Below are 72,089 nucleotides of genomic sequence, written 5' to 3' on the forward strand. Positions count from 1 at the left end.
TCACACCTTCTAAATACGGAGATTCCATAAAGCTCTACCCTAGTTCCCCTTTTCTTCTCTTTCTGTATTATTTTACTTGGTGATCTGATCAGCTCCTTTGGATCATGGTATCATGGATCCCAGCTAATGATCTTTACATTGATGGTTCTCAAATCTACTTATCCAGCCCCAACCACTTTGCCAATCTGATCTTGAACTGGATGTCCTGACGTCTTGAATTCAGTATGTGCAAAGCAGAACTCAACTTACTATCAGTGTACCCCTGGGTAAATCACTTAATTTTCTTAGGAATCAGTTTCCTCATCTGTAAAGTGAGCGGGTTAGGTTAGCCAGCCTCTTATGTTCCAGCTCTAGGTCTATGATTCTATGAAAGGTCAAAGTGAATTAATTATTAAGAAAAAGCAAAGGGAACAGATCCTTGATCAGGAAGGGGCTGTGTTTTAGGGGACAATGGACTCAAGGAATTTATTAGGCTGGATTCTATAGCGATTTTTTGGCCTATAATTGGCATTCTGTCTATAGTTTATAGAAAATTCTCCCAACAAAGTTGATAGCCCTTCTATGATGAGGCAGCTAGATATATTGTTTATCCTCATAAATTCTCACACCTCTGATATAGTAGCTTTTGTGTACTCAGAAAGACTGAATTGTGAATGTTTTACTGATGAGGGAGAACTGATGGGGAAAGAAAAAAGTAGAACATTTCTCTTTTAAAAAAATTATTGATACCTTTGTCTTTATGTCACCTTCCCTTACATATACATATCTGTCTTCCTCTCTTTTCTCTGTATTATTATTTTTTACTGTTCGGTTTTTGATGAGTCCCTGCAAAGACTTCTTACTCAGATAGTCTTCCCTTGAAACAATCATAAAGAATGGGGGTAAAAATAAAACTAGTTCTGGTAAATTAATCAACACATAAACCAGTGCTGGCCGTATATGGAATGTGAGGGTCAGTGTTTCTTAAATTATGGTCCTTGAGAAAGAGATTTCTAAATCCTAGGATTTAGGCAATGGAAATGATGGCAAAAGTAAGGCTAAGCCCTAGATTTTCACAACATAAGATGGAGGAATGGCTGTAGAGTTCTCATAGAAGATGTAGGCAACTGGTTTGTTTCCTAGGATTAGGTATCTTGCATCCTCAGTAAGGCCTCAGTAAATGTTCTGGGGAGTTCTCACTTCCTTTTGAAACCCAAGATTTTGGCTTCCTTGACCAATACATGCTCTTATTCTCATTACCACGAAAAGGCAGTTAATTATTGCACATAAAGACAAAATCTCTGGCTAACAAAATTGTCCCTTGGTTAGAGGCAACATAATTCTCCCATGGCAAGTGTGGGGGAAAAACATGTTGTTCATGCGAGTTGTTATATTTAAGCTGATTAACCAGATGGGTCCCAGATGAAATCCACTGAATAAATGAACAGCAGCAGGAAAATGTGACAGCCCTGGAGATCAAAAGCCATTTACCTTGCCACTGGGTATTTGATTTAATAAGTGAGAGCTCAGAATGTGATTGGACAGCTGGTGAACTTTCATTCTAAAATGTTTATTCCCAATTTATTTTTCAATGCATAGATAGGTTTTTGAATTGTTGAGTCAACTTAAAAGAACACACAATGGGGAGAAAGAGTTTAACAGGCTGCTCGAAGTTGATAGCATTATTCTTCTGGGGTTTGCATGCTTCGCTGCTCATATATAATGGAAACTGCTTGTCAGAGTTTCTTCTCCTGGTAGTTATGTAGAAACCTTACTTTTCTCCCTCTTTCAGCCCCATCTTTGTTTAATCAAAATTATATGTTCATATACACACATGTATATAGATACACATATGCCCATCTATGCATGTGTATATATACATATATGCACATACACATATGAAGGATTCACAGGAAGTTTCCTAAATTGGTGAGTATTTCCTATGTGAATTTCTCTCTCAGACTACATCCTTCTCCAAATAAGAACATCTGAGGAAAACAAATCAATCAATTCAGGTCTCCTCCGGGTAACAAGAAGAAAGGACTGCCCCACGCCGGGACCCTAGTTTCCTAATCGACAGTCTTCTCAGTTGCCTACTACATGGAGGTCTTCAATCCCTGCTCTCAACTCTTCCCCCTCCTCCCACTTTTCTAGATCTGGAACAAGAATTAAATTACATTTTTCATTGCTCCTGGTTAAGGTGAGTTCATCTACTCCCCTAAGCATCTCAGACCCTACCAACTTTACAAACCAAAACATTCCTCCCTGGCCCACACTCCACAATCTTCATTGTCTTACCCTATTAGAATGTCCATGCCCTTTTAGGACAGGGAGTCTTTCCATTTTTATATTTGAATGGCCCATGCTTAACATAGAGTCAGTGCTTAATATTGTTGTTAAGTCATTTTTCAAGCCCTCTTCCTGACCCCATATGAGACTTTCTTGGCAGAGATACTGGACTGGTTTGCTATTTCCTTCTCCATCTTATTTTTCAGATGAAGAAACTGAGGCAAAAAGGGTGAAGTGACTTGTTCAGGGTCACACATCTAGTAAATGTCTAAGGCCATATTTGAACTCAGGAAGATGAATCTTCCTGACTTTAGGTTAGGTACTCTATCCACTGAATCACTTAGCTCCCCCAAATGCTGTTCAAATCCAGCCTTAAACATTTTTAGCCATATAACCTTTAACTGTTTTCCTCAGTTTCTTCAACTATAAAATGGGGATAATAATAGCACCTACCTCCCACAGTTTTTGTGTAGATCAAATGAAATCATAATTCTAATGCACTTACCACAGTGCCTGACACATAGTAAATGTTATATAAATGTTAGCTATTATTAATAAATAATTTTTATATTCATTCATTCATAATGGGAAACCTTTTACATATATTAAGTTTAAGGTAAACCCTAGTGGATTCTCCTGTGGTCCAAGTATTTTCCAATTAGGAAAGGAAATCCTTCTAATTCATAATAAAATGACTTTAAATAAGGTTAATATAGTCTCATTCAATTTTGATGACTGTTTGGCTCACACTGGTGCAAATGGAAGGGTTATTCCACTTTTTCATTTCCCAAGAGAGCCCTTTGCTGGACCTTTTAGATTGTTTAGAAACTCCAGTGTTTGGGGAAAATGCTTCCTCTGTGTTATAGAACAGAACTATTGGACAGCTAGATGTCACAGCGAATAGAGCACTGGCCCTAAAGTCAAGAGGATCTGAGTTCAAATCTCGATCTCAGACACTTTATGCTTGACTAGCTGTGTGACCTTGGGCAAGTCACTTAATCCCATTTGTCTTGCCTTTCCCCCTCCAAAAGAAAAAAAAATATTTTCTTCAATAAACTTTTGTTAAAAAAAAAAGAACAGAACTACAACATTTCATATTCACTGAGATACAGTCCTTTTAAATATTCATGGATTTTTCCCTCTCAATAGACACTGCTTCCAAGTCATCATTCTTCTTAATGCATATGTCTGATCATTAATTGCTTATTAAAAAAAAAACTCTTGACGCTTACAAAATAAATCATATGTTCTCTAGATTGTCAATTAAGACTCTATACCAGAGATTCTAAAAGTGTGGACTAGTCTCTGAAACCTCTTTTAGGTGGGGTTAGGATAGCTAGATAGTGCAGTGGATACAGCACTGGGCTTGGTAACAGGAAGACTCATCTTCATGAGTTCAAATCTGGTCTCAGACACTTTATAGCTGTTTAACTCTGGGTAAAGCACTCAACCTTATTCCTCGTCTATAAGATGAACTGGAGAAGAAAATGGCAAACCACTCCAGTGTCTCCGCCAAGAGAACCCCAAAAGAGAGTGACAATTGAAAACGACTAAACAAAACAGCAACAGGTCAAAACTATTTTCATAATGATAGTAAGACATTTTAATTTTTATATGGTAAAATCTGGTAGCTAAATCCCATATAAACAAAAGCTCTTTGTGAAGTCCTCTATAACTTTTAAGACTCTTGAGAGTATATTAATAATTTTTAAGAGTATAGAGGGTTCCCAAGGCCAAAAAGTTTGAGAACCACTAATCTACACAATCTGAATCCGACCTACTTTTACTGCCTTATTTCATTCTATTCCTCATTATGCAGTTGACATTTAAGCTATACAGGATTACTAGCGGTTACTCAATCTTATTTTGTTTTCTCCTATCCTGACATAATCCACAGGCTGTGCCTTATATCTCAGATATGTTCCCCTTTTACCCACATCAATTATTATACTCTCTCTCTCTGTCTCTGTCTGTCTGTCTGTCTCTCTCCTTCTCTCTGTCTCTCTCTCTCTCTGCCCCCCACCCCCACCCCCACCCCTTCCTTTCCCTTTCTCCATCATGTTGCCTTTCTTTGTACCTTCAAAACTTAGCCCAACACCTTGAACATAGTCTGCCCTTAATAAATGCTTGTTCACTTGACTTGACTTTCCTTGAGGTCTAATTTGGCCGTACATTATGTCATCCCTTCTTCCCAGGTGAAAATGAAGCATCCCTCTCCATATTTTTTATTGTACTTCAGGAACTTTCCTAATTTATCTGTATCATTCTATCTTGTCTCACATTTACTTGTATATATCCTTACTTCCCTCATTTAGATTGGAGACTCTCTGAGGACAAGGTCTGTGTTACCTTTCATCTTTGCTCCAGCACCTAGAAAATTAACTAAATAAATGTTTATTGAATTGCGGTAACAAAGGACATTTCCCAAGACATTCAAAAAGTAAGCTTATTAGATGGTTTAGAGACAACTTGGGGGGGGGAGTCTGTTTTCAATTGTGTTTTAGCATTTTGAAGGACCTGCCATGGACCAACCACTTGAGAGCATCCCTACTCTCAAGTAGGTTACATTCTACTAAGGGGATACAACACATATCAGGAAGTGGAGGTTGGGGAAGGGAGCCTGGATCCATAGGGCAGTAGCTCTAGAATGTCTATTCAAGATCCCAGGTTTTGGTAATTTGGTACTCAGGCCACCAAGGACCCAATCTGTTTGAGACAACATCATCAAGGAAGCAAGTGTTAGAGCTGGGTGGGACCTTTGCAATCACCCCTCCAATCCCTTTGTGAAAAGATGAGGAAAGGAGGACCAAAAGATAATTTCTCCATCAACAATGCATATGTGCTTAGGGAAATATTTATTGATGGAAATCTAACTTCTTGAGGAGGAAAAACCTGCATCAAGTTATGCAGTCCTCTATTGCTCTTCAGATATTTTCTAATCAATCAAATAAATGAACAAACATTTACTAAAGACCTATTATTTGTTAGGAATTGTGATAAATACTAGGGATACAAAGATAACCAATGGAACAATCCCTCAAGGAGCTGGCGGGTTCACCTCAAAAAGTGGGAAATAACTGATTAATAACAATCCCTATTTACATCAGTGGGAAGAAATAGGAAGTCAGAACAAAGATCAATGGTGTGATCCCTTTATGGGTATCCGTCAAAAGCTGTATAAATAATATAATATATATCATTATATGTTATTATAATTTATAATAAACAATATCATTATATATTATATGTTTACATAATAAAGAAATATATTTATATATAAATTTAATTATTTGTATTTATATAATTACTTTATTTATAATTAATATTATAATTAATATATTAAATAATAAAATATATAATAAATAAATAATAAAATGATGTTAACGATGATGATGACGGCAATGGTGTGGAGGAGGGAGATGAAGAGGAGGAAAGAAGGAGAAAAGGAAGAAGAAGAAGGAATGGGAGGACAGAGAGAATGGAGATAGATGAACAGAATTCAAAAAGGCACTGAAATAACAATGACCAAAGGAAAGGAAAACAATTGCAACAACCAAACCAAACCAAAACAACCCCCCCCAAAAAAAACAAAAAGAGCAAACCCCTAAGTTGATATAAGAGTTTTCTAGAAAAAAACAGCTGGAAGATGTTGAAGAAAATTCAACCTACCTTCATATTCTTCTTAGAGAGGTTTCTATCTGGTTAGAGTGAGTCCTTTATTTATTTATTTATTTATAATAAAAAGAGTTGTTATTTGCATCTAATATGTAAGTTTTATTTATTTAATGCTCTGCAGGTGGTTGAATCTGACTCAGGTCTGCTCAACCAAGTTTCAGCTGACTCTGTGCCAGAATCAAGATACTACTTTAACTGTTTCAGAAATATTCTGCACCCCAGGACACTGATTTAAAAGCTCTTCTGTGTTTTTAAAAGAATTTTCAAGGATTGGTTCTCTTCTGTCTTTAACTACACTGCTACCTATTTGTATAAATATGGGGCATGCTCTGAATTTAATCTCCCAATTCCTGTTCCCACAGGCAGAGTTGGGGCTCTAGATGAAACTGTCTCTTCTCCCCTCAGAATTCTAGTGGCCCTGAAAAGCTGGGGCTATCTTTCTAATAATATAGCTCACAACAATCCACCAGAACATTTCACTGCAATTTTTATATGTGTTTATATATTAATTTTTGTTTTCAGTTCCAAATTCTCTAAGTCCCTCCAACCCCTTCTCCATTCATTAAAAAGGCAAAATAGTCATAATAATAATTGGCTTTGTTGCTAGGATGGTAGTATGACTAGAATACCAGTGGGGAATCCCAAATCCTTCAGTCTTTCAAAGATCACAAGATCCTCCTCTGTGGGTCCAAGATCCCTAGATCAACACCAAAGTCTTGTCCCTTCTCTTCTTCCCAAGCAATTCCTTCTCAGAGTCTTAACTAGAATACCATTCTCAGATCTTCAAGTTGAAACTAAATCACATATGCCACAAGGCATGGCCAAATCAACCTATGTTAACAGTCTTCCTGTCAAACTGAAATGAAATGTCTTTATTGATTGATTGACTCAAAGGAGTGTGATTACCCAGGCTTTGTTCATATCTAGTTAATATATCATATTATATATATATATACATATATATAATATCATAGCTAATAATGACTGGCATTTATATAATACTATAAGGTTTGCAATATTATTTCATTCTCCCAACTCTATGAGGCAGATAAGGTTTTTATTATTCATTCATCATTATTAATAATAATAGCTAACATTTATAAAGCACTTACTATGTGCTAGGCCCTGGGCTTTATATTTTTATCTCATTTAATCTTCACAATAAACTTGGGAGATAGGTGATATTATAATCATCCCCATTTTACAAATGGAGAAACTGAGGCAATCAGCAGTTAAGTAACTTCCCCAGGTTAGTCTAAGGCAGTATTTGAACTCAGGTCTTTTTGACTCCAGGGTTGGCACTGTGCCACCTAGTGGCCTGCCTCTTTTTCATCCCAATTTTAAAATCAGGAAATTGAAGTTGAAAGAAAATAAGTGACCCAACAGTGGTCACATATCTTGTAAGAGTTTGAGGCAAGATATAAGCCCAAAATTCCAAGTTTAGCACTTCATTCACTGCCCCACCTTGCCAATTGATTGAGTCAAAAATGCACTCTCACCTAACAAAGGCCACAGGCCCTGCAGTTTCCTGACCCTGACACTGCTTCCTTCCCCCATGAAACCTGATTGGCCCCAGTTTCCCTGTCCCAGCTTCCTAGGTTGGGGGCATCATAGGTCACAGCCTTGTGGTCCCAGTTTCTCCGACTTGGTGGTTGCTCGAGACCGTGTGATTTGCTGTGGCCTGATGACTGAATGACCAGATGCATTTACAGAAAGAGATGAGGGAGAACTCATCCAGAAAAGCTAGATGCCATGGTATCCTTGTTAGGGCAAAGTAAACTTCTGTTGAATGCTCACTGACTTACGGGAATCTTATTTTATTCCAACACTGAAGTTGTACTAAAATTGTGTTGGCACTGGAGGCATGTCTACAGCAGCCTAACATCTTGTGCACCACTCTAAATGGGATGGAATGATTCAATGAACCCACATCCCTTCCACCCTTTCTATAAGTAATGTTTTGGAAAGAAAAAAAAATAGTACTGCTTCTGTTTTAAGTTCTTCGGGCTGTATAAGGTTGTAAAGAGAGTAATAGGGCAGGTTTAGGGAGGGGCATCTTTTTGAAGCCTCGAAGTAGCCAAAGATTTTATGATCTTTATTGTAAATGTGGAATTCAGAGGCAACAGCATGGAAACAGTGCAGAGCATCAGATTATATCCATCCATTGTTTTAGGGTTTTCTGTAAAAGAGCAGCATTTAGAAATCTGAGCTGACTTCACCCTCCCCATTCAGGTATTATTTCATATTCTCTGAGCTGAACATGACCTTTTCCTTTAGTAAAGATAGTTCCTAATACCTTTTCTCAATTTTAACCGAATAAAATTTTATTCTTCTCACTAGGAGTCCTGACAGCGAAAGTAATCAGGTTCATGGTATGCTAGGTATTTATTCCATGAACATCTTTAAGGTGTTTCTTTTAGCCTGGGCATTGTGCTAGGTATTAATAAAGATTGAAAAAAAAAACTTAGACAAGGGAAGATTCTTGCTGTCATGAATCTCACAGAAATATCAATAAATTATAATGCATATTGCAGGAGTATATTAGAAACAACAAAAAAAGGAAAATGTGTATCTATAAGAAAGGGCTCATTACTGGCTAGGGAAATTAGCCAAAGTGTTATGAAGGAGCCGACATTTGAGATGGGTTTTTAAAGGCTGAATAGGAATTCAAAAGGAAGGGGCAAAGCATAAACAGCAGATGCAGGGCTATGGGAGAAAGAGAACAGGATGATGTGGTTGGATCATAGAAATCATTGAGGGGAGTGAAAAAGAGTAGAAGGCAGAGGTCTGCCATATTACTAAGGGTTTTGAATGCTAGACAAAAGGGTTTTCACTTTTTCTGGAGGAAATAGTGAGCTGAGGATTTTTTAAAGCAAAGGATAGACTTGTCTAGATGTATGTATAGGAAGGATTATTGTGACAGTGGCATGAAGGGTAGCTTGCAGATTTAGAGAGCAGAGGAAAGAAGATATGTTAGAAGATTTCTGCAATAATCCAGGAAATGGTCAGTGAAAGTCTGTATTAAAATGATGGCCATGGGAACAATGAAGGATGTATCAAAACAAAGGGTTCCTTCCTGCTATGGTGAGCCCTTTCATTGGGGTCTCCAGGATCATGAATGCCTTATGGTGTCTTTGTGATTTCTTAGAAAAATTCCTTCTATCATTGTGGAGTAGAAAAAGTGATTATCATCAGCCTGTGGTGAAGACTATGTGCCTGGTAGAGACTGTAGGGACAGTCCGATGGTATCGCTACAACACATCAGTGAATTGTAAGCTGCAAAGATATAAGTTGCTGCCCCTCCTTCCAGGCATGTTTCCTCTATGTGTTTCTTCTTCCCATGGATGGTGTATGTATTTTATAGGAAAATGTGCCCCAGGTTAATGGGGGAAATATGTTATTGCTACTTTTCTTACTAGGACATTCCATTAAATTCCTTTGCTTTGAACTAATTGTGTCCTCTGGGTGACTATTAAAGGAAAACACATTGGTGGGAGGGCTCATTAACCATGGTTTTATTGGCTATGCCCCTCCCCCAGAGGACCTTGAACCTCAGGTAACCTTTCTGGGGGAGCTACCCTGTGATTTGGGGTGGGGGGAAGGGTGCCCCCAGATGCTGCATAAGAAAACTGTAAGATATTGTCCTCCTCAGTATTTTATAGTCTACTTGGGGAACCTAGCTTAATGCAAAGAAAACACATAGAGAATATATAATCCAGGAGACCATATAATGAGGTGCTAGGTGGCCTATAAATATCCAGGAGAACCAAGTCCTCTAAGAAACAAGCTTAATATACAGGAAACACGTAGAAAATATATAATTCAGAAGACCATGTAATGAAGTGCTGGATGATCTATAGAATGTATCCTGCAAGTGATATAAGAAATCTAAAAAGAAAAAATTTACTTGGAATTGGAATAGTCAGGGAAGGCTTCGTGTCAAGGTCATGGGACTTTGAATCTTGAAGTATGCACAAGATTTACATAGAGAGGAAAATGTGTTGAGCAAAGCTTCAGAAATGGGAATCAGAATGATCAAAATTGGGGGTGGCTAGGTGGTGCAGTGAGTAGAGCAACAGCCCTGGAGTCAGGAGGACCTGAGTTCAAATCTAGCCTCAGACACTTAACACAAAAACTAGCCATGTGACCCTGGGCAAGTCACAACCTCAATTACCCTCCAAAAAGCAAAAAAAAAAAAAAAAAAAGAATGATCAAAATCATGCACCTTACATCTTACCAAGATCATTCCTCACAACAACCCCATGAGGGGGCGGAAATATTATTGATCTTATCTTATAGATATGGAAACTAAGGTTCAGGAATATCAAGGAATTTGTGAGGTGGTAGAATGGTTAAAGTGCTGGGTCTGGAGTCATGTAAGTTCAAATCTGGCCTTATACACTCACAGTGTGACTCTGGGAAAATCATTAAACCATGATTTGCCTCAGTTTTCTCATCTGTAAAATGGGGATAATGATAGTACTTACCTCTCAGTGTTATCACAAGACTCAAATGACATAATAATTGTGAAGTTCTTGGCAAAGTGACTGGCCTGGTATCGCAGACCAACAATAAATATTATTAATCAACCAATTAAGCTAATTAATAATTATTAGTATTACTATTACACAGCTAGTAAGCATTAGAGTTGTAAATCAAACCTAGATTTCCTGATTCAAATTTGACACTCACCCACAACTTTCTACTTCTTTCCATTCACAACATCAAACTTCTGAGTTAGGGAATCTCACTTCCTGAGTAGAGCAGTGACATGGTGGTAGCCATTTTTAACATACTTTAAAAATGCTTTCCTTGCCACAACCCTATGAGGTAGATTGCATGATCATTACCAACCCCAATTTCACAGCAAAGGTAACTAGGACTTAGAATGGCTAAATAACCCAGCTATAATCACAGAGTTAATATATGGTGGAGCCAGAACTCAAAAAGAGTATACTAACTTTAAAGTACATTTTATGATTGTCAGCATTATTGACAATAAAACCTCGTTCTTTTATTGCAAGTATTAATAATTTTTGATGAACTCTTCTTATGAACTAGAGTTTGCTGCCAACTCAGCTTTATTTTATTAAGTAATATCTATCAGTAAATGCCAATTCAAGAAGGAAGCTATTCTCATAACAGTGGATTCCTTCCTTATTTTAGCAAGTATCTTTTAAGTACCTACTATGTGTCGTGTATGGAGACTACAAAGGCAAAAATGAAACAGTCTCTAACTTCCATAAGCTTACATTCTGATCTTCCTCCCAGGATGATCTTTGTATTTTTTGGAATAAGTTAAAGATTTGTATTTGACTGTGCATGACAGATAGCCCCTTGTAGAAATAAGGCAGTTTGAATGAGTCATCAACTATTTCATATTAGTAATTGATGTATTTAAAGATGAATGCATTTGAACAACTTATTAAAACTGGGTGGGGGGAGGAACTGGAGGTTTGAAATTTATCCTCATTGATTTTCTTATTACCTTAGTAGTAGATGGCACATGAACTTGTTTGTTTTCCAACATCCCAAGTATTATGTGCTATTTTGGGGAAAAGAAGACAGAGTCAGATTGAATTAGGCATGTATTTGCTTATCTAAGATGTCTTTATGTGCTCTCACATAATGTAAGAAAGTTGTTGGGGATTTGGGAAAGGGGGAGGTAGGGGGAGAATGACAAATGAACCAGTGGTTTTTTTTTATTATCAATTTTGCTATAGAAATTCCATTCACTAAAGGCAAGACTGCTGTTTCACCTTTAATTTAATTTTAGAGAGCATGCATGTTTGAATTGCTCTTTGTGCATAGTTCCAACTTGTTCTCCAGAGTGATTGGATCAATTCACAACTCCACCAACAATGAATTAGTGTACCAATTTCCCCCATCTTCTTCATTTATCATTTTCCTTTCTTGTCATATTAGTCAATCCGAAAGGTGTGAAGTGGTCCCTCAGAGTTGTTTTAATTTGCATTTCTCTAATCACAAGGGATTTAGAACACTTCTTCATATGCCTACAGATAGCTTTGATTTCTTCCTCTGAACATTGTCTATAACCTTTGACCATTTTTCAATTGGGGAATGACTTGCATTCTTATAAATTTGTCCCAATTTTCTATGTATTTTAAAACTGAGACCTTTATCAGAGACATTTGCTGTAAAGATTGTTGCCCAGTTTTCTGCTTTCCTTCCAATCTTGATGGCATTGGTTTTGTCTGTACAAAAACTTTTTAATTTAATATAATTGAAATGATCTATTTTACATTTTGTGACTCCTGCTATCTTTTGTTTGGTCATGATTTCTTCCCCTCTCCAGAGATCTAATAGGTAAACTATTTATTGCTCTTCTAATTTGCTTATGGTGTCACCCTTTATGTTAAGATTATGCCAAAGGTCTGTCATAATTAACTTTTCTAATATTCTATTTACTTCCTTAGTTTTTTTCTTGTTTATTTTTTGGTTTGATTTATAGAATTCTGAGAGGGGACAGTCAAAGTTCCCCACCAGTATAATTTTGCTGTCCATTTCTTGCTGTAACTCACTTAATTTCTCCTTTAAGAAATTGGATGCTACACCACTTAGTGCATACATGATTGGTATTGATATTGCTTCATTGTTTATAGTACCTTTTTAGCAAGATGTAGTTTACTTTCTTTTCTCTTTTAATTAGATCTATTTTTGCTTTTGCTTTGTCTGAGATCAGGATTGCTATATCTGCTTTTTTTTTTAAATTTCAGTGGAACCATTAGCCCTATAGGCTCCAACCACTTACCTTTACACTATGTGTGTCTCTCTGTTTCAAGTGTGTTTCTTGTAAACACCATATTTTAGGATTTTGGTTTTTGATCCACTCTGCTATCTGCTTCTGTTTTATGGGACAGTTCATCCAATTCACATTCACATTTATGATTACTACCTGTGTATTTCCCTCCATCCTATTCTTCCTCCCGTGTGTCTTCTCTCTACTTTCACCCTTTCCCTCCTCACCAGTGTTTTTCTTCTGCCACCTCCCCCAGTCTGTTCTCTTTTCTGTAAGCCCCACCACCCCTTAATCTCCTTCCCTCCTACTTTCCTGTTGGGTAAGATAGATTTCTATATTCAGTTGATTGCATATAGAATTCCTTCTTTAAGCCAATAATGATGAGAGTAAGGTTCGAGCAATGTCCATTGCCCATTCTCTCATCTTCCCTTTACTGTAATAGGTCTTTCTCACCTCTTCATGTGAAATACTTGACCCCATTTTACCTCTTTCTTCCTTCTGCACCCATTGGACTCTTCTTTATCATGCCTTACTATATTTAATGGTATTCCCTCAAGTTCACCTTATACACATACCCTCTGTCTATGCACATTCCCTCTAGTTGTCCCATTAGGCATATAATTTTTTAAAGAATTACAAGTATCATCTTCCCATGTAGGGTATAAACAGTTTAGCTCTATTGAATCCCTTATGTTTTTGTTTTCCCTTTTTACCTGTTTATGCTTCTCTTGTGTGATATTGGAGGTCATTTTAAAAATTTAGTTTGGTTTTCTCCTTCTGAAAGCTTGAAATCCTTTTATTTTGTTGATCTTCCATATTCTTTTAAAATCAAGTGCAGTGTATAAAAATGAACACAACACCCTAACTTGCCCAATAAGCATAGAGGACGTGGAGTTTCATTGTACTACAATCTCCCTGACTCTCAACTACTTACCTATACTAAGACTACACAAAATTGCATTAGCTTTTTTCCCTATCTCATCACATTATTGACTGAGAAAAAAAAATTTCTGATCCACCAAAATCTTGAGGCCTTTTACATGTTAAATACAATCTAGCCACATAAGCGTCTGCTTGTATTCATTTTCTTCATTTTTTAAATCTAAGTATTGGATATGAAATTTAAGCCTTTTAAATTTCTTCTCACTATCTTCAGTCCATCATTCAATTCTATTCTCTTCAAATCCCTTCAGCTCCTATCTTTGTCACCTAATTTAGAGGAGACTGGTGGCTGGTGGCAGAGTGCAGCCCTCAGGAAGATAAGTGTTCTAATATGACCTTGGATACTTACTAGCTATGTGAACCTTGGCAAGTCACTTAACCTCTGCTTCCCTCAGTTTTCTTAAATATAAAATGGGCATAATAATCTCACAGAGTTGTTTTGAGGATCAAATGAAATTCTATTTTTAAAAAGTGCTTAACACAATGCCTCTCACATAGCAGGTACTATATAAATGTTTATTTCCTTCCCTTCCCCTAATTAGTTATCTTCTCATATTTATGTCATCTGGAAACATGTTAAGAATTGTATCTATGCCTTTATTTAGGTCACTGACAGAAAAGATGAAGACAAGTGAAATGGTTGGTGACTGGCAAACATTTAGCAATTAATCAATATTTCTTAAATCCCTACTATGTGCCAGAGACTGAGCCAAGTGCTGACTAGAGTCCATATTCCTGCATCTTATCAAAAATATAGCTTGAAAAACTTTGTGAAATACTTTTTTGATTTCAGGAATGTTATGTCTACTTCATTCCCCAGACCTATCAGTACTCTAGACTGATCCACCCTTATATGTGGTACCAAAACAGCTCTCTCACAAAAAGTTAATATAGCATGATCTGTTCTTGAAGAAGTTAAACTAGCAGACCCCCAGAACTAATTCTGAAAACAGCAGCATGAAAAAGATTGAAGCCTAGCATAGAACCTCTCCACCCAGATGTGAGCAGAGCTCAGCTTTAACAGAAAATTCAAAGTAAGGTTGGAAAAAAAAAGCCAATAGCAAAAACAAAGCAAAACTTTCCATAAAAGCTACTATTGTAGTAGAGAAAACAAAAAGATAAGCAATGTGAAAACATTTATGAGCACAGACTCAAAGCAAAATACTAGTTTGATCCAAGACCAGCACAAATTTCTGCAAGAGTTGAAGAAATAAATTAGAATTGAAGAGGAAAAATTGGGAAGAGAAATGAGAGTGATGCAAGAAAAAAATATGAAAAGAGAATTAATAGCTTGGTAAAAGAGACATAAAGTACAGAAGAAAATACTTTAAAAATAGAATTGGTCTAATGGTAAAAATGGTAAAAAAAAAATCAATGAAGAATTCCTTAAAAATCAGAATTGGTGGTGCAGTGAATAGAGCATTGGCCCTGGAGTTAGGAAGACCTGAATTAAAATCCAGATTCAGACACTTAATACTTACTAGCTATGTGACCTTGGGCAAGTGACTTAACCCCAATTTCCCTAACTTCCTCCCTCCAAAAAGCAAAAGAGAGAGAGAGAGAGAGAAAGGAAGAGAAGAATTGGGCGGATGAAAACAGAGGTACAAAAACTTATTGAAGAAAATAATTACTTTAAAAAATCAGAATTTGGCAAGTGGCAGCTGACTCCATAGGACTTCAAGAAACAATTAAAAAGTCAAAGGAATGAAAAATTAGAAGGAAATGTGAAATATTTCACTAGAAAAAACTTACCTGAAAAATAAATCAAGGAGACGTAATTTAAGAATTACTGAACTACCTGAGAGCTATGATTTTCAAAAGAAGAGACTAAACATCATATTTCAAAAAATTATCAAGGTAAACTGCCTTGATATCTTAGATCCAGAGGGTAAAAGAGAAATTGAAAGAATCTACCAATTACTTCCTGAAAGAGTTCCCAAAGTGAAAACTTTTAGGAATAGTATAGTCAAATTGCAAAGCTCCTACATCAAAAAGAAAATATTGTAAACAATTAGAAAGCAATAAATATTTTTGAGGCACAGTCAGGATCACACAAGATTTAGCAGCTTCCACATTAAAGGAGCGGGGGACTTGGAATATGATATTCTAAAAGGCAAAGGTGCTAATATTACATCAAGAATGACCTATCCAGTAAAACTGAGTCTAATCTTTTGGCAGTAAAATGCATATTTGATGAAATATAGAACTCCTTAGTATTCTTGATTAAAAGACTAGAGTTGAATAGAAAATTTGGCATTAAAACAGAAGACTCAAGAGAATCATAAAAAAGATAAACATGAAAGTAATCAAAATGAAAAACTCAATAGAGTCAAACCCATTTCTATATGGGAAGATGATAATGTGATTCCTAAGAATTTTATCATTATTAGGGAAGTTAGAAGGAGTCTATGTAGACAAAAGGAACAGGTATGAGTTGATTTTGTTGGAATGATCTTTTAAAAATGAAGGGACAAGAAGGAGGGAAGCATTGTGAAGAATGAAAGGGAGATGTAGAATAGGGAATTTTTCTCACATAAAAGGTGTATAAGGAAGAACTTATTTTATAGTGACAGAAAATGGGGAAGAGGGGTGGCAGGCAATGCGTGAATGTTACTCTCATCAGAATTGGTTCAAAGAAGGAAATACACACACACACACACACACACAATCAATCAATTGGGTATAGAAATTTATGTTCCCAATAGGGGAATAAGAAGGGAAAGGGATAAGAGGAGAAATGACAAAAGGGAGAACAGATTATGGAAGGAGGCAATGGTCAAAAGCAAAACTGCCTTTGAGGAGAAACAGAAAAAAAAAGAAAGAGAATCATAAATAGAAGAAAAAGGGATATAAAGAAATACACAGTTAGTAATCATAACTGTGAATGCAAATGGGGATAAGCTAAGCCATAAAATGGGAGCAGATAAAAGAATGGATTCGAATTCCAAGGGAGTCATGATAGAAAAATGCTATCCACCTCTAGAGAGAGAACCGATGAACTCTGAGTGAAAATCGCAGTATAATTTCTCTGTGTGTGTGTCTTCCTTTTTTGCTTTGTTTTACAATATAGCTATTATGAAAATATGTTTTGCATGATTTGACATGCATAATTAATTTCATATTGTTGCCTTTTTAGTGGGCAGAGGAGGAGTGTGTGGGAAAAAGAGACTCTGGAATTCAAAATTTAAAAAAATAATGTTAAAAATTAATATTTTAACAAATAAATTAATTAAAACACCTTGTCTCCAAAGTGGTTTAATCCCTTTCTCAATGTGTTATTCTCTCTGATTTGCACAACATCCATATGCAGTAGTAATAGGAAATTCAATCTGTTGGCATGCATTCTGCATATGCTAGCCCATTTAAAGCGTGGTTACATTAAATGGAAGCCATATAAATAGGCCATTTTGCATCTATAATGTAAAAACCACTGAGTTTGTTTTCTTTTTCAAGTGTCTCTACAGGAGTTTTCTGACTGTATGTTATTGACTGTGAATTGTTATTTTGTAATAACTAATATGCATGCTATTCATGCTATAAACCACATAAGATATAGGATAAAACTAACCATTTTCAGCAGCACAATTGTTTCTTATAGAAGAGAGGTGAACATCTTTTTAAAAATTGAGACAAAGTTCATATGTATATATACATGCATGTTTAGTGGCATAGAAATATTATTTAGTCTTCTGTGTTTATTCTAAACACAATATTCAATAGTTCATTTAGCTAGTATCTAACAGGGATCTTGTGTTTCTTAATGTAATAAGATCTGGATGCAAGTTACCAAATATTTTGAAACATGGTTCTACATATTTGGAAATGGTAAGAAAGAAATTATAGTTCTACATCTGATATGAAAAGTACTTAGCTCTAAATCCAACCTAAAAGCAGAGTTATACAAGTATTACTTGGTATTCTCCACCATATGAATCTGAACTCATGATGAATCTTATTTTCCATGATACCTCCCGATTTAGAGTTAGTTAGAGGACTCTGCTCTATCTATGGCTCCTTCTACTATCTATGATCTTGCACAAGTCAGCTTCTCTGGGCCTTAATTTCTTAAATAATAAAGTGAGGGGATTAGACTTCAGGGGTGGGGAACCTGTGGCCCTCTAGGATGTCAAGTATGGCCCTTTGAATGATCCCAAACTTCACAGAACAAATCCCCTTAATAAAAGGATTTGTTCTGTAAAATTTGGACTGGGTCAAAAGGCCACACCCAAGGACCTAGAAGGTCACATGTGGCCTTGAGGCCACAGGTTCCCCACCCTTGGGGATGATCTCTGGGGTACCTTCATCTCTAATTCCAAGAGTCTATGACCATGATCCTTAGAGTGTTTATGCATTATTACCAGATTAATTCTCAATTTATCTACTTCAGTTGAAACTGTTGACCTTTATCTGGATTTTCTTTCCTTTCTGTATTTCCATGACACTAATCTCCTAGGTCTCCTCATACCTGTCTAATTGTTCTTTTTCAGGTTCTGCTGTTTCATCATTCATAGCATGCCTCCGACCGTGAGTGTTTTCTTAAAATTCCCGGGTTCCCTTCTCTCCTCCCTCTATATTCCCTCTCTTGGTAACCTTAGCAAAACCCATAATTTTAATGATCACAATGCAGATGAGTCTTTCCAATCCCAATTTCTCTCCTGAGATCTAGTCCTGCCTATTAGATATCTCAAACTAGATGTTCCTTGCCTCCCACCCCAAACCTTCCCCTATCATCACACTCTCATTCTTCTAATGTCTCAGGTTTGTAATTTCAGAATTATTCTCAACTCCCTTTCCCCACATTTACCAATCAGTTTCCAAATCTTGCTGATTTTATCTTCATAAAATTTCTTATATCCAACCCATTTTCTCCACTCACATAAATACTTTAGTTCAGACCCTAATAACCCTTAACTTAGATTATTTTAATATTCTCCTAACTGTTCTCCTTGACTCAAGGAGAGTCATATCTCCAGTCCATTACATAGGCTGCTACTAAAGTAGTTTTCCCTAAACCCAAATCTAACCATATGCCTTCCTTGAAGACACAACTCAGGTAATCATCTTCTACACTAAACTTTTCCTGATTCCTCCAAATGCTAGGCCCTGACATCCAAACTACTATGTTGTAATGTTAATGGGATTTAAGATCTTGCCAGCCCAGTAATAGGCCTCACTATGGAGACCTATATACTCTGAATTGGTGGTTTGCTTTGGGGGCTCCCTCATGAGAAGGTTCTTGTGATTTCCTGGTCAAGATTCTGAGTGGCTATATTTTCAGAGCTCCCTGACTGCTCAGATGTAAAGGCTCTTTCAATCTAGGGATGTATGTAATGTGTACAGTTAATTCAGGCAGAGTCCTGTCTGTTTGTCTTTATTTCTCTGCTTGTATTTTCTCTGAAGTTCAGGGTGCTGACTTTTCCCCTGAACTAGTGAATGTAATTTTAAAAAATGCTGTTGACCCCTTAAACAGCTGTGTTTCCTACCAAAGCAGGTCTAAGAACCTGTGCTAGCAGCCATCCTGGGCATACCAGTGTGGTTGCCAGTACAGTTGTACAGTAGTTAACTACTTTGTGTATGTAGGTGTGTATGGATATTAAACACACACACACACACACACACACACACACACACACACACAAACAGCTCTTTGCAAACCTTAAAGCACAATGTAGAATTTAGCTATGACAATCACTGTGCCTAGCTTCAATTGTTTCAGTTGTGTCCAACTCTTTGTAACCATATTTGAACTTAGGAAGCTGGAGGTCCAGCACTCCATCCAATGAACCCCTTTCTGCTTGAATCCTTTCTTAATCTCTGACTGCTAGTGCCTTCTTTTGAATGGATTTGTTTTTAATGTATCCTATATAGGCTTATGTAGACATATCCACCAAATACAATATGAGCTTCTTGAGGGCAGGAATGACTTCATTTTTGTCTTGGAATCCTCAAAATACCTGACCCATTTGTTGTTCAGTTATTTCAGTCATATCCGACTCTTCATGACTCTGTTTGAGGTTTTATTTGCAGAGATTCTGCAGTAATTTGACACTTCCTTCTCCATCTCATTATACAGATAGGGAAACTGAGGCAAACAGGGTTAAGTGACTTGCCCAGGGTCACACAGCTAGTCTGTGTCTGAGATCATATTTGAACTCAGGAAGATGAGTCTTCCTGATTCCAAGCCCAGGGCTCTATCTACTGTGTCATGTAGCTGTCCCTTAGAAGGTACTTAATAAATGATAGTTGATTTCTTGGTTGATTTCCATGTAATGAACTTCTTAAGCAGGGTGCTCCTAAAATAAACAAATAAATAAATTCTCTTATACCACCATCAGCACTGCTACTTATAAATGACATTTGATGACTTGCCTAATCATTACTGCAATAACTTGTTGTCCTTGATTTTTTTCTTTTTCTTGGCAAAGTGCAAAATTTCTAGAATATTCTTTTTTTTTTAACCTAAGTAGTGTTATAAGATTAGCTAGTTCCCCAATGGCAAATCAAGGTAGCAAATTGTTATAATTGTTCAAGTGATTTGTGACATTCTTAAAGGTTTTTATTCTTCTCTCAGTATCTACTGATTGGGATCTTAATTTATTAAGTAAATAATCATCATTTTAAATATTTTTATAATAGTAACAAATGATGACTTTGGGATTCTTCATATTATCCATGTTTATAAAATAAAGGTATATACTTTAGCAATGAAATAAGACTAGAGCTAACATAATCAATTAATTATATGTTTATATATATAATAACTATAATTATGTCATCTATGTCATCTATCTATTATCTATAGGTAGGTATCAATTCATGCCAATAACTAATTCCATGAAATTGTTACAAGTATCTGCAATCACGGTATTCAAAGTGATTATTTCTCTTTTTTCTGGATCTTTGATTTTATATGCAGCATACACACATGTGATTGGGATCTTAATTTACTATGTATCTACGTATGTGTGTATGTATGTGTCTGTATATACACATTGTTCTTTGTCCTTCATTGACATGATCAATGACAACATGGGACGATGTCTTAACTTGTGGGCAAATTGGATTTAATTAAGACAGAGCTGCACAAAGTCCTCAGCCTCTCTCTCTCTTTCAAAGTCAGAGAAGTCCAGTGACAAGACAAAAGTCAGGATGACAGTCGATGGCTCAAGATGCAGTGGATGGCCCTGGCAATGTCTGGCCAAGTTCTAAGCCCTCCACAGCTCCTGCTTCAGCTGTCTTCATGGTCATTAGAACAAATTATTCTCATTTATCCATTCCACTAAGAGAAATCTTCACATGCTTGGGGTACACAGTACCCAATCTCAATGATCGGTTTGAGGACTGTCATTTACTTTTATATAGATAGAATTAGACATACATAGACACACAAATATGTGTGTATATACATTTATGTACACATATACATGCCCAAGTCCACTCCAATACTCTTCTAGTTTTCTGATCTATATGCATTACCATTCTTGATGTGATTATACTTCTGAATTGTGAACTTGATTTTGGTTTAATTTGATTAGTCCTGGTTCTGACTCTGTTCAAGGACTAAATAGATTTGTTCTTCTTTTCACTCTTTTCTTTAAGCTAGTTCCTGACTTTGACGCCTTTCCTTGAACTGTAACCTATTTCCTGACTTCTGTCTGGAAGGTTTCCAACCCAGATTTCATTGCCTGTTCTAATTCTTGACAATACTCCTGGGAGAAATTTTACTGGGAAAGACATTAGGTGCAGTAAGGTATTCTAAAGGTAAATTACTCAATATACAACTCTTACATTTGAGACTATCTATACAAAAGACACTGACTAAAGTGTGCTCACCTCCCCAAACTCTTATAGGTATTCTACACAGTTTCAGGATAGTTTGTTTGCTTTTTTAAGCAAGGAAAAACTTTTGTAAATGACTGCCTTTACTTTCTGAAACTTTCTCACTCATCTAAGCGAGTTGTAAAACAAAGAAAACCTACCTTTCTCTTTTTGCACAAATATTGGATATAAATAATAATAGATATTTATCTAGTACTTTTTAAAAAAAAGTTTTAAAAAAAGTTTTTTTAAAAACTTTTTTAAAAAAGTTTTAAAAGTTTTTTAAAGCCTTTTTAATACCAGATCTTCACAACAACCCTGTGAAATAGGTGCTATAATTATTTTAGTATTAGAGCTGAAAAAACTGGGGGCAGCAAAGGTTAAGTGACTTACTGAGGGTCACACAGCTAATAAATGTCTGCAGTAGGATTTGAACTGAGGCTTCCATCACTCCAAATGCCATGCTTTCTCCGTTACTTTTCCACCCAGAGTACCCCTTTTCTCATTTATGACTAGGCACTCTATTCAGCATTGATTCTCTGGAGTCAACTTGGGTTAAATGCTTATTTCTTATGCATATTCATTTCCATTTTGAAATTCTCCAAACCATCTATTTATTATGCTTAGAGGAAAGGCAGCAAACATGCTCCATGTAAAAGATTGTTGCCTACAATTGTGTTGGGCAACCTTGAACCCCTACTACCATTTAGGAGAGAAGACTAAAAAGAGGAAGTGAGAGTTCCTTGAACTCTCATCCAAACTATACAGAATTTGCATTTCCCTCCATCCCCACACCTCTTCAGCCACATTTCTGGATACTGGCAGCACTTTACTTAGTTAGAAAGAGAGGTGCAGAAAATTATCAGTAGTTTGTATTGCTGCCTTTGTTTCCAATGAGCCTGAAACGCCTTGCATAAAAGAGATTCCCATAGAGTCACAGATTATCAGAATTGGAAAGGACCTTAAAGATCATCTCATTGAACACAACGATGAAGAGGAGTCCCCTTTGGAGACAGGCCATTCCATTTAAAGACAATTGGAACTGGTAAGAAGTTTCCCTTAAACAAGCCAAAATTTGCCTCATTCCTGGTCTGCCCTCCAAGGTCAAGAGAAAAAAAAAGTGTAATCCTTTCCACATGGCAACCCTCCAATTACTTGAAGACAGTTATTATATACCACCAAAATGTTATCTTTTTCATGCTAAACATAACAAATTCCTTTGACCAATTCTCATACAGAAGGGGTTCTTAATCTGAGTTCTACTGACCATCACACAGTCTGAGAAAGATAAGATAGGTCTATCAACTTGAATAGGAAAATGCATCTTTATTTCAGTATATTTGATTTCCTTTGGTAATCCCATGCATTTTATTTAATGCATTTGAAAATATTGTTTTGAGGCAACTCTACATTTCACCAAACTGCCAATGAGGTTTATGAGCTAAAGGCTTAGTATTTGCTGTCATTATGCCTCATTTTAAATGTTCTCATTTTCATGGTAGACCTCCTCTAGACATATTCCAGCTTGTCAATGTCCTTTCCAAAATGGGGTAGCCAGGACTGAATAGCATACACCAGGGCTGACTGTAGCTAGATTTTCAACAGATAGAAAATTGGTCAGGAAGACCTGTTTTCAAATACTGCCTTAGACACTATAATCCTGGACAAGCCACTTAACCTTTCTTTGCATAGATTCCCTTATCTGTAGAATGAAGACCATAATAGCACTTACCTTCCAGAGTTGTAGTAAGAATCAAACAAGATAATAGTTGCAAAGTTCTCAGCGCAATGCCTGGCACGCATAGTAAGTGAATAATAATTGTTATTATTATTAATTATTACTATAGCCAGACTGGAATCTCCCTTATTCTGGTTGCTATGCTCCTTAATATGCCATTAGAGACTTCTCCCTAGGATCACGTTGGTCCATTAATCACTTCTCTTTGGATATGATTGTTCAACCAATTTTACATACACTGAATGACCAAACAACACAGACCATTCACCAATAGCTAGAAGAGAGAGTCAACAAACTGGCCAGAGAGCCAAATCCTGTTGCAGGATCCTGTTGTATGGCCCAGGAGCTAAGAATGATTTTTTTTCTTTTTTTTTTAACACTTTAAGATAAATTTTTATTATATTTTAAAAAAACTATAGGTCAAATTTGGTCTCCAAGCCCTAAATTGCCAATGCCAATCTGGAATATTGAATGGAAGTTAACAGATTATTCCCATAAAGTCTATATATCTCACCTAGCATTTAGACCTTAGAGCTAATATCCATCCCTTCTTTGGAATATATGTAGTGAATTAGCTGATTCATGAGTCCTGTTTTTATTTTCCCATGAATGTGAGTTTGCAAATTTCTATTGCATAAACACATCTAAATACTTAATATGGCTCCTGCTCTGTTATTTTCTTTACTATCTGGCTTAGCAGTTTCATATGGGGAAGTTTTCATTTTTGCCCTCATTCTTCATTTAAATCCTTGATAATTCGATCCATAAGACTCTAGAAATGGATGAATATCCAGACTCTCATTAGAAGCACTCTATTCCTGGTCAAGAGAATAAGTACTCCTATATCTTCATCCCTGATTCAAAACTCCTAATCTCTTCAACAACATACTACTAAGGAATTCTTCACTTCCTGTAAACTTATTTCTCTCCTAAAACTCCTATTTTCAATGTGCATCCTTAATGAAAACAATGGTCTTAAAGTTTTCAGTTTCCTAACTTAGATTTCATTATCTTTAGAGATTTCTCCTTATTTCTTCTAAATTGATTCCAGTATTATCATTTGCATTCATATAAACCATCAGAAAAGTTTGGAAACCTGTGTTTATTTCTTAAATTTCAGACCTAATCCAGGTAAATTTTGCAGATTAGAATGACATACATGTGGTCAAATGCAACCAATAAGCAAACTACTAAATGTCTATTATATGTCAGGCATTGTGTTTGTTATTGGAGACATCAGTACAAAGAATGAAAAATCCCCCTTCAAAACAGGCTGACATTCAGGGAGGGAGAATATATGATTCTATATATAAAAGGAAGCATCAATAAGTAGATGTATGCAATATACATATTAAGTTAGTGATTATACATCTACATGCATAGATTGTTTACATATATGTATACATGTGTATATTTATAAATGTATATACACACATGTATTTGTAGATATAGACATATGGATAACCATTAACTTAATATTTATACTGCATATATATGATACATTTATCTATGTATATGTGGGTGTTCATAACAGGCAGCTAGGTTGCACAGTGGTTAGAGCACAAGGGACTGGTGTCAGGAAGACCCATTTTCCTAAATTCAACTCCAGCATCACACACTTTCTAGCTGTGTGACCCTGGGCAAGTCATTTAACCCTGTTTGCCTCAGTTTTCTCATTTATAAAATGAGTTGGAGAAGGAAATGGCAAATGAGTCCAGTATTTTTGCCAAGAAAACCCCAGATAATATCATGAAAAATCAGTCATGACTGAACTGTAACACCAAGAACCAGAAAGTGGTGCTTGTATTAAGATTTATAGGGAACTAGGGATTTTAAAATGAAGAAGTGGGGAGACAATGTATTTCAGGCATGCGAACTGCTTGTTCCAAGGCAAAGAGTTTGGGAATAGAGGGCTGTGTATGAGGAAGAACAAGGAGGTCAGTGTGACTGGATTGTTAAGTGCTTGAGGAGGGGTGATATAAAGAAGATTGTTAAAGGAGATTGGATTCAGGTCGTGACTAAGTATAAATGCCAAGCAGAAGCTTATAAATCCAGATCATTGGAAAGAACAATTTGGTGCCTTGGTATCAACTGGAAATAGAAGAAAACCACATTACTATGCAAACAAAACTTTAAATTAAAGGAACAAGACTTTAACAAACCATTGAATGCTTCATAGGTTTGAGGATTTCAGATCACAGACTCATAGTACAAGTGCTATGTAAAACACCAATTAAACAAGAAAGTATTTGATAAGCACATGCAGAGGTCTTGGAAGGACCTTAGAAATTGGGAGGGGCCTTGGAGGAGAATTTTTCCAAATATTGTGTTATTTTATTGATGAGGAAATAGAGACCCCAAAAACTGAAGCAACTTGATTTGCCACACAAGGAGCTGGTGGTAGAAGAATTTGGATGTGTAAACACTGACTGCAAATTTAGTTCTTTTGACTGAATCATGGTTTTAAGAGAGCTGGATCAGCTGATGTCTAAGGCAGGGGTTCTTAACCTAGGGAATCTGTGACCTTGCTTCTAAATAACTGAGTGAATAATTATGTGTATATGTTTGTACATTGCATACATACATATATACACATTCATACACATGCATATATACATACATGTGTATATGTACATATATATTTTGATAACTGTATTTTGTTATAATTGGCTTCCATTACAATCTTAAGTATTTTATTATTCATAGAAGGGGTTCATAGATGTCACCAGATTGCCAAAACAGTCTATAACAAAAAAACTGGAAAAGAACTTCAGCTTTAAAGTATTATAAAGGGACAGTTTTAGAGGCAACAAGGTGGTGTGGTAGACAGTGCTGGCTCTAGAATAAGGAAGACATGAATTCAAATATTCTCTCAGATGTTTACTAGCAATGTTACCCTGAGCAAAGTCACTTAATCTCCATCGACTTCAATTTCTTTATTGGTAAAATGAGGATAATAATAGCATCTACCTCCCAGACTGTTATGAAGTTAACATAAGATAATTCATGAAAAGTGATTTGCAAACCTTATAAATAATTTGCAAAAGCTACTGCTGCTGCTGCTGTTTTGGTTGTTGTTGTGAAAGAGTTTAATAGCAGACGACATTTTCATGGTCCACTTCTCTCATGTGAATTTAGATATGAGGAGGAATAATTTCTCAGATAGCATTTGAAAATTATTTATGTTATGTATTTTTTTATGGTTTGTTACTATTGTTACTGTTGTGGTTTGGGGAGTTTATCAGAAAAAAATAATTATTTTTTCTTGAATGCTCTTAAAACCCAAGGATCTGTAATTTCACAGGTGTGGGCAGATTACAAGCTTTCTATGTCTTAATTAATGGTCTTTGTGAGCTATTATGACTGAAAAAATTCATTTCCCTATAACTGTCCTTCTTGTGATGAGTCCTCTGTAGTCAATCATGAATACTTCCTCCTCCAGAGTTCTTTACAAAAACTTTCCACTTTGATAAAACCTGGAATTCAACTTTGCAGTCAGTCATATCTTTGGGAAGTTGAAATCACCTTCAGGCCATGGGAAAATAGGACTTCATTGGAGATTTCTCTGAATATATTATGCTAGAGCATTTACTGCATTTTTATTTTAGGGATCAATGAACACATTTCTCATTTTATAATGTAAGCAGATAGATTTTCTTTATAAGAAACATAGATAGATTGACAGACAGATGGATAGATATGAACTTATCTTTTCAATAAAATGAGGTATAATTAAAATAATTTTTAGTAATTTTCAAATGAGAAAGTTTTGTATTTCAATGATTGTCCTAAGACCTAACCAGTCATCACTTGTGGTAGGGACCCTGATTCAAGTCAAGAAAAGTGAGTTGGTTTCATGAAAAAGGAAGAGGTATATATATATATATATATATACTAGGCAATATATTTTCACTACTTGAGTCTGTGAATATTTATACTCCAATTATTTGTGGGAAGATGTGCCATGTGACCTGGGACCATAAAGTTCTCAATTTCTGAGATAAGTGCAGAAACCACTTATAATGCTTAATGGCATCTAACCAAATTCAGATTTAACAATAACAACAATGGAAAAGATATGGTTAGAGCAACTGGAGTTAGAGTAAAAAGTTGTACGGATGTATGAGAGACTCAGGATAAAAAGGTATGGATTCCTTGTAGTATTTTACAGTAGAAGAAATGTCCCTTGAGAATAATATGTATCCACTGGAAAACTGAGATGCTGTGGTATGATCAATTAGAATTTGTAGCTGGAATTGAGAAATGATTTAATATTAGGAAAAAGAAATTATCAATAACTTTAGAAAAGTCTTTAGTAAAATAAAATACAAAATCTCCTTCTGCAAAACAACAAAAAGTAGAGGAATAGAAGTTTTCTTTAGCATGACAAAAATATTTCTTTGAGGTCAAAGAGTAGATTTACATGTAAAAGAAAAAAAAAAGATTAAAAGCTTACCTACTAAGAACAGGAACAAAATAGGGGTGGTTGTACAATAGAATTGCTACTTTTTTAAATATAGTTTTAAAAAGGTGATAATAAGGCAATAATAATAAGCCAAGTAAACTAAGTATTGACCCAAAACATTATCTTATTGCAGAGATTTCAATTATTTTTTTAGGCTCATAGTTCTAGAGCAGAAAGGGAGCTGAAAAGCCCATTCAATCCAAGTTTCTCATTTCACAGATGAGGAAACTAGCAAGTTTAAGTGGCTTGCTGAAGGTTACATAGTTAATATACGAATATGATATATAACATATATATATATTATTATGTGTAATAATATTATAATAATCAGTGGTAGGATTTGAAGCTAGGTCTTTTGAAACTAAAATTAGTATTCTTTCTGCTGTACCATTCTGGTTAGAAAAAATCTGAGCTAAAATATTTCATTAAAATAAATAGGTTCATAAAGAAAATTATATATACAATTCCCTTCACCTCTAATTTGTCACTTCTCTATATTATTATATTTATATGTCATTAATAGAAATAATGATGAATTGATAGAAAATGAGTATCATTTTTAATAAGAAAAAAATCAAATGCTTGGGCATTGGCCTGAGAGATAGAGATAGATGTGTGTATACATATATATATATATATATATATGTAAACACACATATAAACTTTATAAAGATGACTATAAGAGAATTTTAATAGAAATAAAGGAAGAATTAAATAATTGGAGAGATGTCTATGTAAGTGGTTAGGTTGAGCCAATATAGTAAAAATCACAATGATAACTGAAAAATTTATAGTTTGAATGTAATGCTAATCAAACTACCAATGACCTAGTTCATAAGCCTGATGAATTAAATTTGCATGGAAGAAAAACGGGAATTTTGAAGAAAAAAAGGAGAAAGGAGGATTTGTACTGGCAAATCAAAATGATTTTGTAAATAGTAGATTATAAAAAAAAACTAATGTTCATTATATATATGTATATTTAAAAATGAATTAATTAAATAGAACAATCCAGAACTATAATAAATAGCCATTGGGAAGAAGAACCATCATTTTATAAAATGACAGGAAAGTTGAATAGAAGTATGATAACAAGTAGAATGAGATTAGTAGGATCATAGATTTATAGCCAGCAGAGATATTAGAAGTTACCAAGTTTGATCACTTTGTTCAACAGAGGAAAAATCCAAGGACTGTGAGGCCTGAGTGACTAGATCCACCTCTTAGATCTTGTTCTATCAAAAACTCCAACTGCATCACAATCTCAATATGTTTTAAATGATAAAACATTAGGAAAACGAACATTTATTTGGACTGGTCAGAAGATGAACATTTTCATCTCTTGAACAAATGGAAATTACCAGAGACAGTTATGTGAATATAAGCATACCATTTCAAAAACAGAGCATCTAAAATAAGAGGACAAAACAGATTAGGGAAAATATTTGTGTTAAAAATATCTGATAAAAATCTGGCCTACAAAGTCTATAATGAATTGACATGAGTACAAATGATGTATGAGTATAAATCCATCCTTCCTGTGGAAATAACATTCAATGCATATGAACATGTTATTCTTCTTTTCCAACAAATAGTTCTCAGAGGAAGGATAAATTATGAGTAACCTCTTCAAAATGGTTCAATATCTGATAACTGGAAAAATAAAAATGAAAAGACCTCTGAAATAGGATTAAAAAAAATTTTAAGACCAGAGCTGCATTTTTTGGCTGTAGGAACTCCCTGTGAGCAAAGTCCTTCTGCCAATGCACATTGGCTTTTGCTTGCCAGTTTATAATCTTAGGCAGTTGCATGGGGACACTGAGAGGTTATCTGACTTGTCACACAACCATGTGTGTCAAGCATATAATTTGAACTCAGATCTTTCTCATTCTAAGGTCATCTCTCTACTACTCCATGTTGCATCTCAATTTGGTCTTAACTTAGACCCATTACATTAGCAAAGGTTATTATAAATAATAAAAATCAATTTTGGCAGAGCTTTGAGAAAACAGACATTCAATTATACTGAGGGTGGGGATATAAAAATATTTAATATTTTTTGGAAAGCAATATGGCAATATATTATAAAAGCTATAAAACCGGCCATACATTTTGACCCAGTGATTCCTCAGTCAGGACTATATGCTCTGAGAACATTATTAAAAAGACTGAAAGTTATGTCTCCAAAATTATTCACAATAACTTCTGACTGAATTACTGGTCTTCTAGGCATCTCTGAGCTGCTCTCCTCTTTCTGGTCTTCCCCTCACTCCGTTTTTTCCCAGCTCTTGGAAACCTAGCCCAGGAATTACTGTTATCCTTTCTGTTTCTGGACCTATTCTGTAACTTTCAGGCTCAAAAACCTGGAAACAATCTACACATTCAAAGACAGGGACTTGACTGAATAAACTGTGGCTTGTGAGTGTAATGGAGTAACATTATAGCATAAGAATACTGAGAAATAAAGACAAATACCATGAGTGGTAAAAGTTGCAGAACGTAGGGTCCTAACAATGAAGTGCTTATTTATCCACACCTGGATCAACTATGATAATGATAAAGCTTGCTGCTTTTGATAAAAATAATGATAAGTAAAGTAAATAATAAATAAATAATTCTAGTAACATTTATTCTTTTTTAATCTTAGGAGGAAACATAAGGTAGTGATATAGAGGTATGCAGCATTTTAAAAATTAGTTTGTCTAATTTAATTCAATTCTATTTTTATAAAGCCTACATTACATACTTTGGAGTTTACTTTTATCTATAAGCTTATTTCTTATGTTTGATAGCCTGTTATAAAGGATAGAATGCTGGACTTGGAGACAGGAGAACCCGGATTCAAATCCCATCTCTAGACAATTACCAGCAGCATTAGCCAGTACCTTAAACTCCCTTAGTCTCAATTTCATTACCTGTAGAATGAAGATAACAATACCCTAAGTCTCTCTGTGTTGGTTGAGAGTCTTGAGAGTATTAAATAAGATAATATATGCAAAATGCTTTATTAACTTTAAAGTGTTATGTAGAAGAGCTATGATTTATATGTTATTGCCTATTTAATTTTTTGATGGTCCCTAAATTTAGAATTATAAAATTACAAGAAAAAATAGAATGGACACAGTCTGCTATGGAGGGTTTTGCTCCTCACACATGACACTTGTCTCCCTACTCTGGACATTTCCTTTTTTTCTTTCTTTTTTGTTTTTAGAGGGGGGAAGGCAGGGAAATTGGGGTTAAGTGACTCGCCCAAGGTCACACAGCTAGTGTAAGGTGTCCGAGGCTGAATTTGAACTCAGGTCCTCCTGGTTCTATGGCCGGTGCCCTGTTCACTGCGCCACCTAGCTGCCCCGACTCTGGATATGTTCACTGGCTGTTCTCCATGGCTAGAATACTCTCCCTCATCTTTGCTTCCTCATTTCTCTGGCTTCCTTCAAGCCCCACCTTCTTTGAGAAGCTTTTTTCCCCCAAACCTGTAATACTAGAACCTTCTCTCTATTGCTTTTCTCCAATGTATGTTGCACATAACTTGTTTGTACATAATTCTCCTCATGCTGTTTTCCCCTTTTGGACTGTAAGCTTCTTGGGGGCAGGGAATGTCTTTTTCTTTTTCTTTGCACCCCTAGCTCTTAGTAAAGTGCCTGGAGGACAGTAGATGCTTACCAAATGCTTCTTGCCTTGACTTGTCTTATATCCTCTCTTGAGTGATTTAGAGTTTAATCAGAATTATAGTCCTGAATAAAACCTAGATTTAGATACCCAATTTCCAAGTAACTCTTTTTTTTTTTTAAATAGCCACATTAGAAGCCTATCATTATCAATGAAGTTATCGTTAATTGGTCTACAGTTCTAGAATGTCACAGATTTAGAGCTGGAATAGATTGTAGTAAGTTATCTAATACAACCCCCTCATTATATTGATGAGGAAATTGAGGTGTAAAAAGAAAGAAATTTGTCTGATAAAAAGTAGTAGAACCAGGGTTTGAACCTCAGTTTTTTTTAATCCAAATCAAGCTATTTTTTCCATTATTCCATGTTCCTACTTCCATAATAGTCTTCCTGCCCCAGAACTCTTGGTAGCATAAGGGTGACATAGGATTCTTGAAGACTATGCTTGTAGAGTGTTACCAGATAGATCCTGGGAAGCAGGGAAAGTTTTTAGGACCAACCTGGCAAAAGTCAACATGCTCATTGCCTCAGTACTACCCTAGCCTCCTTACCAGAAAGTCAGCAACTAATTAATGAATTTATTTTTGGCTACAGCAACTCATTATTTTAAAAACCCACTAATGTCTGATCTATTAAATATTGTAATTTTCCTCAGTACAGGAGGCACCCACACTGATAAAAGACTCTAAAGAATTGAAGTTGCCATCATCAAAGAGCTAAGCAATCTTGGGCAAATGATATCACTCCTGAGACTCGGTTTTCCTATCTTCAAAAAAATGAGGAATATTGAACAATATGACTTCTCAGCTTCCTTCCATCTCTAATCTGATTCTGGAGAGGCAGCCTAATTTTTCTCCAGCGACCTCTGTGTTCAACATTGCATTTTCCCATGATGCCCCATAATGAAATGGATGTAAAATAGTGGTGCAAACATGGATGCTTTTTAGAGTTTATATTGTAGGTTTAAAAAAAAAAAACTCCAAGAAACCTAATATTGTTTCTGGGTAAGATTGAGGGAGAAAATGGAGGGGGAAGAGATAGTAATGTATTTCTTGGAGCTGTTTATAAGACTCTTAAATAATCAATCAAGAGCCATTTATTAAAAGCCTGTTTTGTACCAGATGTTAGAGTTGGAATGGGAAATAGGCAGTCAAGCAGCTGACTACTTGATTGATCTACATGACTGCAAACAACTTGTCTTTTCCCCTGAATTCATTTTTACTAATTTTAATTTTCACTGAATTTACAACATGGAATAGTCACATAAGCCTAGGCAGTGTTGCCCCATGTATTAAAATCATTCACATTTAACTTAATACATTTAGTCAAGCATTAATTATACATAAAGTAATTCAGGAAGTGTGCTAGGGAGGTTGTTTTACCCCAATTATTGTTAATCATGGTTCTGTGGTTTATGAATTCCAATATGATTTGTTTGTCTGGCCAAATATGGGGGTGGCAGGGAAGCTATTAAATTCTTTTGTTTCTGGGGGGACAGTAAATGGGTATTAATCATATCAAATTAAAAATACAATAAAAAAGATATTCAAATCAATAGCCTTAAGAACAAACGAATGGGATCATAATATTAGTGAAACTTGAAACAATTATTTTTCATGTTTTGGGGAGCTTTCACTTGGTGTTTAGACCTTAAAGATGTGATATTCTTACTAGAAGTTCAGAAAATAACTTTAGAATTGATGAAAGTGACTGAAGATTATTAAAGAAGCCAAACAAGAAATGATCTGTTATCTGTCATCCTGTCAGCAAAATTCTCAATTAAGCATTCTAGACGTTTATAGCCCAATAATCAATATTTATCGTGATGACCTTCAGGCCCTTCAATATATTGATATAAACAAATTCTTAATAAACATGGGGAATATTAAATCATTATAAGTGCAGCTATAATTTGAAATGTACTTGTGACATTTACATTATTTAAAGAGTGATAATTTATGTGTGACATACATAATGACTAGAATGTATGATTAGACAAAATATTCCATTTCTTAGCTGTATAATAGGACAGCAGAGTTGGAAGAAATATTAGAAGACATCCAGCCTAAACTCTTTCCTGTGGCAGGTGAAAGACAAAATTATAGGAAACAAAGGTTTGAGCTTCTGAGTATATTGATTTATTAAGCAATGCATGCCAATTGCCTAACAAATCAGGACCAGATCTCTCCAGTTTAGGGCTGGACCTCAGATACAGGGAGAGAAAGATTTTATACATTACAAACAATAAAATAGGGCTAATTAATGAAAAGAAAACAATTGACTGGGATACAAAATTAGATAATCTGATTTCTGATTGGAGGAAAAATTAGAGACTTTTCAAGTTGGGAGGAGGAGAGTAAATAAGGGCTCTAAAGTCAGAAAAAGAGGTGTCCTACCCCTCCCAAATGTCTAGGTTCAATTTAAGGAACATGGAAACAATAACTAATTGACCAGCATGGGGCCAGTTTTCAGATAAGACATAAGAGTTGCTTGAGGTGTACAATTGTGAGAAAATTCCTTGCATTAATCCTTTGATATGCTTGGGTTTCTAGTCAGCATAACCTATGTCTTTAGTTAAGGACCTCTAAGCATCAGGTGGAAGTGATCCAGCTTCCCAGTCATGCAGGGTTTGGTTCAAATAATGCAACAAAGTGCTCTCACAATTCCCACAATTGAATAAAGTTTTCTCACAAGACAAAAATTGACCTAGACCCATAATTGAATAGAAAGGGAACTGAATTAGTTCCAGAATTGAGTTACAAGATAGAGTCAGTGTGGTTTACTCACTCCCCACTACCACTTGCTGATCTAATCTCCTTTTATACAGAGCTGGGTTCTTCCTACAATATTTTTTGACAGATGGTCATCTAGCCCTTGCTTAGACATTTCCACTGATGCTTTTTTGGACAGCTTTAATGATTAAGGAGTTTTTCCTTATATTGAGTGACAGTCTATCTCTTCCATTCATTACTTATAATTCCATCTTTAGAGCTTCACTGAATAAGTCTAATCCCCATCAACCAGAAAGCCTTAAAATACTGGTAAAGGACTATTATGATCTTTTCTGGAGTTTTTCTTTTCTAGATAAATGGTCAATAGTTTCTTTAGTTATTCACAATCTAATGTGCAGGAAGAAGCAGGCCCAATCCAGAGAAGGCCTGTACCCTCGATATGCCAGAGGAACATGTATTCACCTTTAAAGGATGATTTATTTTTAGATTAAGTCACAAATCCTTAGTGTTCCCTTGGTTCCTGGCACTCTGTGATGCCTGAAAGCAAAGCTGCATCAGATAGGGCTGACCATATAGTGAAGAGTGGTCAACTAAGTGTATTAAAAAGGGAGTGTCTCTGCCTCCTGTCTCTCTTTTCTTTAGACTTAAAATTAAATGTCTAACAAGTAGCTCAACCTCTCTCAGCCTCTTATGAGGGGTGGGGAAAAGCTATTCTTCCCATCCTCCTAAAAATGGCAAGCTGCTTGAAAATGATAGCACATATGCAGACCTAGATGATGCTGAGACTGAACCTTCAAGCTCTAGATACTTCTGTTTTCTATTCCTTCTCCGATTCAGGGTGGCTGAATGATAATTCCAAGATAAAGGTTTCTTAGGCTAGAGACAATATTGTGAGATTGTATGGAGATCTTGATTTTCTCAATCGCAGCTGGTGGGCATCAGGGAGAATTTCCGCATCAGAGCAAATGACTGCTGGCAGGAGTCGAAGTGCAATCCTTGACCTGGTTAGTCAGAAGATTTAGATCAAGAGGGAATTATTTATTTGGAAAGTGCAAAGGCACGGTGTAAAATGCCTATTCAGCATTAGAGCAAGCTACATCATGTCTCAATGCTTTAAAAATCAATGACTTAGAAGAGTATAGAAGTAGTTATAATATCCTGTTTTAAGTCTTTGTTATTTTACAATTTATTTAAATCAATTTTGTCCCATTTTAGGTTCTGAACTGTCTTCCACCATTACACACACCACAGTGGTCACCATTACACACACACACACACACATACACACATATACACATATGTATACATACACACATATATGTGTATATGTATGTACATTAAAACATACTATCAATACTTCTATTTATCACTTCTTTTTTCTGGAGGTAGATAACATCTTCCTGACAGATTCTTTGTAAGTTATTCGAATATTTATAATACTCAGAATAGCTTATTTGTCCACATTTATTCTTCAAATAATATTGCTGTTACTGTATACAATGTTCTCTTGGTTCTACTCATTTCAGTCTTCATTATTTCATGAAAGTCTTTCCATGTTTTTCTAAAATCAATCTGCTCATCATTTCTTTTAGCACAATAGTATTCCATCATAATTATATACAACTTGTTTAGTTGTTACCATTGACTCTTTGTTATTACAATAATTATAAATTACTATGTCCTGCTTCAAATCTTTGCTATTGGTCTCCTGTGAGTCTCTTGTTCTAGAATTTCTTGAGTGTGGATGAAATTAATAGTTACCCTATGTCTGACATACTGTAAGTTGAGTGCCCTTCTACTCCTTCACTTTGGGGAAACTCTAGACAGGAGCCAAACCTAAATGTTAAGTGATTCAGCTTCCAGGCTAGACAAGCCAGAGACAATGAGCAAAGGAGAGTCTCCGCTCTTTTTTCAAGTCAGACTCACTAGCTTTGAATCTAGACTGTGTTCATGGGTTCAGAGTTGAGAGGGATCTCTTAAGAGAGACAGAGAGACAGAGACAGAGAAAGAGAGAGACAGAGAGACAGACAGAGACAGAGAGAGTTAATGGGCCCAGCAGCTGTTCTATGAGTATTGCCACACATATATGAAATAGTTTGTTGCCAAGATAAGGCACCAAGAACTAAATATTGCATTTCAGATATGGTCTGACCAGCATAAAGCACAAGAAGACCATTCCCTTTCTTATTCTGTAAACTATCAATATGGCTTATAATTGCATTCATTTTCTGAGAAACTGCAACACCCTTAGTATTTGAAATATATCTGGCAGTCAACTAAGATCATTAAATTTATAATAATATCTTTTTCACAAGGACCTTTGTTAAGCTACATTGTACCTGTGCAATTCATTTCTTAAGGATTTTACATCATCCCTATTAAATTCTATTTTAAATTTATTTTTCTTAGTTTGGTATTATATCAGCTATTTGTTCTTTGTGTCATCCATAAATTTGATCATTATATCTCTACCACTATTTAAGTTATTGATAAACAGCAGCAAGAACAACAAAACCAAAACAAATGAATGGGCAAAGCCCTCTGGGTGAAATTAAATCTTGTTAACACCATCATCCAGGTTTATATCAATTCAGTCATCAATGTTTGGATAGAGTTGTTCAAGCAACTATGAAGTAATACAATGATATCCTCATTCAGTGACCATTTCCCCAACTTGTTCATAAGGACGTCATGTGAGATATTAAAAATATCTTGCTGAAATCAAGATACACTTTGATTATAGACATATGTTCCTCTTTTCATAAGTTTACTTAAGCTATCAAAGGAAATGAATTAGGGTGGCAAAACTTATGTGTAAAGCTGTTGTTCCCCATTATCACTACATTTGTTTTCTTTGCTCACAAGTAATCTACTTAACAATACAACCTAGAATTATGTTAGGATTTGAAGCTAGTTGATCATTCTGTAGTATCTGACATTCATTTCTACCTACCCTTTTTATTTTGAAAATTGGGATGTTTAGCTAACTCTAATATTCAGTTTCTTTTTCCTTTTCTCTGTGATTTTTCAGAAATTACCAATAGTGATTCTGAAATGACACTTTTATGTTCTCTGTCATCTGGTAAACAATATTACTTGTCCCTAGAGATTTGAACTCCTTTAAAGAAGCTATAGTGTTTTCTTAGCATCTCCTTTTCTCTTTTGTTTTTTTCTGATTATTTACTTGCTTGTAAATGATGTCACTTGTTGAAAGTCATTCTCCTTCATAGAAAATATGAGCTGACCAGTTGAGTTATGCTTCTAGTTCATATATGCCAACCTTACCCCATCTTTCCCAGGGAGTTCCTTCCTCCAGCTTTGTGCTTTGAACAAATCCTCTTATTGTATTTAAAACTTTTATTTTGGGTTTTACTCTGACATTGTTCTTATATCTGCATGTAACTTTTTGTTTTCTTCTTGCATTACAAATGCCTTTCCTTTCATATTTTATACACTGTTTAAAGGTAAATTCATCAGAAAACATCCCATTTAGCCATAATGGATGCCTGTCCATTTTCTTCCTCAAAATTGTATCATAAGTTATGCTTTCTAGAACTACCAATTGCTTTTGTCTCTCATCCTCCAGTTTCAGGCCCGACCATCATGTTCTCTTATTCAAGAATTTCCAGTGGCTCCCTTTTGATTCTAAAATTAAGAATGGCTTTTAAAACCTTAATCTTAATCTATCCCATATTCTCTAGCATATCTCTCCCTTATCATGTCAATTCTTTCACTAATTTTTAATCTCTTCCTATCTAATGTCAGCTTCCTAGTTGCCTGGTAACATTCCCATGTGATCCCCGTTCTTGAAAAGCCCTCACTTGATCCAACCATTGGTTCCAACTATTGTCATATCTATTCTCCCTGTCATGGCTAAACACCTTGGGAAAGTTATCTGCAATAAGTAGGTAGCTTTCCCATCTCTTGCTCTCTTGTAAATTCTATTTTGTTTGTATTCTAACCTCTTTGTTCTTTGGAAACTTCTCTTTCCAAAGTTTTCATCCTTCCTAGCCTTTTTGCAGTCTTTGTCACCCTCTTCTATATATTTCCTTCTCTCTATGTTTTCATGGCACTGCTCTCTCCTGGCTCTTTTACCACCTGTCTAATGTCTTCTCTGTCTCCTTGGCTAGGTCTTTACCCAGGTCATGCCCATTAATTTTCTGTGTTCCTTAAGGCTCTGACCTAGTCTCTCTTCTTTCCTCCCATTTTATTATCTTGATATTGCCAGCTCCTGTGGAACTTAACACAGTGCCTGGCACATAGTAGGTATTTAATGTTTATTTATTGATTAATTTAATTATTGCCCTAATGCAAATAGTTCTCAGATCTATTCATCCAGCCCTCTATTCTCCCCTGATCTCTACTCTTACATTGTTAACTAACTCCTCTTTAGACAAGGATTTCCTTTAGACCTCTTAAACTTAAACTTTTCAAACTAGATCTAATTATCTTTCCATCCACGTCTTCTCTGCTTCTGAACTCCCTTCTTGCTGACAAGGGCATTACCATCTTTGCAGTAACTCAGGCTTATAGCATTGCTGACATCTTTGATTCCTCAGTCTCATGTACCCCACATAGCCAACCTATCACCAAATATTGATATTTCTACCTTCACAACATCTCTCCTATATAGTCTCTGCTCTCCATTTCATTTGCAAACCAACCCTCAAACTCACTTCCCCTTACTAGCCCTTATCACCTCATGCCTGGAATTATTATTATTATTATTTTGCTTTTTGGAGGGCAATTGGGGTTAAGTTACTTGCCTAAGGTCACACAGCTAGTTTTTGTGTTTAAGTGTCTGAGGACAGATTTGAACTCAGGTCCTCCTGACTCCAGGTCCGGTGATCTATTCACTGTGCCACCTAGCCTTCCCTCTGCCTAGAATTATTGAAACAATCTCGTGGTTGGTCTACCTGCCTCAAAGCTTATTAATCCCTACATCCCCCGACGGTGCCCCAATGTACCTTTCTTTCTACAGTTCCTCCAACATTGTCTTTTCTAGTCCTTTGTTATCTTTGCCAATTTGCTGCAGCAGTTGAAATCTCAGAGTTATTTTGGTTTTAATTTTTTTTTCTAATCAGTGATTCAGAGTATTTTTTCAGATGGCTACAAATTGTATGCAATTCTTTTGGAAACTGTTCACATCTGTTAACTATCTACTGCGGAATGATATACCATTGCAGTCTCTGTCTGCTTCTTTATCGGTTATTGTGGAGTCAACAACAAAACCCTGTAACTTTTTTTGCCTCAGGTTCATGACAAGGTTCATTTGTACCTAATAATGCCCATACATCTTTATTGTTCTATAGAACATGATGTTATATTGTTCTTTCTCAGAAAGTATAGCTTTCTCCTCTATAGGAAGAGCCTCATAGAAAAGGCATTTATTGGCTAGCTAAGCAAAGAGTCAGTTAGAGGGCTCAGTGGATAGAGTTCTGGGCATGGAGTCAGGAAGACCTGAGTTCAAATTCAGATTTAGACCTTTACTAGTTGTATGATTCTGGGCAAGTCACATAACCTATGTTTGCTTTAATCCATTGGAGGAGAAAATGGAAAACTATTATAGTGTCTTTGCCAAGAAAATCTTATGGACATTATGGTCCATGGGATCACGAGAGTCAAACATGCCTAAATGAATAAACAAAATGAAGAATAAAGATCAATGCTTGAAAGATAAATATATACAATTAAAAAGAAATAATCCTGTCTTATAAAAATAAATGAGCATAGCTAAGGATACATTACAATATAGAAGATGAAAATTAAAGTCATCAGAGAATTAGTTTGATGAAAAAAACTCTTTTCTCTCACTTATATTTGTTAGTTCATTTTTATGAGCTGATTTTTTATAAGAATCATTCAATTTATTTAAAACTGTGAATTGAGAAGATTAATATTTCAATTTGCAATTTAGATCATGAGATTAAGTTATTTTAAAAATCATTTAGCAAAGACTAGGCTTGACAGAACATGATCATTGTCAAGTTGGATTGGGACTGAAATATTTAGTCAGATCTACTCCTCTAGGGACCATGTTAATAGAACCTAAATGTTAGAGTGCTATATTTCTTTATAAATTTCTTTAAGGTTTATAAATCATGTATTTCCTTGAAACCTTTGACAAAGGTATTACAAATTTTAGTAACCTTTTAAAGAAATAAAGAAATTAAGATTCAGAGAGTTACTTGTCTGTAGTCACAAAATTTGAACCAAGGTCTTACATATTCAAAGTCTAATGGCTCACACTTTGTGCAAAAGGTGAATTGTAGAGATTTGAACATGTCTCCTGAAGTTGTCCCCTTATTTAAATTTTTCCTTCATATTTTCACTGGATTAGAACTAATTACCATATTTTACACAATTATCATTTCAAACAGTACAAATTCAAATAAATTTAACCATTTCAGGTGATTCATTATTTGTACTAACCAGGACCTGGTTAGATTCAACTCAATCAAAAGAGTCTAGACAATTAGACAATTCATAATTGAACAGAGTTTTCAAGAGAAGACATATGAAGTATTTATAGTCACGTGAAAAAAAATCCCCAAATTATTGTTAACTAAATAAATGCACATTAAAGCAGTCCTGCTTCATACCTATTGGATCAGTGAAGTTGAAAAATAAAAAGAAATTTCAAATGTTGGAGAGCCTATAACAAAATCAGCACCCTTGGAGTTGTAAATTGATTCAAGCAATATAGAAAGAAATTTGGAACTGTGTTCCAAGGGTTACTAAACTCTGCCTGCCAACAATTTCAGTACTAGGCTTATTCCCCAAAGAGATCAGAAAAAGAGGAAAATATCATAATGTCCCCCCAAAATATCTATAGCAACTCTTTGTAGTGGCAAACAGGGGAAATTAAGGGAAAGTAATTATTGACTGGGGGTTTGTGTGAACAAATTATTATATATGAATATAACATAAACTATGTAAGAAATGAAGAAGGAAATTATTTCAGAAAAATTTGGAAAGACTTGTATAAACTGATTCAGAATGAAGTGAGAACCAGGAGAACAATTTCTACAATAACAACTACATTGTAAAGTCAACTATAACAACTTTGTTAAATAACAATTTTGAGAGACTTAAGAACTCTAATCAATACAATGACCTGTCATAATTCTAGGGAACCAAGGATAAAGAATGATATCCTTTCTTTGACAGAAAGGTGATAAACTAAATATACAGAATCAGACACAAGTTTTTGGACACAGACAATGTGGGAATTTGTTTTGCTTTACATATTTTTACAAGGTTTTCTTTTTTTAGTAGATGGAGATGGGAGAAAGAGAAAACAAATGATTGTTAATTAAAAAATAAAAATTAATTTAAAAAAGAATATTAAATTTAATAAAACTTAAGTATCTATTATGTGAAATGCTAGGTTCTGAGAATAAAAATAAGTAGACAAAAAACTGACCCTACATTCCTTGAACTTGCATTTTACTGTAGGTCATAACATATTAATAGATAATCAAATACAACATAATTTGAGAAGAATTAACAACTAACAGAAATCACTGGGAGGACTTCTTGTAAGGATAGAGGGCTGAGTTAGAGAAGTATGGATTCTTAGAGAAAGAGGAAGAAGCCATTGTAATGTTAATAGCAGTTGAAGATCTTCCTCATCCAATAATAGGCCTCAATTGGAGTCTATTAAGGGAAACTTGATTAGGGGAGGCTTGTTTTGTAGGAAGGCTAATTTCTAATTTGGGATCATGAGTCTTGTGATGCCCTCAGACTCTGAGAAGTCTATATATACTCTGAGGTTAGCATTTTGCTTTAGGGCTCACTCATTGGAAGAATGTTCCTGTGATCTGGCCAGAGGAGACTCTGGGTGGCCCTTAAGAAGCTCCCTGGCTTTGAAATCCCAGATACTGGTGCTTCTCTCTCTGGTAACTCTGTATGTATTGCCTTGGTCATACAGTTGGATCTGTCTGTTAATCTGTACTAATTTCTCAGACGGTTAGAAGCCCTGTTTGTGATCTTTACTCTTCCTCTGCTTGCAATTTCTGCTTATAATTTCTGTTTGTATTTTCTCTGAAGTTCAGGGTGCTGACTTTCCCTATGAACTAAGTGAAATATATATAATTGTTTAATTAAAGATTGTTGACCCCTTTAAAGTTGCTTTCTTTTAGAAAATCAGATCAAAGAACCTGTGCTAGCAGCCATCCTGGGTAAGACAGTGTGGTTGTTGTAACAGTCAGGTATCAGAATTATGGGGAAATGTATCATGTGAAGACACAGAGGTAGAAGATAAGCCTAATTTGGGGACTAAGTAACTAGGTGTTGCCCTGCATAGAGTACTGGCCCTGGAGTCAGATAGGTTCCTTCCTGAGATGCAACTATGTGACCTTAGATAAGTCACTTAATCTCTGTTTACCTGAGTTTCCCCATATGTAAAATGAGAATAATAATAACATCTATCTCCCAGGGTTTTTGTAAGCATCAAATGAGATGAGATTTATGGAGCATTTAGCACAATGCTTGGCACATAGAAATATATGATAGCACTAAATAATATCATTATATATAATATGCATTCTATATTATAATATATAATATATAACATCTCACTGTGTAATAGTAACTATTGTTATTATTTTTATTATTAGATGTAATACAAAATGAATTGTCTACAGTAGACTGATGACAGATTGGCAATTTTAATTCCAACTTCAGGAGTTTGGAATTTATTTCAGGGGCAATAGGGAGCCTCAGAAGATTATTGAATGGAGAAGTGGCATGGTCATATCTGGGCTTCAGCCATATTAATTTGACATCTATGTGGAGAATGGATTGGAAAGGCAAATAACTAGAAGTAAAGATACAGATTAGGAGGCTGAGGAGTATGAATGAGGGTCAGTGAGGGCCTGAACTATGGTGACTTTTTGAGTAGATGTACTTAAGGGGAATTTTAGCATAAGTAAGGTGCACTTTAGTGTGTATAAAGCAGATTTTTGTTATTATTTCTTAAAGCTCAGTTTCCTAGGATCTATAACCATAACAATCTCTTCTTTTCAGGTATTTGATATGAGTTTCCACAGTTATGGTTCAAAACATCTCTACCATGCTTGTGCAGCATTATATAGTGATAAATAATGTTTTATTTTAAATAAATAAACATCCAATGAAGCTGCACAGTGAGATACAGCAATGGGGTGATGTAAACTTGTGAGGATATTGCTGACAATATGCCTTGTTTGTCTGTTGACTCTATAAAGCAGGTGGGCATTGGGCAGTGAATGGGGAACCTTAGGCTGGAATGCACAAATGCTGCGTGTGCCTCAACTGGCCCCCATTGAGGCTTAGGGGGAACCTTAGGGTTGAAGGCACAAGTTGGAATGTTGTGTGCCTTGATCAGCCCCCATAAAGACTTGGGGGGAAGCTGTGTTTGTCTCAACTAGCTCCCATTGAAGCTTGAGGGAATTTAGGAAAATGGACAAGTAGTGTCTGTCTCAACTGACCCCATTGGAGACATAGGGGTAGTTGCCCCTCCTTCTCACTGGCACCTGCAAGAAGGGTAATTAGGGAATGCTGTAGGAGTTTATCCTCCCATTATCACCAATCTCTTCTGAGAAAATAAGACTAGAATAAAGGAAGATTATTAACCCCTTCTTAGTGTCCCTCCCATATGAGCAGATCAAGAGTGAATTTGTGCTAGCAGCCCTCCTGTGTACTGTGTTTATTTGTCTTACCATAGAGAGGAAAGGGAACAGATGTGAGTCTTTTTGTGTATGTGAAGTCTATCCCAACCTGGTGATTGATTGGATATGGAAAAAAAAAGACTGAAAATGACCCTGTGGTTGAGAATTTAGGAGACTCAAAAGATCTTGCTGTTCTTAACAGAAAAGAAGTTTGGAGGAGAGATGGGGTCGCAAAGAAGAGCTAGGAGCATAGGGTACTTTCCTCTTAAATATAGAATGGTGCTCAAGAATCCAAGAACTTGAAAAATTATCTAGGAAGACCAATAAAACATAAACTATATCTGACTAATAGAATGTAAACTTCATGAGAACAGGAATTATTTCATTTTTTGTCATTGTATTCCCAGTGACTAGCAAAGTGTATGATGTATAACAGGGGTTTAATAAATATTTGTGTTGAGGCAGCTAGGTGGCATAGTGAATAGAGCATTGGCCCAGGAGTCAAGAGGACCTGAGTTCAAATGCCGCATTAGACTCTTAACACAAAACTAGCTGTGTGACCTTGAGCAAGTAACTTAACCCCAAATGCCTTCCCCCAAAAAGGCAAAATGAATAAATAAATAAATATATGTGTGTTATATTATTAAGTGCACAAGGTGTCCCCAAAGTATTAGTGCTTATTTAAACTATCAAAACTTAAAACTTAAAATCAGCACTAAGACTTTTGGGATACCCTGTATTCCTGACCTGTATGGTAATCAGAGGCTCATTCTTCCACTGCAAGAATCCAACACTTTAAGCTGAACCAAGGTGCGATTTAAGAAGGAAGGGGAATATCCTGTGGGAAGAAAATGGAATGAACCACTTCTAATTAAGGAGGACAAAAAACTGCAGTTTGTCTGGATCTACAGGATTGGAAAATTTAAGTTCTCACTTATGTTTCTATGAGTTCTTAGCATAACTACAAGCCAACTTCCTCTAAGAAATATATAGGTTCATCATTGTCATGGGAAACAATTTTCATAGGGTGTTTTATTTGTATCTGCTCTAGAGGAACTAGTAATTTAACATCTCTACCTTTTAAAACATAAGTGATTCTTTGTAGGGTCACTCACATCAGTTTTTCTCAGGATAAAGGTTCTACCTTTGATGTATGTGAACAGGGCCCATTAGCTCTAATATTATTATGGTTACTTTTCAGACACTATTTAAATTCACTTTGTGTGTCCACAGTGAAAACAACAATAAAACTGATGGGCAGCTTCTGCTCATGCCCCCCAGCCAAAGGGAAGTCTGTCCAGAAGGGAATAAAATTAAGTACACCCCAATCTGGCCTATTCTGTGCAGCTTGCTTTGAAAATGATTTAAAATAGAAATCACACCTTAGTTAAAGTTGTGGTTACTATCATAAAACTGTATTTGGGTTTTATAGTCCAGTAATAAAAAATGTGTTACTGGTCAAAATCTGGAACATTAAAGCTAAAACCAGAACCGGGAGATAGAGGGAAAAGAAATTAATTAATTCACTATTTGTCTGAGAGAAAGACTCAGATACAGAGACAGAGAAATTGGGAGGGGCTACATTGCTTATTTCATTTTATTTGAAACTAGAATTTGTGATTTCATTGGGAAAGTGAGGCCTGGATCTTCATTGTGTCTTGGAGAGAGAGAGGCACTCAGGGATAAAGTGACTTGCCCAGGAACTCACAGCCAATATGTGTCATGAGTGCTATATGAATGTAGGTCTTTTTGAATGAACTGGCCCTCTATCCATCACACCATTCTATATCTTGGGTTTGTTAGGTGTTGATTTAATTGGTTTTGCACTATATATCTCAAGAATTAATTCACCAATTTAAAAAAAAAAAACAGGCATTTCCTCACAACACAAGATTTTATGTTTAAATAACAAGGCAAACTTGAAACACTCTGTATTTAATGCTTTGTAACAATTATTATTTTATAGGATACTTATGACTTTTTCCTAAAAGTTAACCTAATTATTAATAAATACATCCTGAAAAGAGGCATTGGCTCTAAAATGATTAGGGGAGGGTTTTTCCCCCCTATTTACTTGTGCTGTAAACAGAACTCTCTTTTATTGTGATATTTTACACACTAATTATTGCATATTCCCTAGGGTATAGACAGGAAAGAGAAATTGTTGTTTCAACCTTGGCATGTTCCAATGAAAGGTGCGGATAATATTGGAATTCTCAGCAAAGCAACACAAACTCAAATCTGAGTATCTTGAGCTTGAATGTACCATTACCCAATACTTTGGGGATCAAAGAGAATTCTAGAGCCCAAGGCTTCTTGGAGGCTTAGACATTTTAATTTGAAGGAGACTCAATACAGGTAAAGAACTACTCTTGTTTTGTAAGTAAGAAAATTTTAAAGTGATTGTTTTTCTAACTCTATTTCTGATTCTTTTGAGAATGGCCTAGTAACAGTCAAATTAAAAGATAATTCATTAGTGGACTGGAAACAGAAAGGGCTAAGGAGGCAGCAGTAAGTGGTTTAATGGAAACCAGCATATTCATTAGACAACGATGAAGTAAAAAAAAAGTCTGTGAAAACCTTGAGATTTTCTTACAAACCAAGTCTATGTATCATCTATATCTGTTTTTATATAAGTTAAACTGTGCACTTAGTGATGTCAGTGAAAAGGTGTGTGTATGATAAAGCAGTAAAAAAAAAAAAGGAAAATGGAGTACAGTATTAAGAAATGAAAGAAGGAAAACTTATTTTAGACTAACAAGAATTTTTATATATATATACATATAGAGACATACATATGCATACAGATAGACATACATATATAGACAAAAATTGTTATTATTATATAATAAATATAATGAAATAAATTAATACCAAATGTACTATGGACTGTTACTGCCTCAAATATTCCCTGTAATGTCAGAATTTCAGTAAAATCCTTACATTCCTACTCTTAAGATAGTTACTCTTGATTAGTTGAACTGAATGAACCCTCCCCATCCTGAGATCTTTCTTTGTGGGTGTAATGGTAATGTAATTTGAATTGGAAGATCCCTTTGTATTGACAAGTAAGCAGGTACTTAGCACTTAGTAACTGATCAAACTTCTTTTGGGGAAACAGAAGGTATGAACTCCTATCTCCTGTTGCTGACTAACAGGAAGGGGTTGGCTGAAACAGGAAGCTAATGCTGTGTGTATATAAGAAAAGTCCCAGAGAGGCACAGTCAGAATTTCTTGGCAAGAATCTGGAGGCAAAGCAGCTACAGAAGAGAGAATAGACAACTGAGCCAGAATTTCCTGAGAACTTGTGGTGGTGGAGTTTCTTCTGAACAGGAGCCCTGAGCCCGAAGGCAGGAGACCCCTATCCATCCAGGCTGGATAAGGTGATTCTGATTTTTTTAATGAGGTACAGAAGACTGAGGAAGCATGACCAGGATGCAGGGACTTTGTGTCTTGGTTGAACCTTTATTTACGGGGAGCAGAAATTGTGAAGGATTTGAGATAGACTGTATCCTGTGAACTTCAGTGTGGAACAGGACCCACCCAGAGAGCTAGACAAGGAACTGGGAGCTGTCTGCCATTGAGCCCAGGTGACAGTCTTGTGAATCCAGGTAGAATCTGGGACCATGGAAGAGGATCCAGAGAATCTGGGAACTGGCCCCAAGTCAAGATGAAAGGAACTCTCCATGGGTACTAAGTAATGATGAAATTGTAGTTTGCTAGTGACCTAGGGGTGGAGGGTTTGTATATTTTCTATTGATTGTACTTAGTAACTTATTATGATACTTATTAACTGATTGCTAAATAAGTGACTGAGTTAGTGTGCTCCATGAGTGGAAGACTTTGACTATTGTACTTCGAGATTATTCTTCTTTGTTCTAAATATTGTGATCAGTTTGGTGAAAACTATGTGGCCATTTTAATGATAAGCTGTTGTGAATATTATATTGTAATTCTCTCTGAAGTTGTGATATTGTGAATGCTGTACCTTGCTTTTCTGGGAATGTTATGGAATAAATAGGGAGTTCGCTATAATGTGTAATCTGAACCTTAAAAGCTGTTCACAGTAGCATTCTTCTGGAAAGCTGCTTGTGCGTGGTGTTACAGTAGGGGAATCTGACTCAAGCCAAATCCACACCTTTGATGTCCTTACCCCCTTCCATTGGTATTCATAGCATGAAGAGTGAAACAACCAGAAAGAAATGGCTTTCCTTGCCTAGATTGCCAAGGGCCACTGGGGTCTCATGATCAGGTCTTGCTACTTTACTTGTCTCCTCCACCTCTCCTCCTAAAACAATAAAAACATTTTTCCTGGATCTCTAGTTGGGAAATACACCAGACATCCCCCTGGGTGGTAGATATATGTGCGTGTACACATATACATATAAATATACACACATATATACACATACACATGCTTATACATATATAATGTGTATTTTACATGTATATACACATATATATGTGTAGATGTGTGTGTATATATATGTATATATATTCACACACATATGTATGTATTTATATAACAGAGAGAGAGAGACAAAGAGTTTTCTTCATGAAGTGAGTCAAAGCACTGGACACAGTCAATACTAAGCAACATCCCCAAATGAAGTTGGCTTTAACTTAGTAGTCAGGAAACAGGTGTGGTACATTTATGAATCTTCCTTCTGTGTGTAGAAAGATCAACTACTTGAATCAAAGGTCAAAATCCATGACTAGTAGGTAGAAAGAATATAGATGAGAAGACACTATGGGTAATAAGAAATGTTATAAGTCAACCTATTTAAACATGATGTCAAGTACCTTCCCCTCCCCCATGAGAATCAATAATGAAGTTGATTATTGTCATTTGTTAGGGGAGTTTCACTGAAGTAAAACAATTACTATAACTGGGAAGCAAAAAAAGGCACAAAAACTGCCTCATATAACAAATGTCACCTTTAAGGTTCCTTCTACCTCTCAATCTAAACTTCTAAAGACCTGTGACATGGGATCTCAAGTCAATTATGGAAGAGAAAAAATGAAAACTACATGCTCTATTACCACCAAAAAGAGAGGAAAATAATCTTCTAGTATAATATCAGTATGAGATCCAACTAGACAATATTTTTTCTAATAAAAGTAATGATAATAGCAATAATAAATAACATTTATATAAAATTTTATTTTGTGAAGTATCTTACAAATACTATCTCATTTCCCCCCCTCATGATAACCCTGGAATTGTCTAATATTTAAAGACCATTAATTAGTGGGCTGGAAAGTTGGAAAGGAAGAGAAAGGCAGTTGTTAAAAGTTAAATGTAAGTTGATATGTCAACATATCCTATAAACAATGATAAATAAATTCTATGAAAGGATCTTACATGCCCAAGTCCACAGAACATCTAGGTGTCTGAGAGATAGTAGGTACTATTATTATCACACACACACTCATTTTACAGATGAGGAAACTGAGGCAAACAGAAGATAAGTGACTTGCCCAGGGTTACTCAGCTAATAAATGTCTGAGGCAGGATTCAAACTCAGGTCTTTCTGAACCCAGTCTGAGACCTTATACACTGGGCCATCTAGGTGCCTATGAGTTTCCACAGACATTTATCTATGAAACTGAAAGGTATGCATTGGAATGGATTTATCAAAGAACTTTCAGAGATTTATTTTTATATTTATAAGAATTGAATAAATACATTGGGAAACTAATTCTTTGGTATTATACATATTTTTAAAGAGACAAATCACTGTAAGTGAATTGATGCTGTGAAATATATTCAGGTTCTGCCCCTGACTCATGCCAGCTGTGAGAAGTTACTGATAAATTACTTAATCTCTCAGTATCCTAGGCAAGATTAAGGTTAGGTTGGATGTAATTCTTCTAAGATTAGGTTGAAATTAATTCAGATGATTCTTCTACTTCTAGGGGTCTTCAACCTCCATGAAATCTTTTTCTCATGCTTCATGGTGACATGGAGGCAATTGACTGTTGGTTTTTAAAGTCTATGCCAGCAAAGTGTAAGGTTTCAAGAAGCTCATTCTAAATGAAAACACAATGAAGAAGGAAGTTGATGCCCAATGAAAGGATGGCTCAAGTCATTTGTGGAGGGAATTTCTAAACTCCATACAGTTATTACTACTCCAGACATATTTGAGCTATAATAAACAAATATATTGAAGTTTTATGCAAAGAAATCAACCTTTCCTCTCCTCTGCCTACCCCCAATAACAGAATAATAATACCCAGGATACAAATGAGGCAGGAATAAATATAAAAATAATAAATCTATATAACTAATTTTCTTAACCATTCTAATGATCTACCACAATGCCTTATACAGTGGCAAATACATTGTAGACTGGGGGATTTTAGCAATAGGATCCAAACCACATTGCCTTGATTTCAAATAGTAATGGCAAACGTACATGTTAATTCCTAATACGGTAGGGTAATGTCTAAAACTTGAAGGCATGCAATTTAGAAAATACTATAGAATCCTGGACATGCTAGTAATGAAAATGATAGAATATGATAGAACTATAAAAGCAAACAAAAATCCCAGTGTTTTTGTAATTTGAGTGCTTTGGAAAACAATTGCTATTTTCTCCAGAAGTAGTATGACAATTTTAAAAGTCATTGGTATTTAGATAGAAAATAATGCTTTAGTAATTCAATTTATTCATTATAAAGGCAGATTAAGTCAGCAAAAGATAAGAAAATGATATGCAATGGAAGTGAAAACAGAAAAGAGTAAGATAAATTATGATTAGATTATGACTATGCTATGCTTCTTAGTGATAGCAAAAAATAAATAAACAAACAGATGGATGAATAAATAAAAATAAAAACCTGAAAGCAAATTGAGTGCCCATCAATTACAAATGGATCTGGGATTTGTAATTGCAAGTTATACTATTGCACAATAAGAAATTATGAATGGTAACTATTAATAATAGATAGGAAGGCTTGTATGAACTGGTTTAAAATAAAGGAAACGATGTACAAAGAATATATATGAGTAAAATTATATAAAGGAAAATAGTGAAAAGAGGCCAAACTTTGAGCAATAGGTGAGGGATCTCCATTACAATCTTCTATCTTCTCTCACAGACACAAGAAAACCATAAAGGATTAAATGGAATGCCCAGTCTTGGGTTAGGAGAACAGATGATGAACATGTATGTCTTTTTTCTTTGTTGGGAAGTAAAGGAATGGGATGTTTGTGCATTTGTAAAAGAATTGGATGTTTCATATGCTATCAGACATGATTGTTGTCTTGATTGCTTTTTCTAAATTATTTCTTTGTGACTAGCGAGAGTACTGTTTTAGTAGAGAAATTACTGTGGTGAAAAAACTGAAGACAATGAGGGAGGAAAGTGGGGGAGAGAGAGAGAGAGAGAGAGAGAGAGAGAGAGAGAGAGAGAGAGAGAGAGAGAGAGAGAGAGAGAGAGAGAGAGAGAGAGGGAGAGAGAGAGAGAGAGAGAGAGAGAGAGAGAGAGAGAGAGATTATGTAAAGTAAAGAGGGATTCCTGCATGAAAATATGGAGAGTATGAATGCAAACAGAAATCTCAGAATTAGGGATGGTGAGGTGGTGCATTGAATAGAGCACCAACCCTGGAGTCAGGAGGACCTAAGTTCAAATATAGCCTCAGACACTTGACACACTTACCAGCCATGTGACCTTGGACAACTCAAACCCAAATGCTCTGCCCTCCCCCCTCCAAAAAAAAAGAAAAAAAAGAAATCTTAGAATTAAAATCAAAGAACTGGGGGCTACTCTTGAAATTTACAAGAAATATTTTAAGACAAAGTAAGATGAATTACTATTTTATATTGGTAATCTTATAGAATACATTGCCGTAAAAGTCAATGAAGTCTAGGATAAAAATTTAAACAGATTTAAAAGCAGCTGAGATGGATTCACATATAATTGATCCATAATCATCTACTAAGGATAAGATCAGGATTTGGGGGTCATACAAAATTGTGGAGCCAACTGGGTCTGTGACCTCAACCATTATAGTACTTTTTAAATGTGTCTTCTTCTATCTTAACAAATATAATTTAGCTGCTTATAGTAAATATTTTCAGTTCTCATTCATTGAGAGTAAAGTCTGTGATGTTTGGACAAATCTTTAAACAAATACATACAGAAATATCTGAAGCCTAGGAAGTTGAAGCCAATTTTTTTTTATCATCTTTTAATTCTTCAAGAAATGTGTTGTCTTTCTTCTCCTCAGCATGTTTGCAATTCTACTTCACCTCCTTGGAGAACAATAGATGATACATTTCCATTACAATCTGCTATCACAGACACAAGAAAGCCACAAATAGCCACTCATACAACTTATTTCAGCATGATACTTTCTTTGCTTTGGTAAAGCAAAAATCACAGATTACAAAATTTAAGGAAGAAAAGCACTAGACTCCTGAGAAATGAAGGTTAGTTAGTATTAAAATACAACACAATTTCAGGTAATATGTTAAAAAAAAAAGTGAGGACACAACACATGCAGTTGGTTGTAATGAAACATATTCACTGTGCAGTAAATATATTGATTCTATGATGTTTGGTCAATCCTCCAAACAAACATCTGCCAAAGTGTTCGCAAGCCTAGAAAACTGGAGAAGTCATTTTTTGCCATGTTTTCAGCCTTCAGTAAATATATGACTCAGTAAAAATCAAAAAGTATTTTAAATTACCTACTATTGCTAATTATTGTGCTAGCTACTGGGGGCACACAGATAAAAGCAAAACCTACCGTGCCCTCAAGGAGTTGATTTGTGTAAATCCTAAAATCCAGAAGGGGTTGATTTAATTCAGATGAATCTTCTGTTTGTAGGGTCTTCAAACTCTATGAAATCCTTTTCTGATGCACCATGTTGGCATGGAGGCAATCAACCCTGGGTTCTTAAAGTCTGTACCACCAGAAAGTAAGCTCTCAGAAGCTCATTCTAAATGAAAACACAAAAAAGAAGGAATTTTTTTGACAATAAATGAAAAGATGGTTCAAACATTATGCTTGGAGAGACCAAAAAAAATAGTTGGAAAAAATGGATTTTATTTTATACAGAGGCAACATAGAATAATATTTCAAAGGATAGTATTACATCATGTTTAGCAGTACTAATGATATTTACAAATAGTCCAACATGAAAATATTTGAAGTTCATGAACCTGTTTTGATTTCTGAGGATAAAGTAAGAGAGATTCCACAAATCACTTGATAAAATCCTTTAAATTAAATTAATATGTAGTCTGTTGCTTACTTCAATTTAAAGGTATAGAAGAATGAGGATTGGAAGAAACACATGGGAAAACATGGTTTAGATTTAATTACACTGGGTCTATTAAAGGGCTAATTTAGAAGCTCCCAAAATGGATATCTCCCTCTAGGGTGCACTGAAATGATAAGGATGGTGGTGGTGGTAGTGGCTTTGAGTGAAATTGGGAGACATTGAATAAAAATAAGGGGGCTGTAAAACCATAAGGAAAGAAAAGAGACGAAAATTTTGAAAAATTGTTCATACATGTTTCATCTGTTGTATAACAGACTTAAAGTTATATATTATTTTCCAAATAAACATACAGAATGCATGTTATAATCAATCAGTGTTCAAGTCTGCTGACAGGTCTTAACAAGCAAGTGTTGGCAGGTGAGCATGTCATGCATTATTGGGAAATCCAGCATTCATCAGTAGAAATATGTGTGTAATGATTTGTTTATAATATGATGCTATTCAGTTGCATCATCAAAATTTCAGTGCAAGAAAAATTCCATAAATTTATAATAAATTATTAAATTCAAGGTATGTCATTAAAAATATTTTATATTGTTTTGAAAATATATGAATTAAAAGGAAACATGGAAGAGTTAAAGCAAGTCAATTTCCAGGGGTGTGATAAGGACCTTTTTTTTAGAGAGCAATTAGTCAAATAAGTTTGGAAACCACTGATTTAGAACAAAAGGATTATTAGAGAGGGCAAAGACAGAGATAATATAGATACCTCATTATTCTTTATCATAAACAATTTCTTTAGTGGGATCCTGGGCAAGTCATTTAATCTCTATTTGCTCAGTTTCCATAACTATGAAATAGGAATAGTAACACCTATCTTGTACAGTTATAGTGCAGAGAATCAAAAGGGATTTTTCTAAAAAGTGCTTAGCATATTGCCTACTACATAGTAGGCTTTATATAGATTTTTATTCCTTCCCTCAAAGGGTATTTAAAGGAAAAACAGAAGAACTAGAAACAAAAGAAAAACAAAATGATTGTAACCCTTTGGTCTACATCTCATTTATAATTATTTATGTACATAGAATCATAAGTTTAGAATGGGAAGAGAACTTAAGAGACCATCAAGTCTAACCACTTTGCCCCCAAATGTTGTATCCTAAACCCTTTTTTGTTACCTCAGAACTTAACTTATTGCCTAGTACAAAGTAGACACTTGATAAATGCTTCTTTATTGCTTGCTAAGACTATGCATGGGCAGCTAGGTGGTACAGTAGATACACTACTGGACCTGGAGACAGGAAAACTTGAGTTAAAATTTAGCCACCACTTACTAACTGTGTGACTGTAATGGTAATTTGAAGATCTTCCCTGTCCTTTAATAGGCTGAATGTAATCACATAGAGCCTGTGTAAGGGTTATGGGATTTAAAGATCTCCCATGCCCCATGGACGTGCTGACATAGCAGAGCAAGAGAAAGTGAAAAGCCGAGCTAACGGTCCTGCGGTTGGCAGTTGGTGGCAGTTGCCCTTTTTTTTTTTTTGAGTTAGGACTCCTGCTGAGGACTGCCAGAGGCCAGAGCTGCTGGGAGCGCGCTTCCAGGACGCTGGGTGGTTGCTGTGAGTGGGGAGAGGAGGACCTTTGCCTGAGGTAGCCTGTTCTGTTTTAAAGGCTTGAGAATGTGGGTGCTTTCTACTTTATCTACCTGTGCCAATGTCATAACTACTCTGATGGCTTTCACTTTCTGGTTTTGGGACTCAGTCTTTTGGTATCTTAATAAATTTTCTAGTTTATTTCCCCAAATGGCAAACCTGACGTATTTTGTGATGGATAATTATATCAGCATATTTGTAATCTCTATAGGCATTGTGAATATGGCATTGCTGATACAGCCTGTGATAGGCAGAGTTTGCTAAATGGGTAGAACAGAGCCCAGAGGAAGCTAGGAGTCAGAGCAGCTAGAATAGTGGGAGGAGAGGACTCAGGCAAGGAGGCAGCTAGACATGTGATTTTTTGTTTTGGGGAAGACCTGAGCAGGGGGAAGACTTTAGGGTGGTATGGCTTCCAACTGTGTTATGGTATATCCACTTCTTTGTTGCTATGGTGGATTTGGTTTTCTGGTGTAGGGATTTGTCTTTCTGGTGCCTGAATAAATATTTTGCTTCTGTCTTCTGTATGGAAAGTCTGTCACATTTTGTGATCCAGAATGATGCTGGCACATTCATAGTCGCTGTCTGTGCTGTGAATATTTTGTTGGTGCTACAGTGACTCTGGACAAGTCCTAATCCACTGGAGATGGAAATGGCAAATTGCTACTGTATCTTTGTTAAGAAAACTCCACAGACAGTATGGTCCATGGAGTTTAAAAGAATGGGGCGTGACTGAACAGCAAATGTACCTCTGCCCCCTCTATTCCTCCGCCTTTCAGATCTTTTCATGTGTTTTTCTCTCCCCCCTGCTCCAGCCCCCAGTAGACTGTAAGCTCTTTGAGGGTGGGCCTTGTCTTCCTTTTTTGTGTATTTGTATGCCCAGAATTTAAACACAGCTTTGGTCACCTAGCCAATGCTTAATAAATGTATATTGACTGCCTTGTCTGGCCACCACGTAGCCTTTCTAATGTTGCCCACTTTAGAAGGGGAGCTCCTAGAGGGCATGGGTTTTTGACTTTGTTTTGACATCACCAACAGTCATCATAGTGCACTTAGGTGCTTGTTGATTGTTCAATTGATTAGTAAAGTAGTTGGTGTAGACAAGGCCTAAATTTCCACTTCATCTCAATGATTATAAAGCAACAACCTAAATCTTAAAGTCAAGAATGGTTTTTCTCAGTTTTGGATCGCTTTTTCCTTCCCTTTTGGCCTCATAGCATCTGTTGATACTTTTGTTTATTACTTTGGGATTAGAAGGCCATTCTTCTGTCTCTTGGGACTAGAAATTTGTTCCAAAACCTATTGGACATTGCTTTCAGTTTGACTGTTCTAATAGAAATTCTTACTCGACAGGCTCCCAAGAATGTTGGGTTTCTATTACCAGCTATGCTTCAATGAAGACTATGGTATTGCTGCTATATCTGTCACCCCTTGATATGATTTTTTGGCCTCTGACAAAAGTACATTACCTGCCTTGGTTTCCCCTGTACTCTCTGGCTCATCACTGATTTGTGACATGTTCTCCTGACAGCAACTCATTTGAGCTTATTTCATTCCTGCCACCTCTGGTCTGAAATAACTAAGTTGTTAAAATATTAGATTCCTACTTAACATGTGTTTTGGTTGTTTAAGGCCCCATTGCCTAAACTTTTACAGCTACTTAATATTATTTTAGTGTAGATTTCAAAAACAAAAAGAATAATTTAAGTCAAATCCTCTTCCAACTAAGGCTTGGCTTACCTCCTAGAAATTTAACTAAGTGATCAGTAAAACTAAAGACTTCCAAATGACTATTTAAGAAAATGAATCTGAATATGTGCTTGATTAAATCCTTCATAGGGATCAAGGTGACAAATGTATTTACAAAAGAAGCTGGTGACCTTGCCATACAGTCTCCGACTCTTACAAAGCAAAAGTAATATTATAAAAATAGATTAAAAGAGTCATAATGGTAAAAAAATAACCAATGGCTAGTAATTTTCTGTTTTCCACATTAGCTTTCTAATATTAGCTTATTTTAATTCACATATAGTCATAAATGTCTGACATTAAGTCATTGCTCAAGCATGAAAATATATTCCTTAATTGCATGCCATTGCTTCCAAAAGATGGTGCCTGGATTAAACCACTGAAAAGTGTACTGTTAAAAATGTTTCCACAAGCAATTATGAGGAATTAAAGGTGGAATGATTTGCATAAATATATCTGAATATATGCTTGTATTTAGATGAAAGAGTGAGTGAGACAGAAAATATGATAGTGGATGGGAGAAATATCATAAGGGTAAAGGTTAACCTGTTTTAAAGCTAATGAAACATTGGATAATATAGAAAGTAACATATAGGAAGTAGATTGAAGAATTGGAATGATTTAAAGGGAAGGACAATCACAAGATAAAAGAGTAGATTTTCTATACCAAAGCAGGTGATTTAATGAATGAAAAAAAGCACTTGATAAAGACTTACTATGTACTAGGCATTTTTTAAGTACTAGAAATACAAATCCAAGCAAGCAAGATGTTATCTGCCCTTAAGGAATTTACATTATAATGGGGGAGATAACTCATATAGAGGAATCATGACCATAGAGGACTGTCAGTGGATTGAGCCAGATAATGTGAAGTAAGAATACAGGTGGAAGTCTACATATGGATAGCTTTAAATGCCAAGCTATGGAATTTGTATTTTATCCTAGAGGTCACTGGAATTGTCACCAGAGATTTTTTGAGCTAGAGTGATATGAGCAAATTGAAAATATCATTTTATCAGTGTAATGGCAAACACAAAAGTAGTTCACACCTTGTTTCAGCTATTGAATTAACACCTTTGCCACTTCAAGATTCTTTTGAGCCTTGTGTCAAGTCTGTTAAGAAACAGAATGTGTGAACCCCACAGCTTGTGAACCCTAGAACTCATGAACTCCTGCAACAGGAAGGGGAGGAACTAATGACCACATATAAGGAGAGGCCCAGGTTAGAGACAGCAGAACTAAGAAGAAGACTCTTGTGGTGGCAAGGTCAAGAAAGAGAAAACTTGTGGTATCCTGTCACTCTGTCTGCTCTGTTGGTGTTTGTTTGTGATACTTTGTACAGAAGCCCTGGGACCTTACTAGAAACCCTCAAAGAGGATTTTCTGGTTGTATGTTTACAGAAGTCCTGGAAGATGGTTTTGGAAGTCCTGGGACTTTACTGATGATTTGTGCTGACCTCTTAGATATTGTTTGTGGTTCTGTGTTGATTTCTATGTTGATGATTTGTGCTGACTTCTTGGACCTTGTTTGTGAGTCTGAGTTGATTTCACAAGCAGATAGTGAAATGATGATGGTGCCAGCAATGTTTATGAATATTATTGTGGCTCTCTCAAGCTTTGTCTTCCCAGAAAAAGGAACTGAGAAGGAATTGAAGTAGACTGGACACTGAACATCAATATGGAACGGGAACTGGACGAAGAACTGGACAAGAAGCTGGACAAGGAGCTGGGAGCTGCCTGCCTTTGAACCCAGGTGACAGCTGGAGCTGGGACCATGGAAGAGGAACCATGGAAACTGAGAGCCAGCCTTGAGTCAAACTGACAGAAGACTTTACTTGGATACTGTGTACTAACTGAGAAGATTTTGATTTACTGTGATCTAGGAGTGGAGAACTTTGACTTTTGTACTTTGTGTCCCAAGCCTCCTTAAGGATGATTGAATGATTGAATTAACAAATGGCTGTACTTTGTTTAAAACTATGTGACCACTTTGGTGAAAACTATGTGACCACTTTAGTGATAAGTTGTTGAGTTGTGACATGGCAAATGCCGTATTTTGATTTTCTGTGGTAAGTTGTAACATTGTGAATGTTGTACCTTGATTTTCTGTGAATGTTTTGTACTGATTTGTTATTGAATAAATAGAGATTTCACAAAATCTATTCATAGCAGCAGTCCCCTGGAAAGCTGCTTGTGCTTGGCTTTATAATCAGCTATGTGAAAGTTAGTTTAGAAAAGGGATTCCCAAAAATTGGTGATTTGAATTAAAATGCCATTATAATTGAATTGAGCACCTTAAAAAGATACTTTAAAAATTTGTTTTCACCTTTGACACATTTAAGCTGCTGAAATCAATCTCAAGTGAAACCATTTTTTTAAGCAATTGGAGTTAAGTAACTTGCTCAAGGTTACATGGCCAGTTATTTCTGGGTGTGGTGCTAAGTATCTGAGCCCAGATTTGATCCCCAGGTCATCCCGACACTGGAATTGGTGCTCTTACTCGCTGAGCCACCTGGCCACCCCTAAGTAAAACCATTTTCAAGAAGTAGGAAATGATGAGGTGAAGAAACTAGTTTAATCCTTATATTTTACAAACCTCTCTTCCATCTGGCAATTATTAGTAGAGAGATACAGGCTTATTTAGAACAGATTCTCAGCCAAGGCAACCAAACTCTTCTCTTCAAAAGATGGAACTTTTCGACACCTAGTATGTGTGTTTACCTCCTTCTGAGTCAACCACTATTTTTCCCCTTTAATGGAGGCTTTCAATTAAGAAATATGGATTTTAAAATATTTCAAACATATTTCTTTTTAATTCATTTTGGCAAAAAATTCACACAAGTTCAATTTTATCCTTTTAGACTTTTAAACAATGCTTTGCAATTTTAACCCAATTCAAAAATTGAGAAATATGAATGTGGGAATGGAGAGGAGGTCCACAATTGGTTTTTTTTAAATATGAATAGTTTGGTTACATCTGAATATAGTAAAATGATGCTATTATGAATAATATTTTTGATAAAGTAAAAAACAAAACAAAACTGGTCTAAGAATCTTGATTCCTGTCTTTGTATTCCAGACTTACCACTAATTCTCTTTATGTGAGTCAGATAGTTCACTTTACCTCTCTGGACCTCAGTTTACTCAACTATGAAATGAAGGGACCTCTAAGATCTCTTCCAGCTTCCAAATTCTCCAATTCTCTAGAGATGTTTTCTAGCTTGTGCAAATAGACTTGAGGCTTGTGGTGTATGTAAGTGGTGCTGAACACCTGCCAAATGCATGGGAGATTTCCACCCACAAACACCCTCACTTCCAGATCTGTCGTTCCAAGCATCTGCAGCTACTTTCTTCTGCTTAACACTTCCCTCTGTAAGCCTCTTACACCTGGCTGGGTTCCCTTCCTCCCTGAGGCCTCCTCTCAGTTCCTCTTTCCAGATACCATTCAGTCTTGGCATTTCCCGGTGGGCTACTCTTACCCGAGGAAACATTCAGGAGCATGCTGAGTTATTCAGATATGTTTGCTTTTTCTCTTCTCAGCCTGCATGGATACAAATTGAAGGAGAAGGACAGGTTTTGTACTTTATTTGGGGGATATTTGATTGCCAGGAGAGCAGCTCCCTGAGATCCTCAGACAGGCAAGCCAGTAAGGCTATCCTTGACTGTTATTTATTTATTGCTGCTTCTGCAGCTGCTGTTGTCCTGGCTGAAGAATAGCTAGCCCGATACAATCAACTGATCTTTGTTGCCTGAGCTAACAAGCCCCCACAGATAATTGATATTATTGTTGTTATTATGTTATTGCTGTTAGCTTTCGATTGAAGTAGATTGCCATTAGTAACACACCATCAGACTAGCCTTATCCTGAAACTCTTCCCCCTCAGGATCTCATGGCATCTTTCTATCCTCTGTTTCTTTCGAATCTGAGCTGTGGGTTGTTTGGAAAGTCTAATGAGATGACTGAATCATCATATTTAAGACAATAGCATAGCAACAAAGGAAGGTGTCAACCCTAGCATCTTAATGAAAAAAATTCAGCAATGGCTTGCAGTTTCCCATAGGGAGGTCTTGGTGACAATTAGCTGAGCTCATAGTTTGAAGTTTCTTGTTTGCCCATGAATCTGTCAGTCTTTCTGACGATCCTCAAGGCAGTCTGTCCTGTGATGTAGTTCATTCTGGGGACTACAAAACATCCAGAGTCAGAAATTTTATAGAATGGATCATACGGAGAGACAAAGAAAGGTATTGCTTTGGCATCTGGTTTCAGTTAGCACCATGTTTTGTTTCATGCATAATAATAGCAATTGGCATTTATGTTTTATAGCACTTTAAAGTTTTCAAAGCCTTTGATGTGCTTTATTTCACTGAAGTTCTGCAATAATCTTGAGAGGCAATAATTAGACACAGAGAGCCTTAGCAAGGTAGAATGACTTTAGTAACATCGTATCAGAGATCTGGAGGTAGAAGGGAATTCTGAAGCTGTTTAGCCCATTCCCCTCATTTTATGCATGAAGAAAGTGGAAGTGACTTTCTCAGGGCCACATAGCTAGTAAGTATCGAAAATGGGTTTGGTGGATGTGTTGGTAAATGCTTGAAGTCCCTGCTGCTGAGAAGGCTGGGGCTTGAAAAAGTCTTGAGCTCAAGTGTTCTGAGCTGCAGGGTGTTAAGCTGATCAGATATTCCAAATGTCTGGCATCAGTATGGTGAGGGGCCACTAGGCTGCTTAAGGATGAGTTAAGTGACTCAGGTCGGAAACAACAACTCAAAGTTCCTGTACCAATCAGTGATGGAATTGACTAGTTAGGGGCCTCTGTACTTTCAGCCTTAGAAAGATATAGGGAGACCTGCAGTAGAGTGGGGTGGGGAGAGGAGAAGAAAGGGAGAGGGAGAGGAAGAGGGGGAGGGAGGGAAGGAGAGAGAGGGAGAGAGAGAAGTATTTGAACGAAGATCTTCTAACTCCAATGTCAGTGTTCTTTGACTATGCTGCTCAAATTGGAGCTTAAAGATTCTGTTGAACGTGGTCATGAGGCTGGTTTCTTATTGAAGCTTTCTGCCTTTGTGTTCTTAGGCAAGTCATTAATTTAACTCCTCCAAACCTTATTTTCCTTATCTTTAAAATGAAGAATCTTAACAAGATGGCAGCTAGGTCGTGCGGTGGGTAGAGTGTGGAGCCTGAAATCAGGATTAACTGAGTTCTAATACTAACCCCGTGTCTCTGGACAAGTTAGTTTATCTCTGTCTGCCTTATTTTTTTGTCAACTGTAAAATGATGACAGTGATGGCATCTACTGAAATAATATGTGTAAAGCACTTAGAATAGTACCTAGCACATAGTAGGTATTTGGTAAATGCCTTTTCCTTCCTTTCTCTCCCCTCCCCTCCCCCCTCCTTCCTTTCCCTTCTCTTCCCTCCCCCCTCTCCTTCCCTTCCCTTCTCTCCCCTCCACTCCCCTCCCTTCCTCTCCAAGGACCCTTTCAGGTCTAGATCTGTGATCCTTTGACTCAACTTGTTACATAGAGTTAAATGTACCATCAGTCATATACCATAATGGAATGAAACTCAATGTGATGAAAAGCCTGATATAACATAATTTTGATCCATTGGCAGCACATACCAGGGATCTGCTATATGTGCTCTGTGAATTAGAATAACAAAGCTATCTAACTGTATGCTAAGTTTTCCACTTGTGCAAGTTTTAAATGAATCCATTTCAGTAGTCTGGCCTTAGCTTAGAACAGTCTTGCCAGTTTCAGCCCTTTTGGACTCCTTCAGTGGAGAAGATGACTTGGAATCCAAAGAATGGGGGGCTAGTAATATTTATTGCAGCTTTGATCCAAATCGCTGATTTACAATGACTTGTTATTTGCTCAGATCCCTTTAGTGACTCATAGAATCACAGTACTTCTAAACTGGGAGGGGGAGAATTGTGTCCAAAACATGAACAGAAATCTTGCTTGCAGCATCCCAGCCAGTGATGGTGCAGTCTCTCCCAGGAGAGGAGACTCATCCCCTCCTATGGCAGTACATTTTACTTTTAGAAATCTTTATGGATAAGAAAATGCCTCTCCCCATTGGAACCCAAGTCTGCTTCTTTAAAACCTCCTCTTCTAAGTCTACACTCAAGGCCCAAGCAAACCCTCTTCCATGTACATGATAGACATTGAATATAATGGCAGTTTTCTTGTCTTCATAAATTTTCTTTCTTCCCGGTTAAATAATATCCTTGCAAAATGTGTTGCTTAGAAACAAACACAGTATTCTATATTTGAGCTGACCCAGGAAGGAGAAGGCAGAGCTATAACCTTCCTTCCTCTGGATGCTACAATATATTTTCATGCAACCAAAGAACACATTTGCTTTGGGCACTGCTAAGTCTCAGTTTAACTCGTGGTGAGCTCGTAGAGAATGAAACTAGAACCTATTTATATAAATGGTTGCAAAATCCACACTGCCCCATCTTATATTTGAGACATTTACAAATCTATCTCATCATAAATCTAGAGCTCATAGGGACCTCTGAGGTCCATCCTCTCATTTTAGAGATCAAGAAACTGAGTCTCAGGAAGTCAAGTATCTTACTCAAGGTCATTAGACAGTAAGAATTAGAGGTGGATTTCAACACTTCTTTCTCTGAGTTCAGAGTCAAGAATCTTTCCATTGCACCACACTGCCTCCTAAGCTGATTCTTTGAATGCAAGTGCTTATTGGCTTGATGCTTTGGGATAAGAACCCCATCGGCCAGTGTGGAGGCTAAGTCTCACTGCTTCTTGTCATCAGTCAGTGTCATGATTTGATATGACTTCATTCAGGTCAATAAAAAACAGCATAAGACCAACCATAGAATTATGGAACTTACTCATTCTTTGGCTCTATTGATGTAGTAACTGGTTCTGAATTTACATAACTGTACTATCATTTAAGGGCAGCGAGGTGGCTTAGTGGGTAGGGTGTTTGACCTGGAGTCAGGAAGATTTGAGTTCAAGTGTGACCATAGTCACTTACTATCTGTGTGTGAGAGACAGCAAAGGGTTAAGTTTCCACAGGCCCTGGAATGGGGTAGTGAAGCTTAAAGGAAACAGCACTACCCTTCTTCTCATTGGTTGTCCCCCCAAAAATTGGTGTATAGATATGCACAAGTAAGGGATTGAAGGATGTTTCCTTTTGATTGGGTAGAAGGGTCAAATAAATAATTATGGTAACAAAAGATTGAGATTGCTTTGTGCGGATTAGTTTGAGATTGTGAGTCCACCCCACTGATCAATGGTGAGACTAGACAGGATAGGATTAGGATAACAGAAGCCTGCAAGCTTCCTCAATTTACACTTCCTGGCTGATGCCCCTGGAGAGATCAAGGCTGTGCCCTTTCTCAAGAGAGAGAATAAAGACCTTTTCTGCTTTCCAACTCAGACTCTGATTTTGAAGATCTGGCAGTGGTTTCTATCCCATAGTGTGTGACCCTGTGCAAGTCACTTAACCCTGTTTGCCTCAGTTTCCTCATCTGTAAAATGAGTAAAACCACTCTAGCATCTGCTCCAAGAAAACCCCAGATAAGGTTATAAAGAATTGGACATCACTGAAAATGACTGAACAACAACAATAACATTTAGATTGCATGTCTCCATCTTGTCAAAAATATAGCAAGAAAATTTGTCACATAGTTAACTGTAATCATGCTTGTAAGTTTATAACATTCCTCCAAATGGTCAGTCTAATAACAATGTCAGAAGAGGATATGAAAATGTTTTGGTAATACCCACCCACCTTCTTTTCAATGAAGCTTTATAATCATTGTTTCCTTTTCTAGATTTTCAAAAATGATCCCTTTAGTAATAGTTTCTAGAATGTTTGCAGCAATCAATGTCAAGCTCACTGGCCTAGAGTTTTCAACCTTTCATTTTTTTTGGGGGGGGGGGTTAGAAGTATTATTATTAGGGGCACGTAAGCGATACAATGTGCAGAGCACTGGGTCTGGAGTATATATATGCTATTCCATTCCAAAACCCTGATGGCAGAATTTTTTATGGTATTAAGCAATTAGAAACTAGATACTCATTGATTGGCCAAAGGATAAACAATTTGGGTAAAATAAATATACTAAGAAAATTAATAAAATATTGCAATATAAGAAATGACAAATATGAGGACTGAAGAAAAACATGGGAATATGTACTAATGAAGAATGAGGTAAGCAGAGTCAGGAAACCAATGATTACAATAATATAAATTTAAAAGATTTAAACATGCCTAATTATTATGACTAATCTTGGCCCTGGAAAAGAGATTAGGAAATGTCCTTTCCTTCTTTGATTGGAAATGTGGAAGAATATGGGTAGAGAATGTATAGGTTTTTTTTTTAATATGCTGTCAGAGGTGTTTAATGTATTGTTTTTTTCTTTAATTGTTTCCTCTCTCTTTTCCAAGGAAAGGTTCACTGGTATGGGGTGACAGTATATACATCAAAATGTCTGGGATATAAATAGGAAGCTTAACTTTAGTAAAGCTTAAAACAGAAGGAATGTATATAAGCTATTTTGCTTTTGGTAGAAAAAGTATATGAGCAGATGTCAAGATAATTGAATCCTTTATCACTTCTGTATCATATTTTTTGTTGTAGTTTTTTGTAAGTTTTTTTTTTTGGTTTGTTCGTTTTTAGTTTTACTGGGTATGTAATTTGTACCCCAAAATTTCTATCTATTCCCTCCAGGGTGATGATCTTATTATAATACCCCTTCCTACTGTTTATAAGACAAAATCTAAACTCTAAGCTTTTCCTGAGATTAAGGCCCCCAACAATCTAGCTATAGCTTCCCTTTCCAACTTCATTTCACATTATTGACCTTCATGTGCAGTCCTTTCCAGTCAAATAGGATCTCTTGTTGTTTTCTTACACCTACATGTTATTTCCTGCCTCCATGAATTTATAAGGTTGACTTTGATGGCTAGAATGTAATCCCCACCCTCTTCTCCAACTATCAGCATTTTTCTCTTCTTTCAAGATTCGACATAGCAGCCATCTCTTAAGCATTTCCTGATACTCCAAGCTGAGCTCCAATACTTCCACCTCAAGATTTCTTGGAGCTCTCTGCAACCCCCTTTTGCCCATCACAATCTACCTTGCATTATAATTCAATCTGAATCCATAGCATTTCTCTGAGAGGAGGGAGTAGGTCCTTTTACAATTTTATATCCCCAGAGCTTAGTGTTGTGCATTTGACAAATGTCTGTTGGATTGAATTAAATGAATATGTTTCTTATTTCAAAGAATGTAGTTTCTCACTAAGTTGATCTAACTGTAGAATTTATTGAATGATTGTACAAATTATGTGGATATACTCCTACAGGAAGAATTCAAGAATACCTGTTCACCTTCACCTTCACTTCTCTAGCAAATATTTTGGGTCCTTCCTCTTTATGTGACCTAGGAAAATGAGGCTGAGAACAGAATTGCTTTCAGAATATGGTCTAGTTATATATAAATGATCCCTAGCTGGCCTATGGTGTTAGGGGCAGTGTAATTTTATGCTTAAATAGACAACTTCTTATAAATGCACCAATATTGAATAGCCCAGTTAAATCAGATGACTCTTGATTATATCTCTACCTAACCTCTATTACAACTGGACATCTCAACCTGGATATCCTAATGGTGACTCTAAAAATGAACTGATCTTCACCCACTTACTTGTTCTTTTCAAATTTGAGGCAGATGGATTGTGCAGTGGATAGTATGCTGGACTTGGAATCAGGAATTCAAATCCAGCCTTGTACAACAATTAGCTATGTGACCTTGGGCATGCCACTTAACCTCTGTCTGCCTCAGTTCCCTCAACTGCAATATAAAGTGGGGGCTTCAATAATTGAACATCCCTCCAAGAGTTGTTGTGAGGAACAGATGAAATAATATTTGCTAAACTTTTTTATATAAAAATGTATTTATATTTTAGTACTTTTTATGCTTCATATGTTTATATTGGAATGGAACCTGGCACATAGTAGGTGTTTACTAAATGCTCACTTCCTTCCCAACTTCTTTATTTTTGTTTAATGTAACCACCATCTTCTCAGTCACAGAAGTTTACAAGTTAAAAGTTGACTATCTTCAACTTTTTCTTCTTTACCCAAACAGGTAAGGAAGCCTTGGGCTTAAATCCTACCTTGGACATTGACTAGTATCACTCCAAGCAAGACATTTATTTCCTCTGGGTCTCAATTTCCTCACCTGTACATTTAGGGGCTGGATTGAATGGTCTCCAAGGTCCACACTAACTGTCAATCTATGATTATCAGTTGTTGAATACTGCATGATATTTCTTGCATGTGGCCATTCCTTTCTACCCTTATTGCTGCCACCCTAGTTTAGAATCTCATTCCTTCTTGCCTATACTATTGTATTATTCTTCTGGCCCCCAGTTTATCCTCTATTCAATTCATCTTCTGCATTGTTACCCAATTAAATATCCTAATGCAGCACTATGACCATATCATCGTTTTCTGAAAAATCTTCTGTGACTCCTGATTACCCACCAAACCAATGATAAACTCCAGATTCTTACATTCAAAGCTCCTCCATTTTAAGAAAAGACCCCAGGCTAGTTATGTCTCTGTTTCTTTCCAGGCACTGCTCCTGACCCTCTCAACTTTCTCTACCATGCTCCTGCATGGATATCTTCCCTTCCTCCTTTTCAGTTTCTTTTTATTTAATATCACCCATCATTAGAATGTAAGCTCTTTGAGGGTAGGGACTGTTTTTTTTTTCTGCTTGCATTTGTATTCTCAGTACTTACCATGGTTCCTGGTACATAATAAAGGCTTAATAAATTCTGGTTAATTTCATTTGAATCTTGCAGCAATTTTGTCAAAGATAAAAGTAAAGAAATGAAAGATAATATGAAAGTAGCCAAAGGGGCCAAGATAAAATGGGTCCTTCATTTCTCATCTTTGCCTTTGTACTGACTGTCACTCATGAGTGGAATGCTTTCTCCTCTCATCTCTACCTCTTAGAGTCCCTACTTTGCTTCAAGGCTCAACAACATATTGATAGCTTCTACAGGATGCCTTTCTTGATCCTGCCTCAGGTACTAGTGACTTCCCCTCAAAATTATTTTAAATTATCTATATATCTACATTATCTCCCCTGGCTAGTGTTTAACCTCCAGGGCTTAGCACAGGCTCTAACACATAGTAAGTGCTTAATAAATGATTAATTGACATTATTCCAACCAACAAAATGAGAAGAGTTGCCCCTCGGGTAAAAAAAAAATATGGAATGTGGTAGTTGCTTCTAGCCTTGATATTCTCATTTCCCAGTTTGAAATTGTAATGCACTTCAGGGAAGGGGGCATGGCAAAAACTGTTGCTACATGCCTGAGCTTGACTTGGCTGTTGAATAGTGATTGATTATGAATGCCCAGCTGGGGACTCCTGAACCAAAAAAAAAAAAATACCGGTAAAGATGACCACATAAAGTACTAATTCACTTAGTTGATAAAAGTTATATCCCTGTCAATGTAGGACAATCACACACCCTTTTTATGAATTTGCAAACATTTTCACCAGCCTACTCTCACCAGTCTCACACCTGCCCTCCCCTACTGCTAACTTTAGGCTACAAGAACACAAGCATATGTTTGCAACCTCAGACAAAAACCAAAAGCTGACTATCTCTTGGATCGTCTACCTCCCTCATGCAGGCAAAATGCCCAGTTGGCCGACCTTGAGGTCAACTTGCAAAATGTACTATTTAAAGTATCTCTCATGGAGAGTGATGGTTTTTAATACCTATTTTGAGCTTTTGGAGTGACTGCTGAAATGTGCTTTCATTTTTGTACTTCGGTTTTGCAGCAGGTTTTTTTTTTTTCAAAGACACAAAAGAAGAGGAAATGAAAGATAATGAAAGCAGCAGAAGACAACAAGATAAGATAATATCGAGGCAAGGATAAAAGAGATATATTATTTCTATATTGAAGGAAAGAATAGAAAGGGAAAGACTGTTCGATTAAAGAAAGTTAAAAGGGGAAAAGAACTAAGGGAAAGATAGGAATGGAAAGTCTCTACCCATTATAATTCATAGTGATATCACACATAGTAGATACTTAACAAATATCTATTGTGGGGATGAATGATCAATGAGTAAATTTCATACCAACAGATTATTGTCCCTCTGTTATCTTGGAATAAGTTTTTATGTATTTTTTTGTAGCCTAGATCAAGAGAACCTACAGAACATCGAGAATTAAAAATGATCAGCATGTCCTTTGTGGAAAGCTTCATATTTTTTTCTACTCCAAACTGGTAATTCCCATTTTTTGATCCACAGATATTAAAAATCTTATTTTCTTTAATTGTTTATATATACATTTAAATAAAAGGACTTTTATTGCATTTTCTTTTACATAAATATATGTGTGTATACACACATGTATGTGTATATGCATATGTATATATATATGTGTGTATGTGTATATGTATGTGTATGTATACACAAATATTTGTATTTTCTGTTCAGAGATCTTAGGATTTTGTTTTTGTTGGTTGGTTTTTTTAAAGAAAGGAATTGGGAGAAATACATGACAATTATTATGAGAGATATCAGTAGGAACTTTGATGTTAAACTATATGGCAAAATAAATTTGTAGAACATTTTCCTGTTAAGAGTTTCTGCCTCTCTTAAACCTTGTCTAATTCTGGTCATAGAAATCTTCTGACAGATTGAAAGCAAGAAAAAAACCAAGGTCAGTGAAGGACTTCTGTGTAACTAAGTCAAAAGCATATTTGTTCATTTTCTTTAATTTATTCACATTTTTATTTCAAAGAAAGATAATATTCTAGCATGCTTCTATTTTTTCCTACTAATTTTACTTTTCATTTTGTGACTTTTTTAATTTCAAAGAATATCTTAAGACAATTTAGATAATTTCATTAATTTTCTTTTTATTTTAAACCACATTTTATTGAAAAGAAAGAAAAATAGGGGGCGGCCAGGTGGCACAGTGAGTAAGAGCGCCGGCCCCAGAGTTGGGAAACCTGGGATCGGTTCCAGGCTCAGATACTTAATACCCACACAAAAATAACTAGCCGTGTAACCTTGAGCAAGTTACTTAACCCTGATTGCTTAAAAAATAAAAAGAAAGAAAGAAAAATATTAAAGCATACAAAAACTAATTTATACATTACTATGTCTACACAAACATACATACACACATATATGCATATTTCTCTGTGTTCCCTTACAAATGTGTATGTTAAAAGCCATAAGAAAAATCTATGTGCACATATACATACATATATTTATATAAACATATTTGTATACCTCAAGGATCTGTGGTTTCATCAGCATGAGTATGCTTTCCAAAAACATAAATCACCTCTCCTCTATGACTTTATTGGAGGTATATTTTTGTGTAACTGTAGACAATGTGAGTTTTTTTTTTATCTTTTCACTTAGGTCATTTTATGTTTCTTTTCATTTTTTATATTTTCTGTGTTTTATTCAATCAATAAGTATTTTTTAAACATCCTGCTCCATGCCAGACACTGTGCCAGGTGCTATAGACACAAAGATAAATTTGAGATCATCTTTGCCACCAAAGAATTTATTACCTAGCTAGAGGGGAGAACAACTGCATATCTGTACAAAATAAATACAGGGATAATTTTGTGGTGAAGGCACAAGTATTTGGGAGGCTCAGTGGTGTTTGTGGAGAGCCTGGAAAAGGCCTCAAGATTTTCAGAGCCAGAGGTGAGAGGTAAGTGCACTTCAGAAAGGGAGATGACCTATGCAAAGATGTCAAGATGGGAGATGGAGGTCCATATATGTAAGAAGGCCTGTTGAGTTGAATTAAAGTGTTTGTGGAAGGGAATAATGCATATGTAATAAGGCTGGTTGGAAGGGTAGGATAGGGCCAAGCGTACTTTTAGAGTGCCATAATGGGCCATTATATCAAAATGCCATAATTTATTTAGCCATTCCCCAATTATTATATTTATAGGTTGCTTCCAGTTTTTCATTATATAAAAAAGCTATGGATATTTTTTTGGGTCCAGATGGTTCTTTTTAAAATGAAAATAGCTGATGTTTATAATTACTTTAAATTTGCAAGGAACTTAACATACATCATCTCCCCTGAGCCTCACAACCCCGTGAATTAAGGCACTCCAGTCATCATTATTCCCATTTGACAAATTACAAACAAATATTCACAGAAGCTGAGTGACTCCAAGTAGTCACACAGTGGTAGAATATTGGCTTCCCTCAAGCACAATCAGCATTTTTTTTTATCATATTTGGCCATTTCCCCAAATTTCATGGGTGCAAAGGGACTGCTTCATGATTTGCATTTCTCTGATTATTAGAGAATTGAACAGCTTCTATGTGATTAGTAATTTTTTTTATTATTCATTCATTTGTTTTGTTTTATTTCTCCTTTCAAAAATGATTTGCTGCTAGGTGTCATAGGGTACTTTTCCTTTGGAAAGGTGGAAACTGGGGGATCTCAAGTCAGGAGTTCTGAGCTAGAATAGGGTTAAAGTCAATGGCGTGTCTGCATTAAGTCCAGAATTAAAATGGGCAGCCTCCAGGAGTGGGTGATCCACCAAACTGTCTCAGCAAAAGTGAATCAACCCAGATCAGAAATGTAATGGGCGAAAATTTCCATGAAAACAAATATTTGGATTAGCCTATGAGTGGACAACCTGGGTAAACAATGGAATGACCCAGTCTATATCTTTTGACCATTTTTCTATTGGGGAGCTCATTAATTGGGCATATTCATCATAAGTTCCTTAGAAATTCTGGATGTCAAACCTTTATTTTGGGAATATATATGTACACATATATGCATATATGCACACACAAATATATAGACATGGACATATATGTATGTGTGTGTATATATATATAGACATATATGTGTATATAACTTTTTGCTGTGGGGAAAATTTTCATTTCCATTTTTAATAGTCAAATCCATTGCTTTTATCTTAAACGTCTTCCTCTTGTTTCATAGGTAAATTCTTTCCTTTCCTCAATAGAAGCAGATGATTCATTTCTCTTCCATCTTTAATGATTAAAAAAATAGATCATTAGATACAGTCAAGGTTATCATAGTGTGAGACAGAGTTCTGAACATATATTTTTCACCATGTTGCCATACAATTTTCCCAGAAGCTTTAAAAACTGAATAATGGTTCCATTCCCAAGTGCTTTTTACCCATGAATTTGTGAGGGACTATTTCCTTAAATGATATTATATTCTATTTTTGATATGTTATGTCTATTCTGCTTCATTGATCTGTTTCTCTTCCCCACCTTGTATCCCATTGTTAAGTTGTATTCAACTCTTCATGACCCTGTGGGCCATAGGATGCCAGACCCTTCTGTCTTCCACTATCTCCCAAAGTCTGTCTGTCCATGGGGTTTTCTTAGAAAAGATATTACAGTTGTTTGCCATTTTCTTCTTCAGTGGATCACTTTTTGTAAGAGCTCTCCACCATGACCTGTCCATCTTGAGCAAGCCTACATGGCATAGCTCATAGGTTCATGGAGCTATGCAAACTCCTCTTCCATGATAAGACAATGATCCAGTAGTGGGGCTTCATAGTTTATTTGATACTTTTTGGTGTTTATTTTTAAATGATGTTTTTGTTTTCCATCATTTTTTCTTGATTTTTGTTATTTGAAACATAAGCTGTGTGACCTTTATTTATCCCCTACTACATTGCACTCCTTAATTAATGTT

Source organism: Petaurus breviceps, unplaced genomic scaffold (genome assembly GCF_028583685.1).
Source record: "Petaurus breviceps papuanus isolate PSGF00001 unplaced genomic scaffold, PetGlider_PUasm1.0 126, whole genome shotgun sequence".
NCBI classification, from domain to species: Eukaryota; Metazoa; Chordata; class Mammalia; order Diprotodontia; family Petauridae; genus Petaurus; species Petaurus breviceps.